Source organism: Boleophthalmus pectinirostris, unplaced genomic scaffold (genome assembly GCF_026225935.1).
Source record: "Boleophthalmus pectinirostris isolate CB_2022bp ecotype Guang Dong unplaced genomic scaffold, ASM2622593v1 HiC_scaffold_15, whole genome shotgun sequence".
Classification (NCBI taxonomy): domain Eukaryota; kingdom Metazoa; phylum Chordata; class Actinopteri; order Gobiiformes; family Gobiidae; genus Boleophthalmus; species Boleophthalmus pectinirostris.
Window position 1 is genome coordinate 9904717 of NW_026571070.1, and position 72089 is coordinate 9976805.

Consider the following 72089-nt stretch of genomic DNA (forward strand, 5'->3'; position numbering starts at 1 on the left):
ACCTGCAGGTTTTAAAAGGTGATGTAATGCACAGTATAAAGTGTATAAACCTTTAAGCGATTTACATCTTATGAAATGTGTTTTGCGTTGTATATGAATTCTTACACCTGGTCGGTTTAGAGCTTTAAATCGTGCCATGCCATTTTATGACAGTTTTTAAAAATTATTATCACCTTGATTTCATCTGCAGTAGTGTTCTATAGGGTTTAAAAATGCCTTGAAACCATAGAATAACCACAAATCACAGTAACAAATGGAAAGCATCTCTTTTATAATCCTAAATGTCCATATGGTGTGAATTTATATTGCATTTCAATAGAAAGCTGATGTGTTTAGAAGTCGATAGAAACACGCAAAGCTTCTGTCTTCTTGTTTTATGTTTTTATTCAAATCCAGCTCCACATGAAACAAAGCGCTGTCTATTCTCATGATATGGGCGTCCATAGAGTTCACTGCAAAACTTGGCTAAAATGCATTCACTCGAATTTTCTGAATACAGATGCTGAGTCTGTACATGCCAGAGTCAAATACTGAATTAGTAATAGCTGTAAGGGCCCTTTCTGATCTATGTTAAAATACCTGGAGTTGTTTCATTTACACATGTTTAACACAAAAACCTGCATATTTAGGCTGAGTTCTCTCAAACAGAAAACACCCTGTTCCACCTTGTGATGTCATTTAGTAATACAGATAGTGCTACACTGTGTTTTTTAACTCCATACACCTTCTCTAAAATCATTTCAGCTCTGGAATTGCAGACTTCTATTAGACAAAAGGTAAAATGTTGCTGTTAAAGGGGCAGTTCGAAATTTTGGACATAGGGCCTCATTTCCTAGTGAGCCAGAGTGTTGGAGACGTGTGGAGACACTTTTTAAAATATTCCATCCAGTCCTTGTATTTGCAGACGTTGCTGGTGCTAGGCTAGTGCATGTTAATGGCCATAGTTATCCTGACACTAAAAACCATCTTACCCACTCCACAAAACACCCGAAGCAAATCTATTATTACACCAGACTGTCGATGTGAATGTCTGTGTCGATAGAATAATTTTTGAAGTAAAACCAACCTTGCATTTAAAGGATTTATGTCTGAGCAGCAGCAGCGAGTTGTACTTCCTGATAGAAAGCTTGGCAGCGGCGGACTGATATATGAGAAAATAGTCCCTCAACATGCGACGATTCATGCGATGCAAGGTTAGTTTTATTTCAAACATTATTCTATCAACACAGACATTTACATCAACAGTCTGGTGTAATAATTGTTTTGCTTCGGGTGTTTTGTGGAGTGGGTAAGACTGTTTTTAGTGGCAGGATAACTATGGCCATTGACATGCACTAGTCTAGCACCAGCGACCTCTTCAAATACAAGGACTGGATGGAATATTTTAACCCTCTCAGGCTCAAATTAATTTTCAGTATCAGGAAAAATCTGATATTTGGGGAAAATTATAATATGGGGTAGTAATATACAATCCTGAATTTTTTATCCTTTGTAAACAAAAAAAGTATTTTGCACTTCTGGCAGGCTGTTGTGTGTGTAGCCATTCTTGCACAGTCTGCATCGTCCACGTTTATCAGCATGGATGGGAGAAAAGGCTCCTGAGTAAAAAAATCTCATAAAATATGGATTTAGAGTAAGTAGGTAATTGGAATTTAGCAGTTGCAAATCTGCAACACCTGCCTGGAGAGGGTTAAAGAGTGTCTCCACACGTCTCCAACACTCTAGCTAACTAGGAAATGAGGTCCTATGTCCAAAATTCTGAGCTGTCCCTTTAATTTGAAAACTACCACTTCATGACATCACAAGGTGAAACAGAACATTTTGATCTTTGGAGATGTAGACAGACCAACAAGAAAGGGTTACTCAACAAGTATGTGTGAATGAAACAAAACAACTCCAGGTGTGTTTTTCATGAGATAACAACATTCTAACATGGCAAAATGCTCACAAGAGTCAATTTTGTGTAATAAAAATAAATCCTTCTTTCACCTCAGCTCCATGAGAATTTTCAATATCAAAAATCTCTCACAAATACATCTTCAGCTCTGGCTTTCTATAGACAGCACATGGTAAAGGAATGTCCATGATCTTTGTGAACATTCACCGTCCTAAACATAAAATGTAATAATTCGCTCTAATGTGGCGTTTTGGGGTTTGTCGGCTCTGAGCGCACGAGCAGATGTTACCTGAGTGTCTCAATTGTAGCTATTACCAGCAGTTCTTAAAGCAGACCTGTTCTGAAAAATCGACATTTCAGAGCTCACCCAGAGTTGTATTTGGAGTGATTCGTGCAAGTTTGAGAAATCTTACCAATTACGCCCACTGCTCTGTACTTACTGTGTTCTCCAATTTTGTTTTCTTAATCAGTGACACATCAGTAAAAATCAGATAATTAACATAATCAGATAACTCAATAAATAAATTTGATTTTTAGTGTGTACATATTTTCTGTATTTTGAGATTGAGTGTGAGATGAGTCAGCTCTGACAGCGTGCCAAATGTTATTCAGGTCTCCCTCTTTGCAGCAAATGCAATGAATACTAAAACTCTAAAACTATATTTATTAAATGAATGTAAAGTTGAATGAAAGTAAAGTCTATAATTAAACAGAGATATAAATAACTTTAACACAGAGCAGTGTTCAAGATATACAGTTTGCTATACACAGCAAAAAGTGAAGTGTTAAAATCAACTCTCACAGAATCAATTTTAACATTTTCTCAAGGTTTATATGAGTCCAATCTGTGCTAGAGTTAATTCAACATTTTTGGAAATAACACTGGACCAAAGATCCTGTTTAACCCCGAAACCAAGAGTTATATTAATGTTTTGAGAGTGAACGGATAACACAAGGGTGTCAAACATAGGCCTGGGGGCCGAATCTGGCCTTGAGTCAAATCAGTTTTCTGATTCGGCCCCATTGGGATCTAAGTAGGTTGGATACGGCCAGCAGACCAAAATGAGTTTGATACCCCTCTGATAACACTTTGTCGGGTTATCCTGATGTAGCTAAACAACACACAGGTGTTTTATTTTTACACTTTATTTTTGTTAATTTAAGATGAAATTATGTACAAACTGGTTCAAACTGGGCTTCTCTCGCAGGAATGTGAAGTGGTGGATGCAAGGTGCCAAATTAACACTCATGGAAGTTGAATGAACACTAGGGGAAGTTTAATTAACTTCATCCATATCAACTCTGGCAAATAACCACATTTCAAAACCACCATTGAACCTTCAAAGAGTTAAAATAACACTTTCTGTGTTAAAAACTGACTCTGAAATATGTCACCCTGAAATTTTAACCCTCCAGTTATTGCTGTGTAAATTACTAATCAAATTTTCTGTAGGGCTGCATTTTGTTTATTTGCTGTGCCACTTTAAAACTTAAAAACCATGTTATCTGGGGAAAATAAAAAAATATGCAGCATCATGTATTTCCCCCAAAGCGTCGTTTTATACTGAGAGCATTGTTTTCAGCGTTATTATTTATCTGTAACTGTGAGAAGCCTTTCATTACTCAGCAGCGGCGGCTCTGGGGTGGCGCGCCTGTCGCCTGTTCCGCTGCTGTTCCAGTCATGTCCAGAGAGCTGCACTGACCCGCTCTGACCGGGGCCTGTGCGAATGGACATTTTACCGACAACCTCCAGGAATATAAGGACATATAAGGTGAAGACGGGCCTGCACATCTGGTAAGTCAAAACACGTCTATTCTTCGCTTTACACGAGGACGCAGTCGTTGTTTTCCGTGCACTGAACCAAACTGGTTAGCTTTAGCTTTCACAAGGCCGAAAACTACAGTTGCTTTTCGCTGCCCGATCCGTTCCTAAACACGTTCTGCGCATGCGTAAAGCCGCCTGCCATCTTCACTACGGCAACCCAGAAGGACAGATCACATCAGATTTTAGTTTGTCACTAATCGATCTTGTTTATATTTTACACAAGTAAATAATTTTGCTTTTAATTTGCGGTGTGTAACTGTTGGAAATACGTGACCACGCGATGCGAAAGGAAAGAACAAATGGAATAACACATCTGCGGTCAGTATTTAAGTTTTATGTTGATTTTTGGGCATAACTTTGCGAACGGTTTGTACAATAACATTATTACTCATGCTTTATTTCAGTCACTGGCTATCGCATCGAAATAAATAGGTGTTAATTTTTTATGCTGGTGAAATTATGATAATTTTTTGCGTTTTTAGCACCGCATCACGCCGGGTTTCCAAAAGGGTAGCAACGCAAATTGGGTAGTGACAGTTGTTAGCGAGCCGGCTAGCTGTCAGCATTTATGATAGCTGCTTAACTTTGTAATGTACGTGTGCTAAAAAAGCCTGGCGAGACTCACGACGAATAATAAAGTAACCTGTCTTTTAACGCAGGAACCTATCGACACAATAAGCAACGTTGCGAGGCTGTCGGAGCAGTTTGAAGCGAGCAATTAAAGCAAAAAAACAAGAAGCTTCACGGGCTAAGGGGCTAGCTCTGTGCTAAGTAGCCACAGGGCAGAGGTATAGCGTTCGTAGCAGATCAGATCAGTGCCACCGTGGGGACATGTCTTTTAATCCGGACAGCATTCTCTGACAGCTATTGTTGTCTGGTGACATTAAGGGCCAAAACAAAGCGTTCCGTACGTGCAGATTAGTGAGCAGATTTGGGGCTAAATGTTTCTATCTAACCACATTTCTATGGTGTCAACGTTAGCCTCAATCTGTACACCTCCACTTCAACTTCAATGTCTGTGTTATTTTTTTAGGATTTGTTTTTGTGCATTAAACGAAGGTAGAAAAATAGAATAGATAGACATTTGACAGGCTTAAAGGTCCTGTATTACACAAAATTGACTCTTTTTGAGCTTTAAGCCATGTTAGAATGTTGTTATCTCCTCAAAAACAAACCTGGAGTTGTGTTTTGTTTCATTCACATGTTTGGGTAATTGTGCATTATTAGTCTGTGTGTACATCTCAAAAGCTTAAAATGCTCTGTTCCAGCTTTTAGTGGTAGTTTTCAAGTTACATTTATTGGTGTCAACGTTAGCCTCAATCTGTACACCTCCACTTCAGCTTCAATGTCTGTGTTATTTTTTTAGGATTTGTTTTTGTGCATTAAACAAAGGTAGAAAAATAGAATAGATAGACATTTGACAGGCTTAAAGGTCCTGTATTACACAAAATTGACTCTTTTTGAGCTTTAAGCCGTGTTAGAATGTTGTTATCTCCTCAAAAACAAACCTGGAGTTGTGTTTTGTTTCATTCACATGTTTGGGTAATTGTGCATTATTAGTCTGTGTGTACATCTCAAAAGCTCAAAATGCTCTGTTCCAGCTTTTAGTGGTAGTTTTCAAGTTACATTTAGTTCAGTAGAGATTGGTAATTCCACAGTTAAAAACATCCAAATCATTCTATTGAGGATGTGTGTAGTTTAAAAACACAGTGGAGCACTCTTGGATTACCACATGGCATCGCAAGTTGGCGTTTTTTTCTGTTTATAAGAAGAACTCAGCCTAAATATGCAGAACTTGTTTGTGTGAATGAAACAAAACGCAATTCCAGGTATGTTTATGGTAAGTAAACACCATTATAACCTAGATAATAAAATGAGGTCATAATATAAGCCCCTTAAAATGTTTTTATTGCTGTGTGACTTTGAAAACGTGACAATTTTATTACCGGGTTGGCACAAACAAAGTTAAAGGACAAAGCCCTGAGGCAGAAATTTGGGATGCCTGGTTTTGAACAGCGCGTTGTCTTCTTCTGATAAAGGCTCTTTTATTAACACATAAAGTGGATCTTGAGACTGTGGCGCAGGGTAAAATGTAACAGACTTAAAGCTGAGCACAGTTTATCAGTTTAACTCTTAATTCTTCCATAAAAAAACATCAAGGCAAACCACAGTTAACCTAAGTTGGGTATGAATAATAACACTAGCTGCCCATGATGTATCTAACCTACCAATCTCAAACGAGCATCCCAAGAGTATTGTTTTGTTTGCATATTTATGTGCATATATCCGCACTCAGGAAATTGTGATAATAACGTGGGTATTACATGGTGGATCTAACAGATAAGCAAACAAGGACATGAAGACAATAGAGTCTGACTAATAGGGAAGAGGCAATATAACCTGAAATTGCCCCTGATTTGTGCAGCCAAGTAAAATAATATTTACATGTGTTTACATTTGACACAAAACAGATTAAATTTAGATAGACAATAATAATAATAATAATAATAATAATAATAATAATAATAATAATAATAGATTTCTGATCTATATTGTAATGTTTCCTCATCAAAACATACCTAGTTTTATTCACACATGTTTAACACACAAACCCTGCGTATTTAGTGTTATTTGATATTACAAAATGTGCACCACTGTGTTTTTAAACTTCACACACGTCACAAGATTAATTTAGATTTTTTAGTGCTGCTTTTGTGTATTGATTTTTTTATTTTTGTTCATTGATTTTATTATTATTTTATTTATTTTTCTATTAGTGTCTTTATTAAATATAATTCTGCTGATTTATTTATTTTTTTTAAAGTAAAATGTTGCATTGCTGTGTGAAGCACTTTGGAAACAGTTTTTTTTTTTGTAAAATGTGCTATACAAATAAAGTTGGATTGGATTGGATAGATAATTTCAACCCTGGAACTGCCAATCTCTACTGAACTAAAGGTAAAAAGGAGCTCTTAACTTGAAAACTATCACTATATGACATCACAAGTTGGAACAGAGCGTTTTGAGGTTTGAAAATGTAGACATCCTGATAATGCAGGATCACTCAGACATGTGTGAATGATATAAAAAACAACTCCAGGTCTGTTTTTTAGGAAGAAACAACATTATAACATGGCTTGAAGCTCACAAGAGTAAATTTTGTGTAAAGCAGAACCTTTTAAAAACTGCAGCATCTTGTCTCATCTTGTGAAAACTGTGTCACATCCCCACTAACTAAACCCAGTCTAAACCAGGACTAAACCCAGGACCAAACCCAGACCACAAATGGCAGCAGACTTTGTGAATAAAAAAAGTCAGTTGTGGGGTTGTACTTGAACTGAAAATATTTTAAACCATTGCTTTGTTGATATTGAAGCCATAAACATAATAAACATAACTTTAAAGACCTGACGGCGCCTCTGTCAATACAACTGTTTACAAAACACATGCAGCTCTTCTGGTCCATCCTTGAAATGCAATTTAAAGTGCATATGACCAGTTTTCATGTTTTTGTAATTATGACTTGGCTTGGTGGGATAGTACCTGTGGTCAGTCTTCATAATAGTTTACATCAGTTAAGTGTTAAGTGCTTGTGTGGGGGGGGAAAATTTAGAAGAAATGCACACAAATACCGGAAAAAACTGAATCCCTCTATGTCTGTCATCATCACAGAAAGTTCCATACAAAATGAGGACCAATTTAAGCTCAAGAAAGGCTTTTCTCTGACAGCTCAAACACTGATTTAACAAAATAAAGGTGTGTAAAAGTCATTTATTTTTATTTCTCAAGTCCTGAGTAATTGCTTAATTCAGGGAAATTGCTTCTGCATGTGTCTGCAACCAGGAGATAAAATGATAAACGTCATCAGAATTTTTTTAAAAGCTAGACAAAACTAGGCAAAGGTTTTTGTAAAATCTTTCATCATGTTAACTGTTTTTGTGAAATGAAAAGAAGAAGTACTCTAGCTTGTCATATGCACTTTGAAGGTCCTATATTATGCAAAACTGACCCCTGTGAGCTTTTAGTCATGTTAAAATGCTGTTGCCTCATCAAAAAACTAACCCAGAGATGTGTTTTGTTTCATTCGTGTTTGAGTAATCATTTATTATTATTCTGTCTACATCTCCAAACCTCAAAATGCTCTGTTCCACCTTGTGATGTCCTGAAGCGGTAGGTCAAGTTAACCTTTAGTTCCATAGAGGCAATTCCAGGGCTGAAATCATCCAAATGATTCCGGTGAAGGTTTATGGAGTTTACACAACACAACAGAGCAAGTTCTGTTTTGCCACATGACATCACAAGATGGAATAGAGTGTTTTCAGTTTGAGAGAAGAGCACAGCCTTAATATGCAGGATTTGTGAGTTAAATATGTGTGATTGAAACAAAACACAACTCCAGACATGCTTTTGATGATTAAACAACATTATAACAGATCTGTGAATTGCGTAATATGAGCCCTTTAAACTGACCAGACAGATCTGTGCCAAACTGTCCTTCGTTGAGTGTATTGTTCAAGGAATATTGGTACATTTTGTTTCTCTGCTGCTTATTCTCACAGTTCTTCATGTTTTGTATTGACATCTCTCGGCAAAGGACGACATATTTTTAGAGAAATCTTAGCCCTACTCCCTCTTCTAATCCATCATCTATTCACTGGTGACCAATAGTCAGATCTTCACTTATGCAGGTGCTGTGTACTGGACAAACCCTTCCAGCCATTTAACCCATCAAGGGATTTTGAATTAATAGCTGTGCAGATTTTCTAGTGCAAGGTTGCATAGAGCAATCATTCAGTTCTATGGGGCTGCAAGATTAATTGAATTTTAATCGAAATTCTCAAATCGCAACAGTGTCAAAATACGGAAATTTCAAGCTCAATTTCAATAAAATATAGAATAGAATATCTTTATTTGTCATTGTAACAGATACAAGTCCTTCATACTAAGGAATAGACTGCATACTGATTCTGATACCACAGTTATAATAAAAACCTCTATTTCGACAATAGAATGTGGTTTAAAATAAGGCTGGGTATCATTAAGAAGTTGCCGATATGATACATTGAGCTTTCGAGTCAATACAATTCGGTACGATATATTACAAATCGATTCAATAAAAATGACAAAATCATGGCTGTGATACTAAAAGTCTTTGTTAAACCACTTCTTGAGCAAAGTGAATATGAAACACAAACATTTTAATCATCAAAGCCGTGAAAATGTCAAATGTGTTGCATAAATTAGTTTTCTTCCTCTGAACAAGCAACAAAACTGTAGCCTGATTCATCGTCCGGTTTCACTTTGTGGAAACCGTTCGACCTCGCAGCACTAGAATTTGTTCGCTCGACGGTAGGAGGGTACTTTTTTATTTAACCAATCGCTGCTATTTGGTCGTGACGTATGTAATGCGCCGCTAACTGGACTATCTGGTATATTAAGCTTTTCCCAAATCCCTTAGTAAGAAGGGCAATAAATTGTTTCCACTTGATAAAATTCACCAAGATTCTCTTTGTTCCGGTGTGGTATAGTATTTTGACCCTGGGGTCATAATCCTATTATGGTATATTGACCCCCCATGAAAATGTATATTTTATTAATAAAAAACTTGAATTCTATAGAAAAACTTTTAATATTAATACTATATCTGCAAATTAAAACATATTGACATATTTAACCCCCCAATATATTTATTATAGTTATTATGATGTAAAGTAAGAAGTAATTTTAGTAAAATATTGACAATGATCTATTATATATAAAGGAGGTAAAAATCCTATGGCTATAGTAATCTGACCCCCCCAATATGTTTATTATAGTCAGATACTTTCAAGTGGCTCACCTACATGCGTTACATTTGCACAAAATACCAAGTCGTTATCCATCAAAACATTCCTTAAAATACCTTAAAAGAAAGTGAATATGTAGCAATATATAATAAAAGTAAATTACATGAGAAATAATGATCAGATAAGTAACTACTAAAGAAAAAAATAAGGGGAGTCAAAATCCTATGGGGGGGTCACTTTAGCGGTATGTTGACCCCATGGTCAATATACTATGGGGGTCAAAATACTATCTCACACTGGCTTTAAATCCTCGTCAATACAGAAAATGTGGCTCTTTGCTAATTGACTGGTGCCCGAACTCGTACTTCCAGGGTTTTTGTGAACTGTCTAGTGTATTTCGATTACTGATCTAGTCACTGGAGAGAAATGAAATTGCGCGGAGGCACTAGGTGGCACTAGCCTGGCTAACAAAACTGTAACAAAATAATTTAGTAAAATATAACAAAAAAATGGTCTTGATGATATATCGATACAGCAGCCCACGATATCGATACTGTATCATCACATTAAACAATACAACATATCAATATTTTGATATTTTTGCACACTCCTACTTCTCAACATTAAATTGTAGTACTTTCTTTTATATTAGGATGTGGTCTTATAGCTGTGTAATCCCTCTATGGTCCATGGAAGTTTAGTCTGTAACGTTAATTATTAACTATTCACTTAAAAAGGTTAATTTTTGTCTTGTGAATGTGAATTTTTTTGTATTGATACCTGTCCGAATGAGTGTCTAGTTTCGATACTAGTTTTTGTAATGATTATCTGATTTTTGATACTTTTGACATCCCCAAATCACAATGCTTACCATAATTTCATTCACAACCAACAAAATATCCAGTCTTATTCTGCATAAAGCTGTTCACCCTAACTGCTTAAAAATATCTTTACAAACATGTCCTGAAGTGTGACTCTTGTATTCGTTTATCAGCTCATACAGTGTCTCTTTGAACAGAACCTTTTTATTAAAACATAAATAACAAATCTGATATCAACACTACTGTAGATGTTTTTTCTCTGCTCTGGCGTGCAATAATAATAAAGTACAGGAGCTGGTTTGTAGATTGAGCAGTGTTAAATATTACCACACATCTGTACAGTCTAAACAGTGGAGCAGTTAAAAGTCGTAACCTCTCTTTACCTTAACCCTCCTATAGTTAATCATTACCACTCCATGGCATTTACTTTCAATGACTCCTGTACACTTTATGAGGAATGTGATCAAAACAACAGCTTAAAGTTGTACTTTGGCCACGTTTACATGATGTTTTTTAATTCCGAAGTAATTGTTCTGAATTAAATAGTTTGGAATTAAAATATTTTCCTTCGTGTTTACATGTGAAATAATAATACTGAATTGAGGTTTACATGGAAAACACATCAAATCGTCTTTATTTAATTCCGCTCAACGTCTGGGGAAGGGTTCTGATTGGACAGAGACACGAACGTATTTACGTCGACCGGAAAAAAACACACACTTCAGTTGCTACCGGCTTTTTTATCATCTCGGTTTGTCATTATGCCACGGACACAAACATGATCCAAACTTTTTTCTAAGTCGTTCTGATGATAATGACGCAGCAGCTTGAGAATTCTCTCACGCTTTATGTCTGTCAGCTGAGAAGGGAAGAGTGTTGGAGAAGGGGGGAAGAAGACAAACTGAGTCAGTGGCTGTTTTATCTCAGCCCACTCCCGCATCCTGCTCGTAAATCCAAAGAGCAGTGGATGAAAGACCGAAGTGAGGACTGGTGGAGACGGATCGTCCGGATCGCGTCAAAAGGGCAACCCAACGAGCATGTGCTGAACAACCGGAATTATTTTTAAGAACAATAAAGTTTAAATGATTGAGGAATAAATAAATTTGGCTTTAAAATTGAAATAATCCACCCACTTACTTTGGAATTAAGTCTGATTCCAAATATTGTATTTTTTGGACTATAAATCGCACTTATACGCCAGTGCAACTTATATATTAAAATTTTCACACTGACAACCACTAGAGGCTCTAGTCTTATGTGTCAGTATCTACTACTCCTATTAGTCCTGTACCACTGTCACTTCACTCTACTGCGCATGTCTCCTGCAGAAAAAGCCGTTGTCCTGCTGCAAGTAGTGAAATATTCAGCCGAAAATGATATCGAGCAGCAGAAAGAAAGTTTGGAGTGAGCGAGAAACTTGTGAGGGACTGATGAAAGGCGGGAATGGAGAACACAGCTTCACGGTAACCGGGAATGTGCTTCATGTAACTTTCCTTTGAAGTCACTGGATGGATCGACAAAGCCTGAACTTCAGTGACAACTGAAACCATTCTGTCGGGATTCAGAAAGGCCGGAATAATTCTTACTGGAACTTGTTCTGTTCTATTGTTTTTGTTATAGTTATCTGAAGAACTGTTCATATGTGACGTTAACAGTCTGTTGTTCTCTGTTCTATTGTTGTTACTATAACTTGACTTTCAAGATGAAATGTCGGTTCCTGGTCTCTGATTTATAAAATAAATTCACCCCAAAAAGTGCGACTTATTTTGTTTTTTTCTTTTTCATTATGCATTTATTGGGTGGTGCGACTTAATATGGCAATAATTTTCATTAGGAATGAGATGTTAACATGTTGTTTTTAAAGCATTACAAGCATTACATTACAATAAATCATTAAATCTCAGGTAAACGTGGCAAATGTTATTTTGACATGACAAATTACACGCAGAGCTGTTGCTGTGTTGTGGCCGTTTGTGTGATAACAATATGGAGTTGAGCCATTATTCTCACTATGAAATGTTTCCACTGATTCCTCACACGGCTGCTGCTGTTGAAGAAAGAGTGAAAAAAAGAAAAGAAATAAGTCACACACACACAGACTGTAGTTACGTTTAAAGCTGTATCTCCAAAGGTCAAGTGCACAAGGCTTAAGTCCTGATGAGAACTTTGTAGTGTTATCTGTACCGCTCCATATAAGGGCATCAACACAACCAAACAACCTCTGGAAACCCTCACATATGCATCATTTCATCATATTTTTATGGGATATATGTCAAAGGTTAGAGTTATGTAATACAGCCATGCCCTCTGAAGACAAAAAACTAAATTCATGGGTTTCAGATTCCTGGTGTACTGTATGCAACATTTAATATAATATTTTGTTTTAAATTGCTTATCACTATGGCAACGATCCTTATTTCTCATCGTTCTGAAACCCTGAAATAGTTATTTATCTTACTGGTCATTAAACTTACTAACCCTCTGAATTCTTATCGTAGTTTAGCAGCTTATCTTCATTTTTAACTATGTAACTTATTGTTTGCAACATCACCATGCCAAGTTACAAGTCAGATCTGTGGAGATGCGATTCTGCTCACAGTTACAATACATGTATCCCAAGGTATTTTTGAGCACTATTAAACACCCTTGTAATTGAATAAATACAAGAGAGACAAGTTTAATGCCATATTATGCAACATTTTAGACAGAGCAACAGTATCTCCATGGAGACAAGCAGGCGGCGTACCCTCCTCCACCAGAAAAGTGACATAGTGCAACTTTAAAATTATTACTTTATTATATTTGCTTTTAACCGGGACCGGGACCGGGACCGAGACCGGGACCGAGACCGGGACCGAGACCGGGACCGAGACCGGGACCGAGACCGGGACCGAGACCGGGACCGGACCAGGACCGAGACCGTGGACCAGACCAGGACCGAGACCGGGGACCAGACCAGGACCGAGATCGGGACCAGACCAGGACCGAGATCGGGACTAGACCAGGACTGAGTAGACCAGAACTGAACCAGGACTGATCCCAGGACTACACCAGGTCTAAACCAGGTCTAAACCAGGTCTAAACCAGGACTAAATTAGGACTAAACCAGGTCCTGATCTCAGGCCCGGTCTCAGGCCCGGTCTCAGGCCCGGTCTCAGGCCCGGTCTCAGGCCCGGTCTGGCCCCAATTTGGTCCCGGTCTCAGTCCCGGTCTCAGTCCCAGTCCCGGTCTCAGTTCCGGTCTCAGGCCCGGTCTCAGGCCCGTCTCAGGCCCGGTCTCAGGCCCGGTCTGGTCCCGGTCTCAGTCCCGGTCTGGCCCCAATTTGGTCCCAGTCTCGGTCCTGGTCTCCGTCCCGGTCTCAGTCCCGGTCTGGTCCCGGTCTCAGTCCCGGTCTGGGCCCAATATGGTCCCGGTCTCAGTCCTGTTCTGGTCCCTGTCTGGTCCTGGTCTCAGTCCTGATCATCCGACAGTCTACGTGAGCGCACCTCTGGGTATAGTCCTGGTGTAGTCCTGGTGTAGTCCTGGTGTAGTCCTGGTGTCGTCTTGGTGTAGTCCTGGTTTAGTCCTGGTGTAGTCCTGGTTTATCCCGAACGAAACCGAAATGAATCGTTATCCGTTTTTTCATTTTGGTTTTGGAGTCTTATTGTTGGTTTTATTTTGAAAAATGAACGAACGAATGATAAACGGAACATTATAACGTGCCTTAAATCTCACAAGAGCCATTTGCATTAAATATAGGATGTTTAATTTAATAATATTTCCCTGGTTTGTTGCAGAGGAGCCATGGGACGCAGAGTTGGCTGAAGCAGGAAGTCTAGCAGCAAACCAACTGTGAGTACTCCCATTATTCCCCCATTATCACATCGCGGTAACATCACAGCACACGCAGAGGCAAAACAGACCTCAGAATTAGCACCACGGCTCAGATAAAAGATCAATAAAGCTGATCTAATTTAGCTTTCGACGACTCTGGAGGTTCAAACGCGGTTCAGATTTGATTAATGGGGAAAGTCAAAGAGAAATCCTGATATTATGTTGTGCTCTCACTCCCTCTTTCAGCAGCATGTGGTTCAGATCAGACACTGTCCAGGAGGAGCTTAGAGCCAGGTGATGTACTGAGATATACAGTTGTGGCACAGTTGGCATTGTGTCGTTGGGCAAGACGTTTCACTAAGGATATGACTGTATTTAAAGCTGTTCTATACCTGGAATGTCCCACAGTGCGATATTGAACATGTTTAGTTAGCTTTTTTTTTTCCATTACAGGTGTTTTTCTTGTTTAAAAATGCCACGAGAAACAGGCATTCTTGGATACACTGCGACGCCTCTCCATAGACATGACCCATATCTAGGCCTAACTGCATTTGTGCTTGTCTTCATTAGGCCTGTAACGATAATCAGTAAATCAATTAATCGTACGATAACTTTTCAGAAGCCCGATAACTTTTCTGGCCGCGATCATTTCTGTTTGTGTGCTTGTTTGTTTTCCTCGTCCCTCTCGGTCTCTACGAAAGAAGAGAGAAAGAATGTCAAAAGGCGTCTTTTGCTCTCTAGTGACTCCTCGTTTCCTTAGTGTAATGACGCTTGAACCTTCCATTGTCATTATATTAGTTGAAGATGGTGTCAAAATGTCAATTATCGTTTATCGCAATAATTTCTTGGTTGATTAATCATCCAGCAAAATCTGTTCTCATTACATGCCTAGTCCTCATTGGGATAAATGAATTTAATGCTTCACTCTGGAACATTACAGGCAATAACATCTCAATGGAGGCAAGCAGTTAGCGAAACCTCGAAAAGTTACACAGTGCGCCTTTAAAGGGCCACTAAAAACCATAATTACTTTTTTCTGCTGATTATCTGGGTCAATGTAGCCTGATTAGCCTGATTCATCAGACGGTTTCACTTTGTGGAAACCGTCTGACCTCGCAGCATTACGATTCGTTTTTATTTAACTAATTGCTGCTATTTGGTCGTGATGTAAAATCCCGTAGGAAGAAGGCAATAACGTCTTTCCCATTGATAAAATTCACCAGACATTCTCTTTCAGCTTTAAATCCTCGATCTTGGGAATCGTTGCCAACACAGACTGTCTGTCTTCGTCTACATCCATCTCGACCACTTTGTTTACTGTTGTGTTGTACCACAAAAGGGACACAGACAGGCGCTTGAGTTTGACGTTATGGCTTCACAGCTCTTTTCTGGTTGGCTGGTGCACGGTCTACAACTTCCGGGGTTCTGGCAAACCGTCTAGTGTATTGTGCGTTTTAGTTCATATTTGTTAAAAATCTGACTTTTGGGTCAAAAGTCATGTCTTTAATGGCCTTTTTAGGATCAGCTACAGCCAGGGTATGTGAATTTTCAGGTTGGACTCGACCGCCAGTGAGTCAGATGTAGGTTATTACGTGATGAGCACAGGCACTAGCATCTACGAGTGGCATGTGAGGAGCCTCTCTCAGCCCCGACCTGGCACCGCCAGGCAAATGTCCGCTCTGTTCAATGTCCAGAGGTCACCACTCCTTTCAAGTTGTTTTAAGATTGACTGTTGTGTTTCAGGGTTTCCCCGGTGGATGTCATGGCAACTGCGTCATCGAGAGCAGAGTCCAGCCACAGCCTCAGAGGAACATCACAGCTCCATGCCACCGGTGAGGCGTTCAGGGGAATAATCAGGGAAAACTATACTAAACGAATAAGAGAACATGAAGAGAGGCGTTCAAAGAATACTGAAATACTGTGATTCAGCAAAAGTGTCATGATAATATCGTGAGTCACAATATATCAAATTATAAATCTCAGCAACAGCTAGTAAAAATGGGGAACTACAGAACATGAATCATTTCAGTGAAGAAATATTTGTTATATTTTAATACTTCGATTTATCACAGTAATGATTTGCACCAAAGTCTTGTCTTACGGTATTTTAATTCTCTACACTTCTCTAAGCCTCTCCAAAATACTCAAATACCGTTACATCCCTCTCAAAGACCAGGGGGATCATCAGGGAATAATAGGAATGTAACAATAACCCAAATATTGTGATATCGTATCGTCAAAAGTCTCACAATAATATCGTGGGCTGTCACAATATATCAAATTACAAGTTCCTTTGCTTAAATGCATGGTTTTATAATACCAACAGCTTATAAACATCAGAAACTACATTTCCCATGATTCATTCCAGTGCAGACAACATGAAGAAATATGTGTTGTACTTGAATTCTTGGGATTATGATGGAAATAATTCACACCAAATCTTGTCAAGGTATTTTAAAAGCAAATCACTCATCGCTGTATGGAAATTGAAAATTAATCATATTTAATATTGATTTAAAGATGACATTTTCCAACATTTTTTAGTATATTATATGATCGTGGAGAGAAAGTTTATGGAAGAGTGAGCGCAAATATTTATGACCAAACCCAAAACAAAAAGCCTTTCCAGTGAAAACACAGTTTTTCACAAACTTGTCTCCTCCCCAAAACGATAACAGATTATTATTTTTTAGCCTCTGCAGTCTTTAAAGTTATATATGTGTTTTATATGTGCTTTTCCAGTTTCCTGTGCCAAAATCAAGAGGAAGAAGAGTCTGTTTGGGGCGTCCGTCTACGTGGAGGTCTCGGCCGATGGAGAGTCTCGACGAACCGCCAAGTCCCACAGCTCCTCCAGCCCCAAGTGGGACGAGAGGCTCACCCTGTAAGACTCGCGGTGACTGAAGTGGACTAAAGACTCTGGACTCTTCAGAACCCCTCCTTTCCATTAGCTGGTCATCTTCCATACATTAGCACCAATGCATTTTTAAAGAGCCCATATTACGCTATTTTCTGAGCTATTTTATAATGTTGTGTCTTCATCACAAACAGACCTAGAGTTGTTTTTTTAAAATTTCATTCAGACATGTTTTAACACACAAATTCTGCATATTTAGGCTGAGTTCTTCTCTCAAACAGAAGAAGAAGACCGGAGCATTTAGAGCTTTGGGGATGTAGACAAATAATACAGGATTTCTCAGACATATGTGAATGAAACAAACACAACTCCAGGTGTGTTTTTGAGGAGGTAACTACATTATAACATGACTTAAAGCTCACAAGAGTAAATTCTGTGTATACTGTATTTTTCGGATTATAAGTCGCTTCGGAGTATAAGTCGCTCCAACCAAAAAATGCGTAATGAAGAAGAAGAAAACATATATAAGTTGCACTTTTTCAGGCAAATTTATTTTCATTTCAAATCACTAAATCCATTGACTTCTTCATTATGGGTGTCACTTCTGAGCAACTCCACGACCTCCGGAGGTAAACAGAGTGCTGCTTCCTCTTCTGCGTAGCTGTGGTGAGACTCAGCATCAGTTCCAGTTAGAATTATTCCGGTCTTTCTGAATCCCAACAGGATGGTTTTGGTGTCACTGAAGTCCAGGCTTTGTTGATCCATCCAGTGACTTCCAGGAAAGTTGCATGGTGCATCCAATCCTGGCTGTCACAAGTTTCTCAGTCACTCCAAACTTTCTTTCTGCTGCTCGATTACCGTTTTCAGCTGCATATTTCACTACTTGCAGCTTGAAATCTGCGAAATATGATTTTCATTTCGGGGGCATTTGTGTTCAGTCTTCTCAGTCGTCTTTATAAATTTGTTTACATTTTACATTTTCAGTCGCACAGAAGTAATGGTGCAGTCGACTGACATGATATAGACAGGACAGAGGCTCTTTCTGAAGGAGACATGGGCTGTAGAGTGAAGTGACAGTGGTACAGGAGGAACAGGAGCAGCAGATCCTGACACACAAGACTAGAGCCGCTCATGGTTGTCAGTGTGAAAATTTTAATATATATCGCACCAGCATATAAGTCACAGGAAACGCTCAAACCATGAAAAAAATTGCGACTTATAGTCTGAAAAATATGGTAATATAAGACCTTTAATTAACCTCCAAACGTCACAAACTACGAAAAACCAGGGTTGTTATTGACGTCTGGAAAAGATCCAACCTCACTGTTTTAATTTGATTATTAACATTAGTGACTAGCGCCGTACAACATAATAAACATTTGTTAAATCTAACGTTAAGCTGGACAAATATGCAGTTTGACAATTTAAATTTGGTTTTTATTTCATGGATAATTAAAAACTCATGAAAGTCAATTTTTACACAGTACGTTCCCTTTTGTTTTAATATTTCTCCACAAAAACGATTCTTCCCTGAATGAAAAAAATAAACTTCCTGGCTTGTGATGTGATTCAAACCAAACCACTTCTGATATCGAAAGTGAGGCTGTTTTATACGGCTATTGGCTTTTATATAATTTATCATCAGGAATCAACAACAAAAGTAATCAAAATCCTATTGAGCCCATGTGTTTCTCCAGTGTGTTTCTCCAGCGCCTCAGGAAGATCATCTGATATGTATTTATACAGTAAATATTCACTTGCACGGCTCTCCTCCTCTCCTGACGACGACCATTTTCTTGCCCACGGATCTCTGATTAGCTTAGCATAAACTCCAGACGCTGAAGCTAATTGACTAATTGCTAATTAACATGAGCGAGATGGATGGTTTTGGCGTCTCCGTGCGTCACTGGGCTGTCATTGGTCCGGTGGGAGGACATTATAATCCTCGGTATGTGGATGTTACTGGGGCGTTTTGACCTCGTAACAACAACAAGATGATTAGACTCTTTTGTTGTTGTTGTTTATTTGAACAATGCAAGAGTCGCAAACAGGTCTGAGTACTTTTTCAGGATGTGGGGCGTGTTGGTTTAAAGGTCCCGTACTACAGTGGGACTCAACCTTTTTAGCTCCACGGATGGTTTTATGTCTGACAGAATTTTGAGAACCGGGGCTGTGGCGGTGCGTCGTGGTTTAGAAATGGTTTAGTCCTGGGTTTAGTCCTGGTTTTAGTCCTGGTTTTAGTCCTGGTTTTAGTCCTGGTTTTAGTTCTGGTTTTAGTTCTGGTTTTAGACCTGGTTTAGTCCTGGTTTTAGTCCTAGTTTTAGACCTGGTTTAGTCCTGTTTAGTCCCGATTAAATCCTGTTTTAGTCCTAGTTTTAGACCTGGTTTAGTCCTGTTTTAGTCCTGGTTTTAGTCCTGGTTTTAGTCCTGGTTTTAGTCTTGGTTTAGTACTACTTTAGGCCTGGTTTTAGTCCTGGTTTAGACCTAGTTTAGTCCTGGTTTTAGTCTTGGTTTAGTACTACTTTAGACCTGGTTTTAGTCCTGGATTTAGTCCTGGTTTAGTCCTGTTTTAGAGCTGGTTTTAGTCCTGGATTTAGTGGTTTAGACCTGGTTTTGTCCTGGTTTTAGTCCTGGTTTAGTCCTGGTTTTAGCCTGGTTTAGTCCTGGTTTTAGTCCTGGTTTAGTCTGGTTTAGACCTGGTTTTATTTCTGGTTTAGTCCTGTTTAGTCCCGATTAAATCCTGTTTTAGTCCTGGTTTTAGTCCTAGTTTTAGACCTGGTTTAGTCCTGGTTTTAGTCCTAGTTTTAGACCTGGTTTAGTCCTAGTTTTAGACCTGGTTTAGTCCTGGTTTAGTCTGGTTTAGTACTACTTTTTAGGCCTGGTTTTAGTCCTGGTTTAGACCTAGTTTAGTCCTGGTTTTAGTCTTGGTTTAGTACTACTTTAGACCTGGTTTTAGACCTGGTTTTAGTCCTGGATTTAGTCCTGGTTTTGTCCTGGATTTAGTCCTGGTTTAGTCCTGGTTTTAGACCTGGTTTTATTTCTGGTTTAGTCCTGATTAAATCCTGTTTTAGACCTGGTTTTAGTCCTGGTTTTAGTCTTGGTTTAGTCCTGATTTAGTCCCTGGTTTTAGTCCTGGTTTTAGACCTGGTTTAGTCCTGGTGTAGTCCCTGGTTTTAGACTGGGTTTTAGTCCTGGTTTAGTCCTGTTTTAGTCCTGCTTTTAGTCTTGGTTTAGTACTACTTTAGACCTGGTTTAGTCCTGGTTTAGTCTTAATTTAGTCCCTGGTTTTAGCCCTGGTTTAGTCCTGGTTTTAGTTCTGGTTTGTTTCTGAGATCACAAGGTGGAATAGAGTGTTTTCTGCTTGAGAGGAGAAAAAGCTTTTTACGTTCAGCTGTATCCTGTCCATTGACCTGGTATTAAAGGTGCATTGTGTAACTTTTCTGGTGGAGGGTCTGTCAAATGCTTTTCCCTGTGGAGATGCAATTACTTTGTCTGTCGTAGGTATTTTTGAGCTATAAAATCATCTGTAATTGAATAAAGTAAGGTAAAGCTGTTTAATGTAAAACTAAAACATTCTAGGCAAAGTAATGACGTATCCATGGAAACAGACCCCGAACCGAAAAGTTACACAGTGCACCTTTTTAAATGGAAACAGTCAGAAAACCATTTTAAAATCTTGTCTCTTTGTCTTTATAGGAATGTAACCCCACACTCTCAGCTGGACTTTAAAGTCTGGAGCCACAACACTCTGAAGGCGGATGCTCTTCTGGGCCGAGCCTCCCTGGACCTGATGCACACGCTCGAGCAACACGACAGGAAATGTACGTACCTACAAGGTTTGGTAGCCTAGCAACCGCCCGCCTCTCCTACCTCCTGTTCGAGTCCGAGAGCTTGGTCTGGTGCCCTCCCCACGTCGATTCATTTTGTTTTCTGGATGACCAATCTTGGCTGTTTACACCGCAGCACATTATTCATACTTTTTGATGTTTTATCATTTTTGACACTTTTCAAAACTCACGTAAGCCTTCGTGTTTGTTTTGTTACTGGATGAGCCATGTTTCCAGCTGGTTATTCCACCTGTCATTACCCCCCATTAGAATTTAAAGGGATAGTTCAGGATTTTTGACATGAATCTGTATGGCATCCCCGTCATCAGTGTTGTGCATCCACACCGACTTACCCCCCGAAAGCGCCCGGTGAGCCGAGATCGTGACCGGTTTTGGTGCTGAGGAAAGTAGTTCGGCAAGTTGTGTGGGGACTGTATACTAAAGCGTTTTTCTTCTCAAAGCAATATGTGTTCAAAAGAGTGATACATTTGCATCACAAAACCATCGTCGCCAAAAAAGTCAGCCCTCATAATCGCTTGGCGCTATTTTCTCTCCGTACGTACCACTGCGCGCGGCCGCCAGGTGACAGCTGCGCACGGATCCATCACTTTCTTCAGTTGTTCGGCAGTGTTTACATGCGCAGACCGCGGCCACGCGAGAGAGCTAACGAGAGAGCTAGAGCCATAAGTATATGAGCCTGGTTCACTTTGTTTACTGCTCGGAATGTTAGCGACAACATGTCTGATTATGACACCGACAATAAAGACTTTGCCTTTACCACAAGCCCAAGGGGAGATCTTTGTGAACCCGAATATACTGATGCCGAATTTCACCAGATGGAGTTAAAACGGGCAGAGAGAGAGAGAAAAGACAGAGAAGTGGTACAAGTTGAAGCTGGAGCCGTGAGAGACCGAGTGAACTACAATCACCATCACGTCATTTATAAACTCGTATACAGCGAACATAGAGCCTCCACTGTGACTGAAGCATGGACGACTAATAGAAACATAGAATCATCCACACGTCCACGTAGCTGCTACCAATAGTGTACGCGACATTTACAATAGTAATAACAGTCGACTTATAAAGTTACGTTTTGTAGAAGCTTCACTGGTGATATGACACTGAGTGATTTACTGCACACAGAGTTACAGCTGATTCTTGAGTCTGTTCTCTTGTAAACGTAGCGGCACTTCTTCGTTCTTACCTGGTTTGGTTTCCACATTGAAGCCAAAGGCAAGAAGCCAAAGTTTCCTCAGCGCAAAATCTGTGACAGGAAAACAGTGAAATGTGCATGGAGATTCAGCCAGATTTTTTGTTGTTACAGCCTGGATAATCAAGAGTTCGCACCATTTTTTAGATATATTCATATGTATCTTATACAAGCTCATATACTTATGGCTCTAGCTCTCTCGTTAGCTCTCTCGCGTGGCGGCGGTCTGCGCATGTAAACACTGCCGAACAACTGAAGAAAGTGATGGATCCGTGCGCGGCTGTCACCTGGCGGCCGCGCGCAGTGGTACGTACGGAGAGAAAATAGCACCAAGCGATTATGAGATCTGACTTTTTTGGCGACGATGGTTTTGTGATGCAAATGTATCACTCTTTTGAACACATATTGCTTTGAGAAGAAAAACGCTTTAGTATACAGTCCCCACACAACTTGCCGAACTACTTTCCTCAGCACCAAAACGGGCCAGTATCTCGGCTCACCGGACGCTTTCGGGGGTAAGTCAGTGTTGATGCACAACACTGATGACGGGGATGCCATACAGATTCATGTCAAAAATCCTGAACTATCCCTTTAATGGATTGACTCTTGGCTTTGTGTAAAAAGCTGATGAATATTGGAGCTAGAACAATATTTATTTGCATTCAATATATTGCTTGTTCATCTTTTTTTGTAATAGTGGTAATGTATTTTTTTATTTTTTTTTGTAAACGATAACTTGAGCTTATGACTAAATAAATACTAACTAGATTAGATTAGTTTATTCATTTTTATGTCCCATAAAAACAAAATTGGTTCACACAGCCAACACTATTCAGGGCAACAGTAGATGTAGTAAAAGTAATATAGAGTCTAGCCAGAGTCTGTGGTTTATCAGCCTCACTGGTGTTGGCAGGAAGATGTTGAGCATTAGGAGCAGTAGTTGTTTAGAGCTTTGGCCACGGACCAGGCAAAAAGTGTTAAAAAAAAGTGTGGGGGTTGACTGGCTGCTAAACTACTGTGTTTTATTCAGTTATATGTATTATGTAGTGTTTTATCATCGTTGTCTGGGAATATTGAGCTTTAAGGACCATTTTGTTGAGTTCAAAGTGTGAATGGTCTTTGTGTTTTCCAGTGGACAATGTGAAGGAAGTGTTGAAGCTGAGCGTGGAGCAGAAAGGGGCTGTGGTTCAGACCGGAGAGCTCACCGTGATCCTGGACGGACTGGTCCTGTCTGAGCAAAACCAACTGACTCCTCTCACCAACGGCAACACGGCCAACGGCAGTGAGTCTCAAATACTATCATTATATTATAGAATGAAATACTATCATTATATTATAGAATTAAATACTATCATTATATTATAGAACTAACTCTCAGGGTTCCTCCTCAGTCAGGGGGTTTGGAGTCTACAACATAACGTAGCATGTAATACCAACGTGAGTGTTAAATTCTTTGAATTGTTAATATTTGTTGTTTATTGCTTTTGTAGAATTCCAACAAAATGGTGATGCCATTCACGAAAACGGAGAATCCTCTTCCTCAAGGGCTGTAAACAGGTACAATTTAAAAAATGAAAATTGTCGAAACATGTTTGTAGCTCTGGATTCATCCTCACCAAAACACTCATTTGTACTCGTACATCACTAGTGGAGTGTATACTGACATTGTGTCTTTGCTGAAGCGTTTTGCCCAAAGACACGATGTTAGTATACACCGACTAGAGCTGGTCAGACTTTTAGTGTGCCAGAGCCACTGTGTATTTGAAATCCATTCTTCTTCTTTTTTTTTTTTTTTACACACTCCTATCCTTTTTTGCTGCAGAGGTTTCTTCTGCTCTAACGTTTAAACCAGTGTCTGTGAAAAGACTTTCTCAGGTCTAAAGAGCACTGAGGCTGCACAGTCTCTGCACTGCAGTCTGTGAACACACTGCACCACACAGTGAAAAATAAAAACATTATATTGTTACATATTTCATTTCGTAATAACTTTATTTTTCTTATGTTCCATTCCATGGCCCATAAAGATTGTGTTTGTATTTTACAGTTGTTAATATAGAAATAAAAATGTTCATATATTTAGCTATTGTTATGACCCTCTGAGATCACTTTAGTGTACACAAACTGTTAACCTTCAGGATTAGAGAAAACATTTTTGTTAAAGATGCACTGTTATAGGCAACTTTTCTGGTGGAGAGTTTGCCACCTGCTTGTCTCCATGGAGATGGCATCACTTTCCAGTCATGGAAAATGCGGTGGAACAACCAGTAAAACACCAACGTTATAGGTTAAGTGTTTATAACATTATAGTGTCAAAATACTTTTGCATAAACACAAACAAACTTTAGTCTTAAATTTTCCATTCGGGTTAACTTTGGGCTCACTGAAAATTCCTGTTGTGTCTTCACAAATCTGAGCTCTATCTGCGTTTCATTGACGTATAGATTATGATTTTTCTACACAAACTTTATCAAAATGGCAGTGGTCTTTACTTTGTGCCGAGCCTGCACTGAAACTCTTTGACTGTGGCTCATCTTTCCTGTTTTTGCTCTTTGAGTCTCAGAGGATTCTTTGAACTGCGTCACACGTCCTCTTCGCCCTCTTCGTCACTCGTCCTCAGACAATAGTCCCAATGTCAAAAGTCTTTTATGTGACTACAGTCCAGACGGGCAAACCAGGACAGATTTACTTAGCCTTAAATTACCGGAGACATAAGTGGGCTTTGAAAATGGCATTTTACAAAAGATCACTTTCAAGAACACTACACTGCTTTTAACTTCGTAGCGAATTCACGCGGGGGTGAGAGTGACACACTGAAAAACTCTTGGCTAATGCCTCAAATCACCTCACCTGTTATATTTTCAATAAGTTAGTTCTTTATGATCTTATTGTGTTAAACATAGAAGTGCCTCCTGTTAGCATCACACCCCCAGGGAATGTTGATGACATCAGCTGCAATAATTTGTCTGTAGTGTTAACTTTATAATTTAATATTATGAGACGTAAGGTTATTATCAGTCTAAATCTGGCTTGTGATAAATAAAAACACAATATCTTCAATAATATCTTTAATGTCCAGACTGAACCAAGTCCAAGTCCGGTCAAAGCAGAAACTGGATGCGGCCCAAGACAGAACTGAACCAGGTCCAAGAATTAACAATTTAGGTTGTTACAAAACAGGTTGTATTAGGTTGCAATACATCTCCTACCGTATTGTCTTAAAAATAAGTTGTTAATGTTAATAAGAAGACAAAATTTACGTTTTTGCATTACTGAAAGGTTGGAGAATGGCTGAAGCACAATCAATCCATTACTGACATGCTCCTCTTTTTTGCGCTGAGTTATTAGTAGTATTTTAATCGAAATCAAGATTCAATCATGTCTAATCAGCAAGGATATGGTTTGGGGTTTTTAATGGAGAAGTTCACAGTCAGTCCTCTGTTGGTAAAAGCATTTGGTTTGGAGCAGAGTTCAGACTTTAATGGATGATTTTTAGCTATTTTCTGTCTTGTTTATGCTCATGAAATCAATGCTGAAAATTCAAAATCATATCAAATTGAAAATGGTATTGTACTGTCTTCTTTTCTCTGCAGTGTAATGAATGGCACAGAGTTGGGGGTCCGGTCTGGCTCTGTCTCCACCTCCAACAGTGTGGACAGCGGCGCCCCCTCCAGCTCGTGCAGTCCGGCTCTGGCGCACGCCCTGAACGGAGACTCCTCCCACAAAAGCACCCCCACACACCAGCCCTCCGACAGCGACAACGACAGCAGGACGGGTGAGTGTAAGAGGGAATTAATCGGGTAAAGAACGCAATACCTGAAGATTAAAACTGTCATGTTATTGCTGTTTAAATAAAGTGGATTTTAATGTAGATAAGAATGGTCGATTAAAAGATGAAATATGATCAAGTAAGGATGAATTCTCTGAAGTAACTGATTAAAGTATGATAGTGTATGTGTTGTATTTGGGGAAATTGCCACTCAGGTTAGAGCAAGAGTTTGTGTCTGGACTAGATAACAGAATTGGAAGGACAAACCACCGTGGTAAGCATTTCACAGCATGAAGGTTCCAGGATCAATCTCTGGGCCTGCATGTACTTTAGAAAATGGGGCGAGTGGAGTCTGTTTTTTACAAGATTATATTGTATTTGACATAAGATATTTAAACTATTTATTCTTATTGTTGTTTGCTCTGCTGATGACCCGGACCTGAGTGCAGTTTTTCATTTCTGTGTATTTTTTAAACCGTAATGACAAAAAATTTGATTCTGATTCTCCCTGTGTCGTGAGGGCACTCATGGTTCCCCCATCACTCCAAAACATGCACCGTAGGGAAAATTCACCAGCTAAAATGTACCCCTACCCTTCAGTTTTACATGTTCACATGTAGGGGTAGAGGTGTCCCAGTTATCATTCTGGCAGAGGGTTAGGGGAAAGTGGTAGGGCTGTATACCCCTCCAAACGAAGATTTTTCAGATGCACACATGAGCAGTTTCTCAGAATGCCTTACGAATCATCGGCAAGAGGCTGCTACCACGACCACAGAGGCCAAAGAAGTTCACAAATTGTAGATCACATGTTGGATTTCTGGCAAAAGCTTGGCGCAATGCTTATGTAAAAGCCTTCGGAGATTATTGATTACGTATGTCATTGTTGAAGGGGTGTCCAAATTCATAGGGGTTTACTTTCAACCCCTTCCCCTTGTGGCTCAGTTTCTAGGGGCAAGGGTTAAGGGAAGGGGTAGAAATTAGAAATGGGATTGGCCCAGAGTATACCTTGACCCTATTCTTAAAACCCATTTTAAAATTGAGAAAAACTAAATCATATCTGACTGAGTGGTGCAAGAGATGTAATTTTGTCAACATAAAGTCACCTATTGTCACCTATAGTCTTAGTCATTGCACTCTGTTATTTCATTACAATATACTGGTATATTCAAGTAGGAATACAAACATGGTGCCTCGGAACTACTTGGAGAAGTACAATCTTACTAAAGTTACTCAAGTGAATGTACTTAAGTAAACGTATCTGAGTAATATCAACCTCTGACACGATCTCAACAGTAGCAATAGGAAACCAGTGGCAATAACACACACAAATGAAACAGAAGACACACACCAAAGTTCTTGTAGAGGTGCAAATGCAAGGAACAGCAGTAAAAAAGTGACTTTTGAAAAAAACATTTTTATTAATGTTTCAGCAAAAAGCCTTTGTCAGATCATTTTTCTTGCTTTGGACCACAGTATACAGAATGGTTACCAGCCCAGGTGCTCATATCCCCACCACCAAATATGAGGTCCCAAAGTGAAGTCAGATATTTACACAAAAACATTGAACATTCTATTAAATACAAAAATAGTTTGACCATATCACAAAAATATTGTATTGTGAATGTATTTAATAGAATGTTTTTTTTATCTAATCCAATCCAACTTTATTTGTATAGCACTTTTTTACCAACACAAAGTCTCCAAAGTACTGCACAGAGTAGGCACAATATACAGTAAATTAATACATTAAATAAAATAAAGCATAAAATAAATACTCTAAAATAGCAAAATGGAAAAATAGCAAATATTTTATGTAAAAAAAATCTGACAGTTTTTTTCTTGTTGTACAGTGGGCTGATCTCACTGGGTGACCTCACTTTGAGACCTCCCATTTGTTGGAGGGGTATATGAGCACCTTGACTGGTAACCATTTTGTATACCGTGATCCAAAGCAAGAAAAATGATCTGATGAAACATTCATTAATTAAAAATAAAAAGCTTTTGTACATCGGTCATCTGAGTGTGCTATGCATGTCTTCACTTTTACTAACACACAATGTCTAAAAACAACCAATTCACCTTCTTTCCCTCGATCTTGTTTTTAGTGAATGGTGAATCCTGCGACGCTGCTCCCGGGCCGTCCTGTCCAAACACTGATGAAGCTCCTCCTGTAGGCGACTCAGAGAACTGCTCTTCAGACACTGTACCACCAGGGGGCGCCACAAACAGCACATCCTCCACCTCCTCCTCCTCCGCACAGGCTTCCTCCTCCTTCGCCACCGCCGCTGCTGCTGCCGCCTCTGCCACTTCCGCAAACCCCTCCACCTCCACAGCAGCAGGGGGCGCCACCAACACCACGTCCACTTCGTCCAGTTCGTCTCCAGCGCCGGGAGAAGCAAACGCGTCGGGGGCCGGGGCCGGAGGGGGGAACACGACCACGACTGACGCAGCTAAACCCAGACAACAAGGAGCCAATGCAGCAGGAGCAGACCCTCTACCACCAGGGTGAGCATGACTTTATGTTCTGTCTTATTTTAACTTTCAACCATATAACATTGTTCCCACATCAAAAACATACCTGGAGTTGTATTTTGCTTCATTCACACTTGCCACGAGAGCTTTAATGCCAAATAAAAATAATTTATTTATGAATAAAAATTTATTCCGCTTTAAAAAGACCATGTAAACAAATGATTATTCATAATTAAACTTAATTCCGAAGTTAGTGGGTGGATTATTCCGATTTTAAAGCCGTATTAATTTATTCCTTGATCATGTAAACATTTATTCTTCTTAAAAATAATTGCGGTCGTTCAGCGCATGCTCATTGGGTCGCCCTTCTGACATGATCCGGCTCCACCAGTCTTCACTTCGGATTTTCATCCAGGTCTCTTTGGATTTGTGAGCAGGATGTGGGAGTGGACTGAGGTAGAGCAGCCGTTGACTCAGTTTGTCTTCTTCCTCCCTTCTCCGACACTCTTCCCTTCTCCTCCTCAGCTGACAGACGTAAAGAGTGATGAGAGAATTCCTGAACTGCTGCTTAATTATCCTCGGAACAAAAGTTTTTATCATGTTTGTGTCTGTGACGTAACGACAAACCAAGCTGACAAAAAAGCCGGTAGCATCTGAAGTGTGTGTTTTCTTCCAGTTGACGTAAATACGTTCATGTCTCCGTCCAATCAGAACTCTTCCCCACCCCCAGATTTTGAGCGGAATTAAATAAAGACGATTTAACGTGTTTTCCATGTAAACCTCAATTATTATTTCCATGTAAACTCAAAGGAGAATATTTTAATTCCGAACTGTTTAATTCAGAACAATTAATTTGTAATTAAAAAACATCATGTATACGTGTCCATTGATCCTGTTTGTGAATTTTTGCTCTGAGCCTCTGAATTCACTTTGTTTGAATTCTCCCAGGATTGTTACGTCACAGGTAGTAGTCCAGAGCTCTCCTGTGCAGTTTTTAAGCTCATAAATCATTGTTAGACTTTGTTTTGAGCATTTAACTGTTCATTAATTAATTAATTAATTTATTTTTAATCATTATTATTATTATTATTTTTTTTTATTATTATTATTTTTTTAAAACTAATATCAGTATGGAGGATTGTTAAGCAGTTGGTGACACACTGCACCTTCCCCTCCTTTCTCTCCTTTCTCTTCTCGTCTTTTCCACTTCTTTCAATAATTTATCCTTCAATCGTAAAAATAGCATCGCTCCTTTACTTAATCCTGTGAATGAATGTCTCCAAGCTGCTAAAATGTTTGTGTCTCTCCTTGGCCTAAATCATCCTCGGTATTTCTAATGCAACAGGGAAACCTTATCTAAAAATAATCTGATTTGGAGTCCTGTTGCGAGTCTGTAGTGAATAACCTTCAATCATGTGTGAGTTTTTATTAAGTTTAAGCCTTTAAAAATGAAAAATGAAATAAAATATGATGCAAAAGCACCTGTCTTTATTAGGAAAGATGTGGAAATTTTGTCAAAGTCATGTTACGTTTATCCCAATTGTCAAACAGATATAATACAGACATTATTTTAAGCCTGCCGCCCTTATAAAGCTCCTGGAAAGTTTGTGAAGATCAAGGTTTGGACAATATCTCATCTGAAATATACTTTTGACCTGCAGTAATGTGATAAAGCGCTTTGAGCTCGGTTTAAATACATATGGATGGTGTTACAGGGGAGATGCTATATTTTCTTTCTAAGCCAATTGTCTAATCTGTAGAACAGCATTATCTGGTTAATTTACAACATTACCTGGTTTCTGAATAGGTCTGATGATTTCATAATTTCTGATGTAGGGCAGAGGGCCTAATATAACCAGAATGTTTCAAAGTATGGCGTTAAAGGTGCACTTAATCTGTCATATAATGTTTTCATCATGTATGGGTGTTTTTATTGATCAAAAATACCTTGAAACACATTATCTTCTTACTGTGAGTGGGGTCGTCTCTCCATATATCTGACTTGTAATGATGGCACCACTGTTTAAAGCTGTACTGTGGAACAATTCTGATAGTGTCTTTATGAAGATAAGCTTGAGAAAAGTTGGATAGTGCACCTTTAACTTCACATTTGGCACGTCACATCTAGAGACATAGGTTCACAAAAATTAGGGTTAGGTTTTTTTAGGGTACTAATACATATGGCTAATGTTTTTTATTTATTGGGCCGAACCAGGAACAGAGTAACTGGCGACTGGCGTGGGCTGTTGTCAAGCTCTGGGGTTTCAAAATGGCCTCCCATTCAAGTCAGTGGGTCAAGCTCAATGGTGTATGACTCCAGATTCGCCTTTAGCCCAGCGAGGTACTTCCGGTGGCTCTGGGCTGATTCGAGCATGCGCAGTAGTGCTCAAGTAGGGACACGTGAGTGCATGCACGAAGCTCGGTCTTGTGCATCACGTGATCGCTTTGACCAATCAGAATGAGAGGAGCTAGAGCAGAGCCGATTATAAAGCTTACCGTATTTTCCGGGCTATAGGTCGCGCTCTTAAGCCTCCAACCTCATCAAAAAAACTACTGCGCGCCCCACAATCCAGAGTGCCCTATACACGAATCCACTCAGGTGTCCCAGCACGACTTCAGTAAACTACAAAGCCAAACCACCCGCAGCGCACGCAAACACACGCGGAGCAGACAGCGACCGCACAGCGACAAACACCCGCAGCCACACTCATCACTCCACACCGACGAGGAACGGAACGGAGGAATGAACCGAAAAAGCGAGCGCAATGTGCCACTTCTAGACACAACTGAACAACTGAGTCACTGCAAACACGCCGACAATCCAGCAGTCCCAGACAGCACCCTCCCTACATGCCACAACTGAACAAAGCCCAGAGTCAGTGAACGCCACAAACAAAGTCCCACTGACCCATCCAACTGTTGTGTTTCGTTTAAAGTCCGGTGCGGTTTATTTGTGAAAAAAGTTCGAAAACAGACCATTTAATGACAGTCAATCCAGAGCGCCTAATAGCCTGGAAAATACTATATTATAAAGTTTTTTTTTAAGACAACTGAAGGATTTTGAGCTGAGAAAATGTTTATGATCTAAAAATGGGTAAAAATTGCCACAAAATCCGTCATTTTTTAAAGTTGTAGGTGTGTTGTTAGATGAACATGAGCAGTTTGTGATTACATTGCACTCTATGAAAAAAATTCTGTCCCAGCCCAGGGGATTTTTTTTCCGTGGAAGCAATATCCTATCCAGTTTACCCTATCCGTTACCTTCTTCTTTTTTTTTTTTTTTTTTTCTTGGTAGGAAATTGCATTTTATTGTCCGCTACCATACACATGAAACATCAACATTATCAGATTTGTACCAGATTGGAAATTACATTCTATGCATGACTACGAGCAAAAAAAAAATATTACGAACATGAGGCATTTTTCACGGTTGGCCAGCAGCGCCTTAAAGACTCCCCCAAAAATATTTTAAAAAATCGTACATGCACATGCTTAGTCCGATCGTGCGGATATTTGAATCACTAATGCGTGATCTCGGCCTTAATGTAACATATTATAAAATGTATGACAAGTGTACACTGTAGCGTCGCCAGCTTCTCTCAAGGGAGATATATATATATAAAGCCATACTGTGTAACCTTCTTGTCTTAGGAGACTCTTCCTCAGAAAAGTTAGACAGTGCACCTTTAAATCTGGTCATGCAGCTATAGCATATTTATGTTATAATATTTGGACAGATTCAGATGTCTTTTTTTATATTAAGAAAAAGCCCAGTAGATTCATAGCTTTGAGTCTTTTGGGATTATAATGAAATGTTTCACCATATTTAACCTGAAACACCGGCGAGTTTCCACTGCGCTCTATAAACCATCAGCAGACTTAAAACTTAAAAGACTCTTCCTCACTTTTTACAGTGAGGGACAGAATTTATAGTTGTACGCTGGCTCATGCATCATTTTCTTTGCCCAGAGAGAGAACAGAAATAGAACAGGATAATATATTTTAATAACATTGAATTTTAAGGGAAACAAGTGGCCCATAAGATGTCTCCAGCAGCTGTAAAGGTCTTTGGAATATCCTTAAATGTCAATGTGAAGAGAAATCCTTATTAAAGTAGTCTGAATTTTGGTCCCTGTGCAGCTGCTGTAGTTGTAACTTTGACATTGAAAATATGGATATAGTCTAATTTTGAGGATACTGACTGTAATTCCATGCGTTGTTTAAGCAATTAATTGTTGACTTATTGAGTAGATGTTCACATGGTCAGTGATTTAGTAGGGGTGAGACAAGATCTCTTTTTCCAAGTGTTTACTTATTTTATTGGAGTGTGAGAGTGTGAAAGAAAGAGTGTGAAACTGAGAAAAATGACTTCTGTTTCTGTTTTGTTCAGACAAAAGTATAATAGGGTTCCCAAAATTTGTCAACTAGTCACTATAATGAAGAAATATTTGTATGTGAAAAATATTGAGCTCAAAATTGACCTTTGGCCCTTATTTGTCAGTTCCTGTGCTCTGCCTTTGTATCATGAGCCAAAAATAAGGAGTCGTGCAAAGACAAAAGGCGGAAACTGACATTATCTATCTATATTTGCTTGATTTTCACCATCCTTACAACACTTACACAGTTAAACAGTTTGACAGACAAGTTACTTTGCAGTATACTATGTACACTATGAATAAATACATCAAATACTTTCACTTTAAAGATAATTTAATTATAATTGAATACAAAGGTTTATTTATTTAATGTGTTAAAACCCTGCGCAAAGACCGCAACAAACAGAACAAGGTGAGAGGCTGGATTTTAAAATAAAATATATTTATAAACTAAGTCACAAACAAAACATGAACAGTTACTGCCGTTTGTCTTTGCACGACTTCTTATTTTTGGCTCATGATACAAAGGCAGAGAGAGTACAGGAACTGAAAAATAAGCGTCAAAGGTCAGCATTTTTCACAATATTTATTCACATGATAAACGCGGTCTCAAATGCCCCCAAAATGACATTAACAAATGTTTGACCAAACTCGATGTAGGGCAGAGTACTAGAATGTAAACAAAAATATAACATCAAATAAAGTTAATACTGAACCTTGACTTAGCCCAATGATACTGCGTTTGGTGACCACAAAGAATGAGCTTTATGTGGATTAGTCGTCCTGTCTTTTAAAATGCTAATATTTCGAGATGGCTGGCCTCCTCGTTTATGTTTTTGTTTGTGTTTTTTCTCAGGTGGGAGCAGAGGAAAGACCCTCACGGCAGAACGTATTACGTCGACCACAACACCAGGACTACGACGTGGGAGCGACCCCAGCCTCTGCCTCCCGGGTCAGATTCATTTGTTTTATTTAAAGCTGCACTATGTAACTTTACTGATGAAGGATCCGCCACCCGCTTGACTCCACGGAGATGTTATTGTTTTGCCTCGAATGTTCCGACATATGGAGTAATAAACACACCTGTAACTGAGTAATTGTAAGATAGAAAATTTTAATGCCACTTTCCAGCCAAAGCAATAACAACTCCGTGGAGACCAGCAGGTGATGGACTCCCGCCAGAAAAGTTACACACTGCACCTTTAATACTATTTATTTTACAGTGATGTGTGACTTATGATGCTGCTTTACAAGATTACATCATTGATATTCAGTGATGCTATTAAGCTCCTTGTATATCTAACCTCGTCTCTCTCTTTCTCTTCTCTCTCTTCTCTTTTTCATCTCTTCTCTTTTTCTTCTCTCTCTCATCTTTCTTGTCTTTTTTTCTCTCTCTCTTCTCTCTCACTTCTCTCTCCCTCTTCTCTCTCATCTTTCTTGTTTCCCTCTTTCTTCTCCCCTCTTTTCACTCTCTTCTGTCTCTTCTCTCTCAATTCTGTGTCTCTCTTTCATTCACATTGTTGCTTTCTTGTCTCTCTTCTCTCCTCCTCTCCTCTCTCTTCTCCCTCATGTCTGTCTTCTCTCTCTCTCTCTCTACTATCTCTGTTGCTCGCTTTCTCTCTCTCTCACTCTCTTGTCTCTCTCTCTTCTCTCCTCTTCTCTCTCTCTTCTCTTTCGCTCTCCTGTTTCTCTTTGTCTCGTCTCTTGTCTGTCTCTCTTGTCTCTTATCTCTCTCTTTTCTCTCTTGTCTCTCGTCTCTTCTCTCCTCTTCTCTCTCTTGCTCTCTCATTTCTTTTGTCTGTCTCTCTTCTATTCTCTTTCTTGTCTCTTGTCTCTCTTGTCTCTCTCTTGTCTTTCTCACCTCTCTCATCTCCCTCTTCCCATCTCTTCCCTCTCTTGCTCGCACTCTCGTCACTCTGTCGCTCTCTCTCGCTCTTGCATCTCTCTTGTCTCTCTCTTCTATCTCTTCTCTCTCTCTCTCTTCCCATCTCTCTTCCCTCTCCCTCTCCCCCTGCAGGTGGGAGCGGCGCGTGGACGATCGGGGCCGGATCTACTACGTGGACCACAACACGCGCACCACAACCTGGCAGCGCCCCACCATGGAGTCTGTGCGCAACTTCGAGCAGTGGCAGAGTCAGCGCAGTCAGCTGCAGGGAGCTATGCACCAGTTCAACCAGAGATACCTCTACTCTGTAAGACCCTCACTGCGGGACTGTGGGGGAAATACACTTTAGAATAACGGATTATGGATGGATAGTTAAAGCAGACCTCTAAAATCTGCTTTTCAGAGCTCTTAACCATGTCATAGTTGTTTAATTTTCTCATTACTCATCTGAAATTGTATTTGGAGTGATTCATGCGTGTTTGTCCAATCTTTAATCATTTATTTTCAAGACACCGTTTATCCACCAGTACACCCCCACTGCTCCGTACTTACTTTGTTCCTCAATTTTATGCTCTTAATCAGTGATAACGGTTCAAACGAGTGGTCTGCTATCCATCTGAAATACCGACTCTTTGTTTTGATGATGTTTACGGCGTTTACGGCACCGCAGTTTTTTAACGCAGATGTCGGCGAACTTGTTTATTTCATTCAGTCGTTTTAGATCAATATTGTGATTTAAAATGTGCAAATTATAACATGAATCACGGGTATTTTAGAGTATAATTTTATAGTTAGTCTCTTCTCTCTGATTCCTCGTTTCTCTCTCTCTTCTTTTCCCTCTCTCTTCTCTCTCATTCCTCTCTTCTCTACCTCTCATTTCCCTCATCTTTCTTCTCTTCTCTTTTCTTTCTCTTCTTTTGCTTCTCTCTCTTCTCTGTCTTTCTTGACTCTCTCTCTCTTGAACTCATCTCTTTCGTCTCTCTCTTCTCGTCTCTCTTCTCTCCCTCTCTCTTCTTTCTCTTCTCTCTCTCATCTCTCTCTTGAACTCATCTCTCTTGTCTCTCTTGTCGTTCTCTCTTGAACTTATCTCTCTCGTCTTTCTTGTCTTTCTCTCTTCTCTCCTCTCTCTTCTCTCTCTCTCTTCTCTGTCTCTCTCTTGTCTCTCTCTCGAACTCATCTCTCTTGTCTCTCTTCTTTCTCTTCTCTCTCTCTTCTCTGTCTCTTGTTTCTCTCTCTCAAACTTATCTCTCTTTTCTTTTTCATCTCGCTCTCTTCTGTCTCTCTGATTCTTCGTTTCTCTCTTCTTTTCCCTCTCTCTACTCTCTCATTCCTCTCTTCTCTACCTCTCATCTCCCTCATCTCTTTCTTCTCTTCTCTCTTTTCTTTCTCTTCTCTGTCTCTCTTGTCTCTCTCTTGAACTCATCTCTTGTCTCTCTCTTCTCGTCTCTCTTCTCTCCCTCTCTTTTCTTTCTCTTCTCTCTCTTCTGCCTCTCTCTTATCTCTCTCTCTTGAACTCATCTCTCTTGTCTTTCTCTCTTCTCTTCTCTCTCTCTCTTCTCTGTCTCTCTCTTGTCTCTCTCTCGAACTCATCTCTCTTGTCTCTCTTCTTTCTCTTCTCTGTCTCTTGTCTCTCTCTCTCTCAAACTTATCTCTCTTGTCTTTCTCATCTCGCTCTCTTCTGTCTCTCTCTTGTCTCTCTCTCTCTCAAATTAATTTCTCTTCTTTCTCTTCTCTCTCTCTCTTCTTTGTCTTCTCTCTCTTGTACTCATCTCTCTTGTCTCTCTCAAAATAATCTCTCTTCTCTCTCCTTTCTCTTCTCTGTTTCTCTCTTGTCTCTCTCTCTCATGAACTAATCTCTCTCGTCTCTCTGTTCTTTATGTTCTTTCTCTCCTTTTTTGTCTCTCTCTCTCTCGAACTCATCTCTCTCGAATCTCTTTTCTCTGTCTCTCTCTTGTCTCTCTCTCAAAGTCATCTCTTTCGTCTCTCTTCTCCACGGGTATCTTAGGTTATAACTTTATAGCAGGCTCAAGCACAATATGTCTTCTTTAAAAGCCCTTTACCAAACCAACTCGGCACATACAACTTTCCCAGCTTGAATTAAGTTTGTGAAGTCAATGACACCGTGCATCGTAGAGTATTTAAAGACCGAACACGTCAGCAACCACCGCTCAGAGTCGCCATTACAAACGCCTAATGATGTTTCTCTGATCAAGACAACGCGCTCCCCTGACGACTGAGTTTCATTTACCATCTGTGCTTTGAATCGACACAACGAAAACAGCCACGATTAAAAGTCAAACTTTCCAATTATCCTCATCTGATCCCGGCGCGCCAAGGAACTGTGAAACCAGGAAAAAAACTTGCAAAATGTTAGCCTGCTTTCCTTGAAGTAGAATACATAAAAATAGCTATTTGCTGTTTACATTCTATTCTGAGCTGGATTCATTATGCACCGTCTCCATCTTACTATAAAGTGATTTTATTGATCGCTGCCCTGAGAGTTATGGCTCTGTGCTGTGAAAAGTGCTTGTAAACTTGCTTGCAGTGCTTTAAGAAAGTGAGGAGTAAGTTTGGACCACTGCAAACAATTTAAAATGAATTAGTTCTGTTTTTCACATTTTAAAACTGTAAAAATCTGGTATAGAGCCTTTAAGATGGACTTAATAATGCCCTAAAGAACACATGAAGACTCTTTCAATATACACTCACACTATGCATTGTTGGTACTTTTCTTTTAATAGTAGTACAACAGTCACTTAGCACTTCAATAGTCTCTGCTTCAATTCAGAACCCAAAAATGACATTATGGCCCATTACATCATTTTAACGAGTGCCCAGTGTTTTTCTTTTAAATGTTTACACCTCTCCAGATTTTCATTTGCTCAGCAGTTCAAACGGGGCACACCTCATAAAGCTCTTTACGAGATGTGGACTCACAGAAGAACCACAACTTAAAGCACAACCCAAACATGACTAAATTAAACATTTTACACAAGGAATTTACAGTTCTGCTTAAATATTATTTTCCAAAACAAGTTTTCAACGGGACTTTCAGTCACCTTTGATCTGTGGTTTGATTTACTGTGTTGTTGTGAGCAGCAAAGGAAAGTGAACTCAGACTTTACTTGAGTAACAGAGCTTCAAACAGTGGAGGAAGTTTGGATTTTAATACTAGGACCACCAATAGTCAAAGATTGACACATGAGAATTTATTCATAAAACAATTACTTTACACGTTTTCCAGGGTGTTTTTTATCAGTGAGGTGACAGTGTATATATGTTTATTTTCAGGCGTCCATGATGTCTGCAGAGAATGACCCTCTAGGCCCTCTACCTCCGGGATGGGGTGAGTCTATTTAACCTGCTTTGAAGTCATATATATTACATTTCTATTTATTTATTACACAAAAAACAGTGAATATATGGTACAGAGGAAGGATAGATGCTGCACTGTACACTTTGTTAAATATTTTGTTTTAAATTTTTTCTCAGAGAGACGTGTGGACTCCAACGACAGGGTGTATTTTGTTAACCACAACACGAAGACGACGCAGTGGGAAGATCCTCGAACCCAAGGGTGAGAGGGGGAATGGGAAATAGTACTGGAGTTTAGATGTTATTACGCTACTGTTCAAATACTACGATTGCTGAATCTTTTAATACTGCACACGGAGGAATGAAGAAGTGTGCTGGTCAACAACTGCTCGTATTACTGGATGAAAAAGGGGATTCAAGACACTCCGATATACTTTGCTATGATTTTAATTCTTGTCAAACGCAAACACATCAGGGCACGTAAAATTCACAGGTGTGAGCTGTTGGTATTTAAATGTAAAAGTCACATGACACCGTCACGTTATATAGCTGTGTAAATATAATCAATCAATCAATCAATCAAACTTTATTTCTACAGCACCTTCCAACTACCAAAGTCAACTGTGCTGTACAACATTAAAACAGGATAAAAAACAATAAACATCATACAAACAAAGCAACAAAGCACATTACACTATAAAAATAAAGAAAGTGTCGCAGGGCCACGAAGTGTTAAAAGCCATTCTAAATAAGTACGTTTTAAGTTTGGCTTTGAACAGAGGCAGGTCATGGATGGACCGTAACTCAATCGGCAAAGAGTTCCAGAGTTTTGGACCGGCCACTGCAAAAGAACGATCACCCCACTGTTTACACTGGGACCGGGGGACCTCCAGCAGATGTTGCCCAGCAGATCGTAGAGCTCTGCTGGGTTGGTGAGGGGTCAAAATCTCACACAGGTAGAAAGGTGCAAGACCACAGAGTGCATTAAAAACAAACATCAAAATTTTAAAATGAATTCTGAACTGGGCAGGGAGCCAGTGCAAAGGAGTTCAGGACAGGGGTGATGTGGTCATGCTATATGCTATATACATTTTTATACTTACATATTTTAAAAGGGACAAAATGATGCATCACAATAATATGAGTGTGCACCAGTCTGGGCACAGGTCACCCGTAATGTACCGGAGTTACGTAATCAGAGTACAAATTATGAGTAACTGTATTCAGTTACAGTTACTGTTCCAATGAGAGGTAATTAGATTAAAGTTACTTTGTTGAAATAAATGGATTACACGATGTATTTTCCTGTTTTCACATTTTGGGCTAAATCAGGACTGAAACCAGGTCTGAAACCAGGTCTAAACCAGGACTGAAACCAGGTCCAAACCAGGACTGAAACCAGGTCGAAACCAGGTCCGAAACCAGGTCCAAACCAGGTCCGAAACCAGGTCCGAAACCAGGTCCGAAACCAGGACCGAAACCAGGACTGAAACCAGGACTGAAACCAGGACTGAAACCAGGACTGAAACCAGGTCTAAACAATATGACACCTAATAGTATGTAGTTTTAAAAAGCAGGACAATATCAAGTAATCTAAAGTATTCAGATTACGTTACTCACTTTAAGTAATTTAATGGATTATATTACAAACTACATTTTGGGGTATGTAATCTGTAATCTGTAGGGGAATACATTTTAAAAGTAACCTTCCCAACACTGTACACAAGTAATATGACACAGACATTGACAGGAGCTAAGTATGAAAAACTGAAATCCGAGTGTTACAGATAAGGTGAGGTCCATTTCCTCATTTAATCCTTGGTAGGTTGTAGCTCTTAATTTGTGGATCCACTAAGACTCACGTTGTAAAAGGTGCTTTAGTCGATCTCCTCCCCTGGGGTTCTCTGGTACACGCTCAATCACCATGACCTTTAAAGAATTCGGGCTACTTGTAGTGTTTTGCCGTAGGATAATCAGTATTTTGAGTACGAAAGACATATTTTTGCTCTGCCAGGCGTTTTTTAAATTTGCGTTTAGTCCTGCTAACGTAAAAACAACCGCATTCACACTCCAACTCCGTACAGCAAAAGTGGTAAAAAACTGCTCATGTTAATTTTTACAAATCAGTAAATTAAAGTAATTAAGGAGTATGTAAAAATTTGAGAATATATGCAATAATAATAATACCTAAGTCTTACATAGAGCTTTTCTCAGATGCTTAAACTTGCGTTACATTGTCGTGCATTATTTATACACTCCACACTCTGCGCCATTCTGTCTACCACCAGCACCCACTCACACACCGCATTAATACTCGGAGAGATGAGTGAAGTGTCTTGCCTAAGGACATAAGAGCACCTGCTGTCTCATTGTGGCATCTAGTATTCCCAGTGGTCAGACAAGGCATTAAGGAAATCCTTTTATAATAAGTGTAATGTATAAGTATAATAAGTATATGTAGTTCAGATCATTCGTACAACTTTTCCCTATTATTCACAATTATCACTAGTAATTTGCCACTCTCAAAAAATAGGTGTTTAATTTTGAGTTGCAGCTTTAGTCCTGGTTCTGTTTTACTCTTGAAATGTAGACAGATAAACTTTAATAACTGGTTGTAACAAAATACTTGAGAAAAAACAGTATACAGTAGACTAAATGAAATACTCCTCTCTGACTCATAAAAACATGTATTGCTTTTATGAAGTCGTAAATGAAACTTTTAACGGTTTAGAATCGGATATAAATCAAAATACTGGCAAACACATGAGTAATCCACCGAGCAGTAATGCAAGAGTTTATTCTGGGCGTGTTCATTAAAATCACAATGGAACCAGCAGCTGAATTTCACCAAATCCCCTTTGAGAACTGCGCTATTTAATTAAACTGTAACTTGATATAAAGCGCGGAGAGTGCCAGCGTTAAATTAAAAGTCAATAACAGACGGGTATGTTCCGATGCAGATTATTTTTCAGCCAGTTACAGACAACCTTGACTTATCTTACAGTATTTACAGTATAATTCGTTCATTAATTTTTCAATATAAAACCAAAAATAAGAAAACGAAAAAAATCAACAACTATATTCTTCATTATTTGTCTCCAAAACCTAAATGAAAAAACAGATAACGATTATTTTTTTCAGTTTTCGATTTTGTGTTTAAATGAATAATGGAAAAAACGGATAACGGCCGTTTCCTGTTTCTGTGACTTAAACTGTAATGCCGGACTAAACCAGCTCTAAACCAGCTCTAAACCAGCTCTAAACCAGCTCTAAACTGATCTCAGTCCTAGTGTCAGTCCTGGTCTCAGTCCTAAAACAGAACTGAACCAGGACTAAATCAGAACTGAATGAGGAGTGTCAGGACTGGCCCGGACGTGCGCCCATGTAGACTGTCGGATGATCAGGAAACCGGGACCAAACTGGGACCTGACCGGGACTGAGACCAAGACTGAGACCTTGTTTAGTCCTGGTTCAGTTCTGGTTTAGAGCTAGTTTAGACCTGTTCGGTCCTGTTTTAGTCCTGTTTTAGTCCTGGTTCAGTCCGTATGCGGCTCAAAAGTCCGGCATCGCAGTTTAAGTCATGAAAACCGGAAACGGCCATTATCCGATTTTTCCATTATTCATCTAAACACAAAATCGAAAAATGAAAAAAAGAATTGTTGAAGTCTAAATACAAACTGACAAAAAAGGCAAAACAAATGACGCACCGATCCAGCTTTTTCCAGTTCCGATACTTTGGCTTTAAGTATCTGTCAATCCCTGATATCAACAGAGACTTTTAAACACAAACAGCATAAGAGAAAAAATATAAATGTGTTTCTAACTGTTTCTTATCATTTAAAGTAACTACAGAACAGCGTTGAAAATATTATTAGGTGTTTTGGGCTGACATTGTCCAGTAAATCATCTTATTTCACCAGTTTATAAGCCAAAATGGGAGATCGACTGAAACGATATCTTGGAAACAATGGTCAGTCCATCTAAATTTTCAATATCTGAGCCAAAATCCAATAAAAACAAAAGTTAAAGGGCCCATATTACCCTAGTTTCTGATCTATGTTGTAATGTCTCCTCATCACAAACATAAGTGGAGTTGTGTTTTCTTTTCATTCACACATGATTAACACACAAACCCTGCATATTTAGGCGGAGTTCTTCTCTCAGACCTTCTCTCAAAAGGCAATAAATGACATATATTAAATAAAATGGTTAAAAATATGAATCGCTTTTGTCTCCATAATCTCAGTATATAAACCTATGCAAAACACTTGACACCAGTATATTCTCCATCGTTTATAACATAACATTAATTGTACATGTTCTTGTTGTTTTCAGGCTACAGAACGAGGACCCGCTCCCTGAGGGCTGGGAGATCCGCTACACGAGGGAGGGGGTCCGATACTTCGTGGATCACAACACAAGAACCACCACCTTCAACGACCCCCGCACCGGGAAGTCCTCCGTGTAAGACCAGTTTACTCTGGGTTTGTCACGAATACAAGACTGAGACTGGATGTATTATGACTATATTTATTCATTTTTTCATATTAAAATAAGATGGAACAAAACAAAAATGACAAAAGCAGTGAGGCATAACATTAACAGAATAAACACACAAACACATATACACTTTTACACAACAGGTATTAAAACAAAGAACATAAAGTCAAGACATTTTCTGGGTATTTAAAGGAACAGTATGTAACTTTCTGGACTATTCCAAGGAAATGGAAAGTTAAAACCATACTTCAAAACATTCTCCATGGAGATAAGTAGGTTTTATGCCATACTGTGGAACATTATAGCCAAAGGAAATTTTAATTTCCATGCAGATAAGTAGGAAGAGGCCAAGTAAGAGTCAGGTTTGTGGAGATGCGAGACTGCTCAGAGTGTTCAGTATAAGCACAACCAGATCGACAAAACAAAACATACTTTTATTTTAGTCTTGGCTAAAAAGTTACGTACTGTTGCTGTAAAATTTGAATTCCAAAATTTCAAAATAGCTTTTTAATTAATCCAAAATACAACAAACATAAGTATAGGCCTAAAACACTTTCACAAAAAATGCACACACGCATTTAGCTCAATAATTCTGTAGTTCATTAACAAGATGATAGTCCTGCAAAGTATGGATTTTTACAGGTTTGCACAGTAAAATTCATTGTGGGAGATTATTTTCAAATTGGATTTGTGTCCAGATTAATTTGATTTCACTTACTTTGTTTTGGTAGCAGACTCCTCCATTCTTTGATGAATTTCCCAAGTGTGACCTGTTCTCGGGATACGTTTGTTTTTGTAGCTGTTTCATTTTTGCTCAAATATTATTTTTACACTTCGTGTTTTTGTTTCAGCACCAAAGGGCCTCAGATTGCCTACGAGCGCAGCTTCAGGTGGAAACTCGCTCACTTCAGATATTTGTGCCAGGTGAGTCATTCAAGATCACTTTCACTCCTGTGAAACTGGCTCCTTTTTTTAAGAGGTTTATGAGGGAAAAACATATTTATAATTATAATGAATATTCTTACCAAGAATTACTTTACACAGATGGTTGTTAAAAGCCATTTGTAAGTTTATTTACAGATTTTCAGGCTCACCGGCTACACTCTGGTCTTTTCTGTCAGGTCAAATCTCACACTCCAACAGACAGAAATAATGTAGACGCCATCTAGTGGTGAAGTGTGAGAATACAACAGAGCCGAGTTGGCCAGTCTAATTACAAATTGTGAAATACATAATAGTATATTTTAAAGCTTTAATCGCAGTAACATTAAACTCAAATGTAATGGGTTTAATAAAACACAGAAATTCCCAAAATGAGGTTCAAATATGAGCCCCAGCGCATCGGCCCACAAAGACAAACATGAGTGGATGAGCACAGTTGTAAAGTTTTTAACATGTTGTCAGTGAAATTTATCCACAACTCCCTGTCTGCTGATCTTGAAATATTTATTCAATTTATGCATTTTAGCACAACTCGGCCAAAACCCAATAGCGATAAAATTAGAGAGGAAACACAAGCCAATTTAGCATAACATTTTATTACACCATTTCTCTTGGATTATTTGTACCACTTATGTAATTTTTAATGCCTCTTAAATTCCAGATCTGTTCTCACACTCACACAGGTCCCATAAAATATAACGCTTTAACTGATTTAATGTTTTTCTCTTGTCATTTTCCAGTCCAATGCTCTCCCCAGCCACGTCAAGATCACTGTCTCCAGGCAGACGCTCTTCGAGGACTCGTTCCAACAAGTGCGTTTCATCACATTAATTTACTGTTTTCATTATATTTAACCGCTGCTATTGACTGCCAGGAAATCCGGTGTTTGTTTTCTCAAATTTCATGTCATTTCTACAGCATCAGGTTATTGATACGGCTTTATGTGCATGTTTTAATGCACAGGTGTCAAACATAAGGCCCGGGGGCCAGATCCGGCCCTCCAAGACCTTTAATGTGGCTCTTGGGTGATTTTCTACTAAAATATTTTAATTATATTTTCTATTAAAATACTGGTAATTTTCTGCGGTGCTTAGCATAGCAGCATCTCCAGCGCCTCTGTACGTGGCCCCTCCCACCAGAGCAGCACAAATGAAGACTTGTCTCTTTCCAAACGCTCTTAAAGGACGATCGTTTTCACTGTTGACCGTGACACCCTCATCAGAAAAATGTCTAACATGAGAAAAGTGGACACAGAGTGCAGGATTTTCCAAGAAAAATTTACTTATTCCTGTTTGCATACAAGTTAATGTTAAAATATTGTGTTGAAATTTAATTTTTCTTAAAGTTTCAGGTTGTTCATAATATTATAATATTATAATAAGAAAGAGTTCATCAATTAAAAAAGATTTCTGTAATAGATTTGCGTTTCTCTGCACAAATGTTTGAACTTATTGTTATTTTTGGGGTTTATATGACATGAGTTTTCTGATCCGGCCTCTTTGGGATCAAAGTAGGTTGGATACGGCCCCCGGAACAAAATGAGTTTGACACCCCTGGTTTAATGTATTTGCTTGTTGTATTTTATTATTTAGTTAGTAGATAGTCATCACAGTTCATATCAAATGTCCTATGTTTCGGTAAATCATAAAACATCTCTCTCACAAGTTAGCTGGTGTGATTCTAGCTCTTACAAATAAATACTGTTGTTGTGTCCTTGGGCAAGAAACTTAACACACCTCACCCCCAGTGTTTGCGTACACTGGTGTATGAATGTGGGAATGGTTCCTTGTTAAGTGCTTTGAGGGCCTTGAGGGTGGAACAGCGCTGTATAAAAATGTGACCTTTAAGTTCTAAGGCGCGTATAATGTTGTACAAAGCTGCTCATTGTTGAAGCACTAAACGGTCGTGTGGTGTTCAGATCATGGCCCTGAAGCCGTATGACCTGAGGAGGAGGCTGTACGTCATCTTCAGAGGAGAGGAGGGGCTGGACTACGGAGGCCTTGCACGGTGAGAAAACCTTTATTATGCTTAATGATAATAATTCAATCCAATCCACTTTATTTCTATAGCACATTTCACAAACAAACAGTTTCCAAAGTGCTGCACAAATACATAATAACAACAATAATAAGATGATAAAATAAACTACTAAAATAATACTAGTCTTAAAATAATAAAACCAGTAAAATAAAATAAAAACAAAATCATAGAATAGAAATAAATAAACCAATAAATAAATTAAATCAATAAAACCAATAAAAACACATAAAAATAAAGAAATAAATAATGAAGACTGCATAAATATCTGGCATAAATGGGTGGCACAGGACCTTTTTGTGTAGAGTTTGCATGTTCTCCTTGTGCATGCTCCTCTTTCCCCTCCCGTAAAACATGTGCAGTGAGCTCCTCTGCAGCCTGGACTCCCCTGAAAAAGAGAGTTTTAATCTCAGCAGGGGCTATCCTGGTTAAACAGGTCAATAAAAAGGTAAGGTAATAGAACACCCATTTAATCCTCTTCGTTTCTTCGTCTTGAGGCATAAGGCGAGAATAGAACGCCCTCAACAAATTTTTAACCCTGTAGTTTAGACTGGAGCTGCTCGATTATGAAAAAAAATCATTACCACGGTTATTTTGGTCAATATTAAAATCATTATTATTCAAACGATTATGTTTTAGTTGCACGATGCATTTATTCAGCATTTCTCTCTCAAAAAAACAGTTTGTTATTGATAATTTGCATAAAGCTTTCAAGTTGAAAATCAATATAGGCTACAAATATGAACCTTAGAGCAGTTTTGCGATCTATAAAACATAAAATGAATAAAATATAGTTTGAACATGAAATAAGGCATAGAAAAACATAAATGTATCCAAAATAAACTATATATCCAGCTGTTCTACAATCTCCTATATTTAAAAAAAATATTAAAATAAAAAATATCACAAAATAAACTAAGCTTTAAATCGTTTCAACTTGATTTTATGGGTTTGGAGATCATCATGACACACAAATCGAAATCACGATCAAAATTCAGTTAATTGCACAGACTTAGTTTAGACCTCTATGAAACATGTTCTGAAATGCATTTAATTCTTGTATTTTAGTTCTATATTTAGTTCTGTGTAGTTTATATTTCTGTCTCCTCTCAAATGTTAATGCTTATTCCTTAATTCCGTTTTCCCGTGTTTACCAGAGAGTGGTTCTTCCTGTTGTCTCACGAGGTGCTGAATCCGATGTACTGTCTGTTCGAATACGCCGGGAAGAGTAACTACTGTCTTCAGATAAACCCCGCCTCCGCCATCAACCCCGACCACCTCTCCTACTTCTGCTTCATAGGACGCTTCATCGCCATGGTGAGGGGGCGAAACACGGGTTTAATAAAACTCGGGGCGTCAAGATTATTCAGTCAGTCGGCAAAGCAAAAAATGGTTAAAAGTATTGCTGCGTTTCAGTCGACAATACAACATTCTGTCTACGCTACTTTGGTGGGATGTCAATGCTTCGGGTTTTCTACATGCAGTTCTATAGTGGAATGTTCAGCAGTAACAATACACACATTAGCAAACGCTGTCAAAAAGTTTTAAGATGACTGAAAACTCAAGAAATAACACAAAATGGATTTAAACCGCACATTTTCAAGAGCCTGGGGTCAATCAGATCGGTCATGGTCCTGTTTAGATGTTTGATTTTCAACAAAAAAGTTGAGCGTAACTAAGTGAAGAACTGTTCTGACTATAATTTTATGTGTGAGAGAGACTTGTTTAACAGCACAAACCTCACCTGTTGTAGCTCTTGGTGGGATATGTCTGCTGACCAGAGACGATAAAACTGTGAGGGCGGTCGTGTCAGCTGTTTCCTGTTTAGAGTAAAACCACTCACTCTGAGACTCTTAAGTGTTCAAAAGATCAGAGCTCTGCACTTCTAGTTTAGATACAAGACAAACTGTGTTATTATTATTAGTGAAAAGTGGTGCAGTACTACAGATAAATTATTTTTAAAGCATAAAAGATTAGCGATAAAGCTCAAAGGAAGTAGAGTCTCGATCGGTAATCTGCAGCTTCATGCGCTGTGTGGATGTAAACAGACACACGTATGGAACTACTCCGGCCTTTTTACTTTTAAAGAACGACTCAAACTGGATTAAGAGTGCGTTTTTGTGGACTGGGTGTCATTATTTGCAGAGGACAAAGTTTAGGGATAATGTGGATGAAATGCTGCGGTTTAAATTTACAACTTTATGAGAGGTGAGGATAAAGTCTCCTCATCATTTTCGCGAGTTTGTATCTTGCGTCTCGGTGTCCATCACTCCTCTGCCCCTGATGCTCTGTTTTATTGGCTGTTACCGTAGCGTTTCTGATGTTTGGAGGTTATGATCTGACACTGACACCACACACACAAGGAGCAGCGGCTTCAAAATCGCACACAAAGAAACAAAGTCGCCTCACCGAACTTGAAGAGAAGAAATCGCAGCCAAAATCGGGCAAAGTCTCCTGTAGTGTGTGGTAGCCTTAACTTGAGTAACAGAGCTTCAGACAGAGCAGAGAATCAGTCTATCATTCGTTCTTTCGTTTTTCAATATAAAACCAAAAATAAGAGAATGAAAAAATAACTGTTTTCTTCAGTATTTGTCTGCAAAACCAAAATGAAAAAATAGATAATGATTAATTTTTTCAGTTTTAGATTTTGTGTTTAAATGAATAATGGAAGAAATGGATAACGGCCATTTCCCGTTTCTCTGACTTAAACTGCGATGCTGGACTGAACCAGGACTGAAACAGGACTAAACCAGGTCTAAACCAGGTCTAAACTAGTCTCAGTTCTAGTCTCAGTCCCGGTCCAAGTCCCGGTCCAAGTTCTGGTCCTGGTTTCTGTGACTTATGCCGGACTTTTGTGCCACATATGGACTGAACCAGGACTAAACGAGGTCCGGGACCACACTAGGACCAGACCGTGATTGAGACCGGGACTGACACCGGGACTGAGACTGGGACCAGACCAAGACTGAAAATGGTTTAGTCCTGGTTTAGTCCTGGTTTAGTCCTGGTTTAGTCCTGGTTTAGTCCGTATGCGGCACAAAAGTCCGGCATCGCATGGCAATTTTGAAAAACGAATGAACGAATGATACAGGGATTGCAGAGCCTTTCGTTGGCGTCACGAACCCAGGGAACATTGACCTGCAAAGTCTCAATACTGTAAACAATCTTGTAAACCCACGCATTTTGCTTCTGACTCTTTTTGCTTCTAAAATCCTCTGTTTCCTGTGTGTCTCATCTCCAGGCTCTTTTCCACGGGAAGTTCATTGACACTGGGTTCTCGTTGCCTTTTTACAAACGAATGCTCAACAAAAAACTCATCCTCAAAGACCTGGAGTCCATTGACCCGGAATTCTACAACTCCCTCATCTGGATCAGGTAACGGCCCATTATAAAACAGGAGAGGAAATTATATAAACATCTGCCAAAGAGACCAAGACGAGTCAAGTCAGTGAACGCCAAAAATCACAGATAAGAGCAAATAATACAATTAGTTGAGCTCATCTAACCATAAAATCTAATTACTTAATTTTTGGCCAGAGAAAACGAACAATGTGATTAAAAATAAGTGTTGTCTGTTATTTTGAGGTCAGTAAAAGAGGTGAAAAATAACATAAAAAACAGAACTGGTTTATTTTAAAGTGTTTGCAGAGGTCCAGAGCGGAGTTTAATCCCACGGTAACGCTGTCAACAACTTCTGATTCGAAAGCATAATCCAGTAATGAGATGCAGTGAATTTATCTGGCATTTATTCAATTACACGTGCTATTATTGCTACTTAGATAAATGTGCATTCATACTATGGACAGGCTCTCCTCTCCACAGATCTTAACGTAACATTCCCAGCTCGTCACCATAGAGATAGACGAGCATAAAGCCATATTTTTTAACAACTTTAAACTCATGAAATGAACGTTTTCACCACAAAAATTATAAAAGCATCTCTTAGACTCAAACTAAATGAACTTTATTGATCCAAAAGGGAAATTAACATCACAATATAATATAAAAACAAAGAGAAAAAAATATATATAAATGAGCAAATAATACGATTAGTTGAGCTCATCCAACCATAAAATGTAATTATTTAATTTGTGGCCACAGGAAAGGAGCATTGTGATTAAAAATAAGTGTTGTTTGTGATTTTGAGGTCAGTAAAAGATGTGAAATAGAACTAAAAAAAAACAGAACTGGTTTATTTTAAAGTGTTTGCTGTTAATGCAGACAACAACTAGCATGCTAAGCACCACTTCTGACTCAAAAGCATTTTATTTTTCAATAATTAGATGAAGTGAATCTTGCATTTATTCAAATGTGCATTCTTACTATGGACAGGCTCTCCTCTCCACAGATCTTAACGTAACCTTCCCTGCTCATCACCATAGAGATAGACAAGCTTAAAGCCATACTCTGGAACATCTTTAAGATCATGGAATGTTATTATTAATTATTATTATATTATATATCTTTTTTCTTTTAATATATGGTTACATTTGTTTGTTTTTTTCCCCTTGTTTTATTATATATATATTTATTTATATTATATTTTGTTTTCTGGAAATTATGAAAATAAATGGCTTAAAATAATAAGAAAAAAATAAGGCATAATTATATAAATGTATTCTGAATTAAAGTGTTTGGGAGGTTTAAAAAAAAAAAAAAAGATCATGAAATGTACATTATTCCCACAAAAATTTTAAAAGCATCTCTTAGACTAAACAAAATTTATTTAGAAATTATTTGGACACAGTAGCTCAAACATCACAATATAATATAATAACAAAGAGAAAAAAATACATATAAATGATAATATTAAAGGTGTATTGTGTAACTTTTCTAGTGGAGGGTGCGTGGAGAGGCGACCCTGCTTACAGTTAGAACGTCTGTTTTTCTAGGTGTTTTAGAGAAATAAAGCCACCTGTAATTGAATAAGTTAGAGCTGTTTAATGTCATACTGTGGATCATTTGAAGCAGAGCAATGACATTACCATAGAAACAAGAAGGTGACGGACCCCAACCGGAAAGTTACACAGTGCACATCCTAAATTAAATCCTAAATACGTAGCAAAAATAGCACAAGATTAGTGTCAAATAAGGCATAATTGTATAACGTTGTGGGTTTTTTAATGCTTCCTCAGGGACAACAACATCGAGGAATGTGGCCTGGAGATGTACTTTTCCGTCGACATGGAGATTTTGGGGAAGATCACGTCTCACGACCTCAAACCGGACGGAGCCAACATCATGGTCACGGAGGAGAACAAGGAGGAGTATATCAGGTACCACAGCCCCAGTACAAGCAAAAAAAATTACCACAAAAAGGGTCAAATGATGCAGTTTTACACCTAATTATCCAACGAAAACAGGTTAAGATCACAAAATGTTTTTAATTCATGCCAAAAGTAACAGTGCAATGATATAAAGCAAACTACACAGATCAATTCATGTTGTTGTTTGAAAAATATTTCACATTTTTCTTGGTGTAAAAAGATACAGTATGAGTCAAATGCTCAGGAAATGTTTTTACAAGTTACGCAACCTCAATCTGAATTTTAAAAACTGACATAAAGATGTATCTTCAGTGGACATCTCAGGACTGTATGTTCTTGTGGCTTAGACAAAAATGAATAAGTAAATTCATGTGGAAATTAAATTAAAGGGCTTATACCTGATTTTTTTCCCCATGTATTTGAACAAAAATCTGTCTTGCTCCAGTACAGATATATTGTAAAAGCAGCTGTTGAGGTCAAATCCGTGTATCATTCATTCATTCGTTTTTCAATATAAAACCAAAAATAAGAAAATGAAAAAACAACTGTTTTCTTCATTATTTGTCTCTAAAACCAAAATGAAAAAACGGATAACGAGTCATTTTTTTCAGTTTTCAATTTTGTGTTGTAAACGGCTGTTTCCCGTTTACGTGACTTCCGTGACTGCGATGTCAGACTTTTGCGCTGCATACGGACTGAACCAGGACTGATCCAAGTCCGGGACCAGAGCGGGACCAGAGCTGACTCCGAGCTTTGACTCTGTGCCTCCGCTGGGGTCCGAGCCTCAGCTTCGAGCTCCGGCCCTGCTGTGGGCTCTGAGCCTCCCGGTCTGGTCCTGGCCTGGTCTCGGTCTCAGTCCCACTCTGGTCCCGGTCTGGTCCCGGTCTGGTCCCGGTCTCAGTCCCGCTCTGGTTCCGGTCTGATCCCAGACCTGGTTCAGTCCTGGTTCAGTCCGGCATCACAGTTTAAGTCACGTACACGGGAAACAGTCATTATCTGTTTTTTCCATTTTTCATTTAAACACAAAATCGAAAACTGAAAAAACTAATCATGATCTGTTTTTTCATTTTGGTTTTGGAGACAAATAAGGAAGAAAACAGTTGTTTTTTTGTTTTCTTATTTTTAGTTTTATATTGAAAAATGAATGAACGAATGATACACGGATTAGGTTAAAATAAGTCTGCTGTGTAATGTCTGCATGTTATTGTTAAAAAATATAATGTCCATTTGCATGTTAGTTGTTGTTAGTTACAGGTACAGCACTGTTGAGACTTTCACATAGCCCTTACTTCAGGATCATTCCACGCCAAATCTTCGAATGCCCCCACTCGACCATATCAGATTTGACTGAAAGAATTCTAGGAGGTTCACACACTTTCCAACAGGAAAAGTCCCAAATTTTAGCTCCCAACTCCTTATAGTTTTGTCATTAAAAAATATTTCATCAACTCTGCCCTGACCTGTTTTGAGCAGTTTTTTCCAAGGAGCCACTTTCAGATTGCTGTATCTTAAAAACTATTTAAGGTTGGTCTTTCAAAGTTTCAAGGGTTAAAATTTGGCAAATATACTTGTAGAATCTGGACTTTTACACATGTGCTTTTGGTTTATCACACGTATAGTTTATTAGGAATGAAATGAACACTTTGTTGAGTTAAGCTGTGTGTCAAATATTCAGTGTTTTCTTAGCTTCTGAAAGTGCTGTCATTTTTTTGGTATAACATGGTAAAGATGGAACCAAATTTATTTTTTCAATTTTTAACACTTAATATTTTCTAGAGCGTTCATCACAGAGGCTCAGTTTTAAAATACAAAGTACGCAGCCTGTGTGGGAAGGTGTGTGTTCAATATCAAACCTCTGTCTTTGAAACTGCACTTTCCACAGTCCTTCAAAGATGCCCTCAGATTTGAAGAGTCGAATTTTCTAGCAAATTCAAGCCCCGAGAAATCTGTGATAAACCAAAAGCACATGTGTACAAGTCCATATTCTACAAGTGCATCTGACAAATTTTAACTCTTGAAAATTTGAAGGACCGACCTTAGTTTTTTAGACACAGGAATCTGAAAGTGGCTCCTTGGAAAACTCTGCTCAAAACAGGTCAGAGGGGAGTTGACAAAATAGTTTTTAATGACAAAAATATAAGGAGTTGGGAGCTAAAAATTTGGGACTTTTCCTATCGGAAAGTGTGTGAACCTCCTAGAATTTTTTCAGTCAAATCTGAGACGGTCGAGTGGGGGCATTCGGAGATGTGGCGTGAAATGACCCTTCTAGGTTTGTAACTGATAAAAACCAACTATTTGATGCGAAAAATGTTGGGATGTAAACCTTTTTTAAGAATGAATTACAACTTTTATTTTGTTTCTTGTAGCCTGATGGCAGAGTGGAGGTTTTCTCGCGGTGTGGAGGGTCAGACTAAAGCCTTTTTAGACGGGTTCAATGAAGTGGTTCCTCTGCAGTGGCTCCAGTACTTCGACGAGAAAGAGTTGGAGGTGAGTCTTTAAAGTTCTATAAATCAGAGGTGTCGAAACTATGGCCCAAATGATCATAGACATTGAAGTTTGTAGAGAGGATGTTCCGAGGAAAGAGAAATACAGCGACTGTTTGTTCTTTGTTTTTTGCATGCTCCTCTTCCATAGCTCTTCAAGTAGAAACGCCTCCTCCTTACTCTAGAAATCATGCTTGTTTACAGTCGGTGCATGTTCAGTTCAAGTTCCCTGTCCTGAACTAATTTAAAGACCAGTGCGTCAGTCTTTAGACCCTTTGTCTGCGTCGGTGCGTGCCATTGCTGGAAGGAATCTCCAAGAATCTCCTTAGTTTGCCTTCGCTCCTTTTCCCGCGAACTGGTCGTGGATTCTCATCTGCCACCGCAACAAATGTGTGCTGACTGCGAGGAAGCTACTGTTAAAAAAAAATAAAATGCTAAGAACCGCTGCGTTGGTCGAGTAAACGGCGTCTTGCTTATGCGGAATGCGTGAGAGACGAACGTAAATCACGTAATCCCAGTGCGCCGCTCAGTTATGCTAAAAACGTAAAGAGTTTGATTGACAACCTGACAAGTTTTGCTGGCCCCACCACGTCGACAGCTGATGGATTTTCTTTTTTTAATTACAAGGCTGCTGCAACTCTACAATGTCTAATGTCCGAACTACCCATAAAAGTTTCTGTGTGTCTATATATGATGTACAACTCTGGGACAGTCTGGATGCCAAAATATCCATAAATTCAAGTTATTATATAAACATATGGTCTAATCACAGGATATAAAGAGAAGATCTTAATATCAGAACAATATTTCCTTCTGTAGCGCTGGTTTATGCTTGTCGTTTCCTGTTTCTTGTGTCTGTTGTTTATTATTGTTGTTATCCTTAACCGTTGTAGTTCATTTAGTTTAATGTATAATGTCTGAAAAATACAAGAGAAAGCTCATGTTAAATTAGAAGAGGGGGTGAGATTAAATAAGTTTTCTTCGTCCCGCTCCTTTTAAAAAAAAAAAATTATTATGATTTCACTAATGTTACCGTATTTTCCGCACTATTGGGCGCGCTCTTAAGCCTCCAACCCCATCAAAAAACGGCCGCGCACCCACAATCCAGAGCGCCCTGTACACGAATCCACTCGGGTGTCTCAGCACGACTTCAGTAAACTGCAAAGCTGCACCACCCGCAGCGCACGCAAACACACACAGAGCAGAAAGCGACCACGTGGCGAAAAACACTCACAGCCACACTCATCACTCCACTCCGACGAGGAACGGAACGAAGGAAGCGAGTGCAACGTGCCACTTCTAGACACGACTGAACAACTGAGTCACTGCGAACACGCCGACAATCCAGCGGTCCCAGACAGCACCCTCCCTACACGCCACAACTGAACAAAGCCCAGAATCACCGTGAACGCGCCAAACAAAGTCCCACTGACCCATCCAACTGTTGTGTTTCGTTTAAAGTCTGGTGCGGTTTATTTGTGAAAAAAGTTAGAAAATAGACCATTCAATGACAGCGCGCCTTATTATCCAGAGCTCCTAATAGTGCGGAAAATACGGCACATGTTCTGTTGTTTAAGATTGTAAATCTCTTACTTGCCCAATAATGCTAGTTTGAACTTTCACTGACAATTTGAAACAAAAAAGATCCTCTATACAACCTTTAAGTGATGAATAACTACCATCTGAATAAGTCTGAGAACCAATCTGTGACCCTCTGCTTCAGATAACACCCCTGTCCTGGATTATATGCTTTAATCATGCTCCCAAATCCAAACTAATGCTACTCTGAAAGATTACATTTGTCTCAAAGGAGTAGCTGCTTGCGTTAAAGTGCAAAAACTAAAAAGTGGTCATTCAAAGCAGAGTTGTAAAAGCTCTTCAGTCCTGTTCGTGTTATTGAAGTTGATTGTGTTGTAGGTGATGCTGTGTGGGATGCAGGAGGTGGATCTTCAGGACTGGCAGAGAAACACTGTGTACCGACATTACACCAGGAACAGCAAACAGATCATATGGTTCTGGCAGGTACGCACCATCCCTGCATTTGAATTTTATGTTTTTGACCAGTGTTTCCCCAAAGACTGGGTTGTGACCCTCAGGTGGGTTGCAAGAGATTTTTTTGGGTCGCCTTGTCACGATCTGCATGTAGGTCTGCAGTATACAGTTTTGACAGTATTTCTATGCTTATTACTTTCACTACAACATATATGTGTGAATTGAGATTTTATATGCTTACAAAAAAAACACAGAAACACGCTCTCCTCCTGCACCTGGACGGGAACGTGCTACAAAAACACAGACAGGCCCACCTATCTCATTACAAATGTTGAAATGTTAAGACATGTTTTGTAGAATTTCTAATCTTTCTGTAATTATTTTATTGACTATTTTTGTTCCAGTATTGCTGGTTCAGTTGAATGTTGAAAAGAAAAAGAAATGGACTACCTTTAATGTCCAAATAGGCGACTTATGGATCCTTTTGTCGCTGCTTCTTTTTTCATTATTTAAAACTTGAGTAATACTAAATGTTCAGAGAGACATGATCACTCAGTCAACAATAAAATATCCTCATTAATGTTCAATAATGGTCAAATCCACCTTTATTTTGTGATTTATGAATAATGTCTATTGACTTGGTTCGTGAAGGTTTGTGACTTTTAAAACATGGGTCCCCAGAAAAAAAGTTTGGGAAACACTGTTTTAGACACTTACAGGATTATGAGAAGGAACAACATCCATATTAGTGTATTGTAATTTACTTAATAATTATTTGAAACTGTATCGTACGTGACATAAATATAAATCTACACCTTTTGTCCTTGTGTTTGTGGTGCAGTTGGTGAAAGAGGTGGACAATGAGGTGCGTCTGCGTCTGATGCAGTTTGTCACAGGGACCTGCAGGCTCCCACTCGGGGGCTTCGCGGAGCTCATGGGTGAGACCAGAGAGGAAACAGAAGATCGAATGTATTATATAATCTAGATTTTAGTTATTTACCTTTATTTTTCTGTGTGTTTTTTTTTCTTTGCAGGAAGTAACGGGCCTCAGAAGTTCTGCATCGAGAAAGTGGGCAAAGACACATGGCTGCCCAGGAGCCACACCTGGTGAGAATTCCTGTTTAAATATTTGATTTTATAAACTTTTTTCTTAGTTTGGAAGACTTAGGTCTACGCATAAAGCAAATAGTGTTGAATTATAAACGTGTAAACTTTGGTGACTGAGCCTTATCAGTTCGTGATGAACCGTTTCAGGGTGTGGCTGTACACAAGTGAATTTGCACAATTTGTCTGTGTTTACATTCTGCCACTACATGTGCAGCTACATGAAACGCTTGGCTCTTTAATATAATACGTGATTGAGGTGACAGTGTTGCTGCCTTGACTAAGTTTTTCCGAACCGCATAAATCCTCGCAAAACTACGGTCCTCGCTTTCGCTTTTCACCGGCACGGGATCTCCTGAATCTCCGCTCCAAATCTGGCATTTACAGTATTTTATTTTCACATTTGTATAATGTTAAAACAAATTGTTGATTTAATAAACACACAAATGGTTTTACATTTTGTTCCAATACTGTACCAAAAATTAACTGACCTTGACCTCAAAACCGAAGTACATACCAAACCTTGTTTTTTGTGTACCATTACACCTCTATTATTTAATCATGCAAAAACAAATTTAAAATACTTGTACTATGCCTGTTGTTACTAATATGTAAAGGTGCACTCTGCCGCTTTTCTTGTCTCTATGGAGATGTTATTGCTTTGCTAGAATGATCCAATCATGGTAAAAATGTTTTGTTTTTGCAATAAAATGCATGAGTAAGTGCAACACTGACTGCAGTTACATGCACACTAAAATCTTTATTATTATTATTTATTTTAACATTATTAAAATTACTTGTAAACAGTAAAATCATCTAATTTCTTTCTAATCTAATCTAACCCCCTCTGATCGCTCACATCAATCTCTGTGGTTTGCAGCTCAATTAAATAATCCAGTCTTATTTAAGGTCCAGACATCAAACATTCAGATTTTGGTGTGTATGTATCCGTAGCCACTCATAATTGTAATACAACCTCCACTAGAAAAGTTACGAAGTGCACCTTTAATTTAGCACCTTCAGTTATTAAAGGGCCAGTATTAAGGTATTTTCAGCTCTGTGTTATAATGTTGTTTTCTCATCATAACAGACCTGGAGTTGTGTTTTTTTTCATTAACACATGTTTAACTCACAAATCCTGCATATTTAGGCTGTGTTCTTCTCTCAACCTGAACACACTCTGGTCCACCTTGTGATGTCATATGGTAATACAGGAAGTGCTCCACTGTTTTTTAAACTCCCACACACCTTCACTAGAATCATTTGGTTGATTTTAGCCCTGGAATTGTAAATCTCTACCGAACAAAAGGTTAAAAAGGAGCTGTTAAATTGAAAACTACCACTACATGACATCACGAAGTGGAACAGAGCATTTTGAGATTTGGAGATGTAGAGCGGAAGCGGACGGGTGGGATGATAAACTGCAGTCCCGCAAACTAAATATGAGAGTAAAGTAAAATATACAAATGATGTTTGCCTATCATACATCATTCGTGCTGGATGTTTTATTTGGCATTAATAAAAACATTTTAAGAAGCATAAACTTGCGGACGTGGTCTAATCTCGTGACGTTTTAGACAATTCCTTTCCGCTTAAGAAAGAGTTTAGAGAGTTTAAGAGAGTTTAAGAAAGCGAACGTCACCATTTTGTGGGATTTGCAGGCTTTATTTTTAACTAATAAATAAAAAAGGATTACTTTAAAGGTGTGAATGAAACAAAACACAACTCCAGGTCTGTTTTTGAGGCAGTAATAACATTAACAACATGTCTAAGAACTCATGACAGTCAGTTTTGTGTAATATTAGGAGCTTTAATAACAGTTTTAATGTTCTTAAACGCATTTATACCGCAAAGTTAACTCTTTTAATTCATTATTTCTTGTATTTTATCTCCTCTCTCTCCAGTTTCAATCGCCTGGACTTGCCTCCTTACAAAAGCTACGAGCAGTTAAAGGAGAAGCTTCTTTTCGCCATCGAAGAGACCGAGGGATTTGGCCAAGAGTAGCCCCGCCCCCCTTCTCCTCCACTTTGCCCCGCCCCCTCCTTCCCCTTCCCCCTAGCCCCGCCCCCCTCCCCAGCCCCCACCTCCGCCTCGACTCAAAAACTAAACAAAAAATTGCACAAGATTAATCACCAATGTATATAAGCTATTTTTCTCATTTTTAAACCAAAATCTTAATTTGCAGCATTGATTTTTGCCGCAACCCATTTTAACAAAAACTGAAAAAAAAAAATCTCTTCCTTCTCCTCTTTTTCTCCTCTTCATGAAATATGCAAGCATCAACATTATAGATTTTTAAGATGCCCCCTACTGGCTGGCTTTTTAATAGACTGATAATGGGGAGATTTTATACAGAGATCCTCTTTTACGGCTCTAGTTCTATAGGGCTATTAAAAGGTGAGTGGACGTGCCTAAAATATTTTCGTTTTATTCGTTCTCATCTGTGCTTGCATGGCTGCCTACACAAGAGACTGTTTCGAGTGCATTTCTCACACAACTCCACTTTAAAGCTTTTAATTTGAAAATCTACAGTGTTTTTTTTTTTTTTTTTTCTTCACGGACTTGGAACTACGCAAGACCCCTTTATGAAGCGACCGGAGCGATAGAAGTTTGTTTTTTTTGTTTTGTTTTAAACCTTAACAAATAACGGAAAACTTAACATAATTTCGCCAACAACGTGCTGAGAAAAAAGCTCGGTTTAGTAACTTAAAATGATCCACGGAAAAGTGTAGTGTTTTTATTTAGATATTAATTAAAAAATAATGAACTTTGCAGATAGTAGATGGCTAGATTCAAATTGTATCTGTCAGTGCAGTTACATGCAAGCAGGAACTTTAACTTGTATATTTACATAAAGTTTGGACATTGCCTGAAATGTCCCACAGTGTGACTTTAAACGTGTCTATTTGTTCAAGTAACAAGCGTTTTTATTACTTAAGAAAAACCTTAAAAACTTCCTTGCTCGTGCTTCATGGAGACGGATATATTTAATGCCATACAGTGGAATATTCTAACATTTCAAGCTCATCAATAGCATCTCCATGGAAACGAGCTGCTGGCAGAACCTCTATCCAGAAAAAAAGTGAACCTAAATTTACCAACGATGGTTCAATCAAATGAATTACTTGACCTTTTTAAAGATCTAAAGTTGGATTATGTAACTTTTCAGAGGGAGGGTCTGGCACGTGTTTGTCTCCATGGAGATGTTATTGCGTTGCCTAGAATGTTCCACAGTATGGCATTTATCTAGCTTGCATGTGTTCAATTACAAGTATTATTATTGTAGTAAAAATACCTTAAAACTCTCCATAGATCTGACCTGTAACTTCACCTGTGACGTCGCCTGCTTGTCTCCATGGAGATAGACAGATACTGTGGAACATTTCAAGCAAAATAATAGTGTCTCCCTGGAAACAAGCAGGTGGCAGAACCTTTATCAAAAAAAAAAAAAAGTGAACCTAAATTGACCAACTTTGGTTCAGTCGAATTATTCACTTGACAGTTTTAAAGACATTTTAAAGGTGGACTGTGTAACTTTTCCGAGGCACATGTTTGTTTCCAAGGAGATGTTATTGCGTTGCCTAGAATGTTCCACAGTAGCTTGCATGTTTTCAATTACATGTAGTATTATTGTAGTTAATAAAATACCTTAAAACTCTCCTTAGATCTGACCTGTAACTTCACCCGTGACGTCGCCTGCTTGTCTCCACGGCGATAGACAAGTTTAATGCCATACTGTGGGACATTTCAAGCTCAGCAATAGCATCTCCAAGCAGCCGGCAAACCCCTCGCTAGAAAAGTTACAGAGTGAATCTTTAACGAAGCCTGACCGTCTCGTACATGTAACTGCACTGACGAAGCTTTTAGTACAGTAACATGCAAACATTACCATCGTACCCGTATTATATCAACTCACGTTAAATAAAAATGTTAAGAAGCGTTGTCAAACTTGAATAAATGAATAAAATAAAAAACAGCCAGCTTTGCACAACCATCATCTACCATGTTTCTATCTTAATAAATAACTGCATGTATCTATAAGTGGCACAGAGCAGAGACCTTCTAGCCAAAATATCATAAAAATAAGAAATAAAGACGTATTTTTTGGGTCGGATAAAAGAGTTACGACGACGAAAAGCTGAAGCCACTTTTCTTTGTAGGATCATGTGTAGGAAATCAAATGTTGTTCTTAAAGGGCCCATATTACACAACTTTCTGATCTGTTATAATCTTGTTTAATCGTCAAAAAACAAACAAACCTGGAGTTGTGTTTTGTTTCATTCACACGTTTAACTCACAAATCGTGCGTTTTTAGGCAGAGTTCTTCTCTTCTCTCAAACAAAAAAAGAGCTCCACTGGGTTTTTAAACTTCAGACACCTTCACTAGAATAATTTTGGATAATTTTAGCCCTGGAATTGCCAATGTTTACTGAACTAAACTTAAAAACGTAGCTGTTAACTTGAAAAATAACGAGGTGGAACAGAGCGTTTTGAGATTTGGAGACGTTAAACAAACGTGTGAATGAAATAAAACGCAACTTTGACGAGGTAACAACATTATAACATGATTTAAAACTCACGAGAGTCATTTTTGTTGTAATATAGGACCTTTAAATGATTTGAATTGAATCTATGCAGCTGACACTGTGACTGCAGCTGAGCAGAAAAGCCATTGACGTTGGCCTGTATGTTTCTATAGTGATAAAAAATAATAGTAATGTAATAATAACATTATTCAACTCAACTCAACATTAGTTTTTATCAAGTTTTGGATCGTTTGAACAGACGCAACTGAAAATAAGCCGTTAAAAGTAGTCAGATATAATACAAGATTGTCACTAGCCTCTTTTAAACACACTTTATTTTGTTAAGTATTGGCTTTTTTCATTGTTTTGTTTTTAAAATATAACTTTATTTACAAAAGGATTAACCAGATTTTCAAATTTAGTTTCATTATTTTAACATTTTAAGACAATTTAAGACAGTTTGAAAAGTGGGAGAGCCATTCATTATCAATCCGTGTATCATTCGTTCAAAAAAAGGAAATGAAAAAGCAACAATTTTTTTCATTATTTGTCTCCAAAATCCAAAATGAAAAAACAGATAACGATTTGTTTTTTCAGTTTTGGATTTTGTGTTTAAATGAATAATGGAAAAAACAAATAAGAGCCGATTCTCGTTTCTGTGAATTAAACTGCAATGCCGGACTGAACTGAGGACTGAACTGAGGACTGAACCAGGTCTGAACCCAGGTCTGAACCCAGGTCTGAACCCAGGACTGAACCCAGGACTGAACCCAGGACTGAACCCAGGACTGAACCAGGACTGAACCAGGACTGAACCAGGACTGCGTGTCAGGACGGGCCCGGAGGTGCGCTCACGTAAACTGTTGTGTGATCGGGACCGAGACCATTACTGAGATTTGGTTTAGTGCTGGTTAAATTTTGATTTAGAGCTGGTTTAGACCTGTTCAGTCCTGGTTCAGTCCTGGTTCAGTCCTGGTTCAGTCCTGGTTCAGTCCGGCTTCTCACTTTATATCACATAAACGGGAAACGGCTGTTATCCATTTTTTTCCATTTTTCATTTAAACACAAAATATGAAACTGAAAATGAATCATTATTTGTTTTTTCATTTTGGTTTTGGAGACAAATAATAAAGAAAATAGTTTTTTGTTTTGTTTTCTTATTTTTGGTTTTATTTTGAAAAACGATTCATCGTACAATACACGAATTATTACCACACAGTTTAATTCTCAACACGACGTCATTAAAGTTTTCGTGCATAAGGGCTACAGCTTCACCTCAGAATCAGATTACACTAGTTTTGTGAAAATATAAAGGATTAAATCTTATATTAAAATTATAAACACACTTTAGTATCACAAAGGTAAAAAAAATTATAGACACTGACCAATATTCCAGAACATACGTACTGACATTTTTTACATAACATCAGATTTGCAGTTACATAATTCATCTTTTCCTTTCTTATATGAAGTGTTGAACTAAAACAAGAATCCCATGTGTTTTTTTTTATATTTGTAGACGTCTAAACTACAGGGTAAGCAGGTTTTCTACACAAAAACACTGGGATATTTTAGTTGTAACTCGATTCAATTGCGATTAGCCGGGTTGTTGTCTTAACGTTTTTCTTCAAGGGTTAATTTGTGGACTATTTTTGCATCTGATGCATCCCTCTCGCAAAAAAAAACACACAACAGCGTCTGAATTTGCCGATAAAATGTCTAAAAGAGGCTACTGACTCCAGGCGAACCAAACTACGAAGCCATACAAAACTCAAGCCCATGGGTAGTTTTTCGATCAGTTGCTACGGTGACCATTTTGCACCGCCATCACGCGTCCGAGGTTTTAAAACGTTATCAGAAAAACAACAACTTTGGTGCTTATTTTCATTTAAAGGTGCACTGTGTGACCTTTCAGCGCTCGTTTCCGTGGAGGCGTGGTTGCTTTGCCTGGAATGTTCCGCAATTTGGCATTAAACTTATCAACATATATATAAAAACTATAATTAAAGGTGTTTTATTTGACTGAAAATGCTTTAAAAATCGGAATTTATGCGAGTGGTGATCGCCTTTTCTTAGACGAGACGCGTGACTCGGCTTGGTAGCGTCGTTAGATACGTTTAATGCCGTACTGCGGAACATTCCAGGGCAAAGCAAAACTACGAATCTCCACCGGGACGGAGCAGAAATGTCACGCAGTGCAGCTTTAACGACAACAACGACAGCAGTGTTTTTTCATATTTTCAGACCACTTCAGAGTAGAAATTGCAGCGATTTATCTTCGTGTAAATATATATAATATCTATGACGTTAAATTGAACGGAGAGCACTGTAGCAAAACGGGAGGCCACTTCTGATGAACTGACTGTGCTTCCTCTCTGGGTCAAATCAACTGTGTGTGAATATTCAATGTGTAAAAAGAAAATCGAAAAAGTACTTAATATTATAATATGACCGAAAACGCCGCTCCATTGATGGAAATCTGTGATGCCTTTGTTTCTATCGAATTACTGCGAGTGTTTCAGGCTGCGGTGGTCCTGGTCAGCCACTAGAGGGAGCTAAGAAATCCTTTTGTTTCACTCAAGGGTCATTTTGAGCAGAGGTCAGTAGTACTCAGTTACATTTACATCTTACATTTACTGACTTTAGAACGAAATTGTGCTTCTGTTATCGTAATTTTACTCCTACCTGAGTAATATTTGTTTTGAAGTAACAAGTGACAAAAACTTTACGTTACAGTATGAAATGATTTGTGTTTCTTGCACCGTTCCTTCAGATATGATTTAACTTTTCTCATTTTTTTGGTCTATACTTTGAAGGACAAAATATTAGATAATTAACTTAATAATAATAATAATGATAATGCTTCAGTTTTATACGGCGCTTTTCTGACGCTTTACAGAGCATTTTTCATTCACTCCACACTCTGCGGTGGTAACTTAATGTTTTTTTTTTTAGAAATTATAAATCAGATGTTATGTCCGGACATTTACTCTTTAAGTTACTCTTACTTAAGTTAAAGTTTTGGTTATTTTTCCCGCTGTGAGTAAATCTGCAAGGGACAAAAGCTTCATGTTGACAATATGAAATGATTTGAACTTTTGTGTTTCTTGCAACGTTCCTTCAGTTTTGATTTTGTTTTTGTTTTGCTTTTTTGTGTCTGTCCTTAGAAAATATCAGATTACAGTTCATTATCTAATATTTTATCCTTCAAATTATAATTCAGATGTTACAGCTTCTCTTACTCGAGTAGAAGTTGCCTCAGATACTTTTTTAATCAAGTATTTCTCAAACCTCTACTTCAGTAATATTATTTTGAAGTAACGTTGCTCTTATTTTAGTACAACTTATAGCTACTACCCACTTCTGCTTTTGAGACTATTCTAATAAATGCACAAGAATGGATAAACGTCACTACTTTAATCTAAACTCAACATTGACCACATACTGTCTGTAGTTTTACGGTCTGTGGTCGCACTCGCCCTGGGGCAGACTGACTGACAGAAACAATAGTGGCTGTTTTTATGCACCTTTTAGCACACCGCTCCATTCGTACAGTGACAATTATCGAAAATATGACTTCAAGATGAAATACAAGTGTAAGGATGCAAGTGAAAATTGTAACTTCTTCATAACTAAACCTTAATTATTCTAAAGAATGAACCAAGACTTAAAACACATTATGAATTAAAGGGCTCATATTATGCCATTTTCAGAGCTGTGTTATAATGTTGTTTATTTCAAATGAAAACAGAAAACGCACACCAAAGTTCTTGTAGAGGAGCAAATGCAAGAAACTGTAAAATTAAAGTGAAAATACATAGCACACTCAGATGGTCGGTGTCCAAAAGCTTTTTATTTTTATTTTTAAGTAACGTTTCGGCAAAAAAGCCTAGTTTTCTTATCACAAACAGACCTGCATAGTTGTGTTTTGTTTCTTTCACACATGTTTAACACACAAATCCTGTCAATTTAGGCCGAGTTCTTTTCTGTTCCACCTCGTGATGTCATGTGGTGATACAGAACATGCTTCACTGTGTTTCTAAACTCCATACGGCTTCACTAGAATCATTTGGACGATTTCAGACCTGGAATTGTCACTCTCTGCTGAACAAAAGGGTAAAAGGAGCTGTTAAACTACCACTACGTGACATCACAAGGTGGAACAGAGCATTTTGAGCTCAAAGAGTTACTCAAACATGTGTGTCCAGGTCTGTTTTTGAGGAGGTCACAACATTATAACATGTTTTTTAAGATTTTAGGGTATTAATTAAGTAGTAACTAAGCCTGAATCATTCTTAAAAAATATTTGTTCATTATGATTTAAGTCTTTGTTCATGCTTTATTAAGACTAATTAAAGTATAGTTATTATAAAGTGTTACCTTATACCTCTACGTATTAAATAGTTCACAGTAATAAACAACTATATCAGTGTTGACCAGAACTACGGCAGGTCTGAAACGCTTCAGTCTGTAACATATCGCTGTAGATACACACTGTACAGAGCGCCCCCTACTGCTGACGATGTGTATAGAAGATTCATTTTTAATCTGCTTTTGCCCATTTCAAATAAAGAGAGATGGATTTATGAAATACGAATAAAAAACATGGATAAACCCTTGTTGTAATCATGAATTCTATGAAATTTTTTATATTTGGTAAATGAAACATATATAAAGTAAAGAATAAAACTGTAAAAAAAAAAACCAGCAACTGTAGTACAAGCCAGCTTGCAGATTTCAGCATTAAAAACGAGACAATCTAACATTTCATCCAGTTTAATTTATTTAACAGTTATTGTAAAACAAAAATGATGAATAACCAGCACATGGATAAAACTACACATTTAAAGTTAAAATCAAGTAAGTTTAATGTGAAAAATGTTTGTGCAAATCCGTCTGTGACATTATCAACAACTGAAAATAATTACATGTTATTATTATCATTTTGCATTTCAGTTTAAAATCATCGTATTGTGTAACTTTTTTGGGTCTAGGGTCCGCCACTTGCTTGTCTCCATGGTGATACTACGGTTTTGCCTTGATAGTAAACTTTGTAATCACCATAGAGACAGGTTAAAGGTCAGATCTATGGAAAAGCAAGCCTTCACATGGTAAGAATTTGCATTTTTTAAGCTTTTTTTGAGCTATAAAACACTTGTAATTGAACAAAAGCAAGGAAAATATGTGTAATGCCCTACTGAGGAACATTCCAGGCCAAAACATGACATATCCATGACGACAAGAACGTAGCAGACCCTCCACTGTAGAAGTTACACAGTGCACCTTTAAATTAATCTGAACTGTTTTCTACACCAGATGTTTTTAATACCTTGAAAAACATCCATTCTTAAAGCGATAGAAGTCGCCTCTCCACAGATCTGACCTGTAACTCGATCTGGTTGAGTTATCTGCTTGTTTCCACGGACGTAGATCAATTTAATACCATACTGTGGGATATTCCGGGCAAAGAGCAATGAAATCTCCATGGAAAAAAGCAAACGGCAATGACCTATCACCCAGAAAAGTTACACAATGCACCTTTAAATTATCCTGAGATCAGTAAGAAATTCTACGTAACGAGTTAAAATACGACACTATACCCTCTATTAATCAGATCTTAAATGGGAAATATAAGTTAATGAGCAACCCTCTACAATCTGAAAATATCCGTGAGCAGTTTAGGTTCACGAAGGCACCGCCGTGTTGCGTTTAAGGTCGTCTTTAACCGAGGCCGTTAAGCATTTCCGCGGCCTGTTTGTGAACCTGCAAAGAAAACAACACTGGTGAGTAAATATTTAATCTTTTAAGTTACTAAAATGCAAAAAATAAAAGTGTGTCCTGTGTGTAAAATTGTTAGTTTAAATTGACACTTTGCAGGGACATCGCTCTGGGGGTGTTCTACATGGATCTTACCATAGAGTTACCATGGTGACACAATGTACACCAAGGACCTCCAACATTTTTCCATCAGTGAGCTACCTACAAAATGAGCTACTCATTTTAAGAATTGCAAAGAAATTAGAGTCATGGCGAGGCTTAGACAAGGAACACTAAGATGGATATAAAACAAAAAAACATTATTATTTATTAGTGCACAGTTGGGCATCAAAATTCTACATTTATAGTGGTAATTGATCAGATTTTACTTATTTAGTACAATATATAGAATTCAGAAATCCCTTGGCGAGCTACTTTGAATGGAGTGGAGAGATACTGGCAGAGGGTCAATCCTGTGTTTGCTTATTTCTAAGATTTTTCTCAAAATTAAACTCTAAGTCAAGTCATTTTTATGTGTATACTGCATTTAAAGGGATGATCCAGAGTCATTTCAACCTAGGATTCTTTACACCATGACCTCTACATTACATCTGTACTCAAGTGTTGCAGAAGAATACTGTAGGTTGGGTGTAATTGAGAGAAATGTGGATAAAATCTGATGCAAATTGATGATAAAGAAAATGTGGGAACATAGGGCCTAATTTTTGTTAAAAAACAACAACAACAAAAACAAAACTGGTAACACTTTATAATAACTACACCTTGTTTATGCTTTATTAAGGCTAAATAAAGACTTAATTAATAATGATTCACGCTTAGTAACTAATTACTACCTGAATTAGCACTTAACTTGCACTTAATTCGCCTGTGCTGTAAATAGTTACTCAATATTTCTTAATTACTCATGAACTAATCATTTGTGTGTGCATTTGAAAATGTATATTTAAGTACAAATTTGAGCATTTATTAATGATTAGTAAGCCATGAGAGAATGATTTACTAGTAATGCATTATTGTTTCTCTGGAATTTGACCAACCTTAACAAATGCTTAATAAAGAATAATTCGTCTTCACTTTAGAAAAGCTCTCAGAAAGACTTAACTAACAGATAACAGCTGCCTGAATGATCATTGCATTGCATTATTAGTAAATCATTCTCTCATAACTTACTAATCATTAATAAATGCTCAAATGTGAACTTAAATATGCATTTGTAAACATGCAAATGGTTAGTTCATGAGTAATTACGAAGTATTGAGTAACTATTTACTGCACAGGCAAATTAACTGCAAGTTAAGTGCTAATTCAGGTAGTAATTAAGTAGTTACTAAGCATGAATCATTATTAATTAAGTCTTTGTTCATGCTTTATTAAGGCTAAATAAGGTGTAGTTATTATAAAGTGTTACCAAAAAACTTAGAAATGAGGAAACCGGCATGCTCCCCTGATGTACACATTAGCAAAAACTGCCAAAAATGTTTTAAGATCGTCTGAAAACTCTGATCAATGCGAGCGTTCACGGTCCCATTTAGGAGTTTGATTTTCAACAAAAAGGTGAGAGTGACTAACTGAAAAACTATTGATTAATGCTAGCTAGTTTGTGACTGTAATTTTATGTGTGACTTGTTAAAGCGCACAAATCAGCTGACCTGGTGTAGTTCCTCCTAAGTCAGGTTTTTCTGGTCAAATTGTGTTGAAACAAAACTCGAATTACAGGCTAATTTGAGTAACACTGCTTCATTACGACATGCCTCTATTTAGACGTGCTGGTTTTCTGACACTTTTTAGTATCATGAACCCCCCATATGCTGCGTAGACCGTGCCTCCTCCAGTGTTTCCGGCACCACTAAACCAGGACTAAACCAGGACTAAAATCAGGTCTAAACCAGGTCTAAACCATGCCTGCTCCGAATATTGTCCCGAAAAGGGTGCCCCCCTGGTCTGCGAAATATTATCGGACATAAAACTGGTCCATGGTGCAAAAAAAGTAGACATTTTCCCGAAGGCTGGCCTATGCTCTTTTTTTTAAAACGCATGACTGTTTCCCCCAGCGACATTTTCCCACTGTCTGATATTCTTTGTGGCTGAAGTATGCACTGGTCAGGTGCTTTGCCCAAGCATTTTATGATATCTTTGAAAAATAGTAAAGTGCTGCTACTCTGACAATGAAAAAAAAAAAAGTTGAAGTAGTGGGACGCTTGAAAACTAATGTTTATACCGCTACTCTAGAGACTTGTTTAGCAGCACAAATCAGCTCCACTTTTGTAGTTCCTGCTAAATCAGTTCTTTCTGGTCAGATTGTGTTAAAAATAAAGCTCAGATTAAAGTCTAACTTGAGTAACAGAGCTTCAAACGGTGTAGTGCTTTCGGTTAGCATCACAAAACTGTTACCTCTTTGTCCTCGTGAGTGAGAGGGTGGTACTCTTTTGCTTTGGTCAGCCACAGTTTGGCGTTCTCTTTGTCATTTATCTTCAGATACGTCTTTCCGAGCATCAGTAAGTTCATACTGTAGAAGTTTGGATCCTCTGCAAGAAAAAAGAAAACAATATGATTATTATTTAACCAGTACAGTTTCACTTAGACTGTGGGATTTTGAGGTCATTTGTAGTTGAGGGCGGCTTGCAGCCGAGCGTGAAGCGGCTGGAATGAGGATCAGCTCCTCCATATCCGAGGCCATGGTTCTCGACCGGAGAAAGGTGTCTTGCCCTCTCCAGGTGGGTGGAGAGTCACTGCCTCAAGTGGAGGAGTTCATATATCTCAGGGTCTTGTTCACAAGTGAAGCTCGGAGGACGGAACGTGAGATTGACAGGTGGATCAGTGCAGCGTCTGCAGTGATGCAGTCGCTGTATTGGATCGTTGTGGTGAAGAGGGAGCTGAGCTGAAAGGCAAAGCTCTCAATTTCCCGTCAATCTACCCTCACCTATGGTCATGAGCTCTGGGTAATGCCCGAAAGGACAAGAACGCGGATACAAGCGGCTGAAATGAGTTTCCTCTGCAGGGTGGCTGGGCCCTTAGAGATAGGGTGAGGAGCTCAGTCACACGGGAGGAGCTCGGACTAGAGCCACTGCTCCTCAAAGTCGAGAGGAGCAGTTGAGGTGGCTCGGGCATCTGTTCCAGATGCCTCCTGGGCGCCTCCCTCGGGAGGTGTTCTGGCCCCGAGGAAGGTCCAGGACACGCTGGAGGGACTATGTCTCTGGGCTGGCCTGGGAACGCCTTGGAGTCCCCCTGGAGGAGCTGGAGAAAGTGTCCGGGGTGAAGGAAGTCTGGGAGTCCCTGCTTAGACTGCTGCCCCCAGATAAGTGGAAGAAAATGGATGGATTTGTAGTTTGTATTTTTGTAATAATCTAATAGTTACAGTACAGTAATTATTTTGGGATTAGGCAATTCATTTTTGTTTAAATAATTGTGTTCTGATACTGTACCTGCTTCTGCTTTCAAGAAGTAATCCAAAGCCTGAAAAACACAAATACAGAATATTAAAACATGCAAACAACCAGCAGACAGATTTGACTTATTTCTTGTCGCAGCGATGTTTCTGTCAATCTGCTCCAGTTGCTTACAGAAGTAGCTCACCAATACCGACAGTGACTTAAAATTTAACAACATTGTAATCAAATAAACTGTAACTATTATAGAGAAATTATTAAAGAAAGCAAAACCGAACCCACTGACCTCTTGATACGTCGACATTGGGGGAGTGGCAAAAATAACTGCTGCCATTTTACGCTGGTACCAGGGCAAATCGGCAAACGCAAAACACCTGAAAATATATTTAAATAAAACAAAAATGAAAAGAAAAACATTTAAAGAGAATTTCAGTTTAAATGTACACTCTGTAACTTTTCTGGTGGAGTGTCAATTCACTGGTTTGTCAAGCTTAATGCCATATTGTGGAACATTCTAGGCAAAGCAGGTAGCAGACCCAAATTATTCTGCCCTGTAAGATATTGCTGATTTTTATATTTTTATTACATCAGTTTAACGGTCTCACCAATATCCGAGGATGTGCAGTGAAGTGGCGTCTTTTGGATTCAAGTCAATAGCTCTCTGAAAAAAAGAAGCACAAATTATATCTAAAAAACTGTATTTAAGACAATGTTGAAAAGCTCATGGACCATTCTCTTGTTTTGGCTCGTTCTCATTTGATTAACAAGGACTCATTATATTACCTACATTAGATTTGATCATTATTTTCAAGCAGTTAATCTTACATGTTCTCTATTTCTTGCAGTTTTATCTTGTCCAAAAGTCTCATAAATAACAGACCTGCAGATGTTCCCTGATGATGTAGGAGTTTCCCAACTTCACTTTGATTCCTTCATAATCCCCAATGTCACTCAGACAGATGGCGTACCACTGCAACAAAACACAAAACACAAAACACGATTATTTTTAGTAACACGACAAGGATGGCCAAGGGTTAAAGGTACACTAAGTAACAATGTGGCATTAAACTTAACACCACAGGTCAGATCTATGGAGAGGTGAAGAATTGTTTTTTTTACATTTTTTTTTATTTTGTAGACATACGAAATCAGAAGTGAATGCTAGTGTTTCAATGAGAATAGCGAGGCCAGGTGGTGACCTTTTTCAGCCTGTTTCATCAGCAGGTTTCACTTCTTGGAAACCGTCTGACCTCACAGCATTAGGAGTCGTTTGCTCAACGTTAGGCAGGTACATTTTTAATTTAACCAATCGCTGCTATTTGGTCATGATGTATGTAATGCGCCACTAACAGAGTTAACTGGTATATTAAGCTTTTCCCAAATCCCGTAGGAAGAAGGACAATAATGTCTTTCCCCTTGATAAAATTCACCAAACATTCTCTTTGTTCCGGCTTTAAATCCTCGAGCTTGGGAATTGTTGACAACACAGAATGTCTGTCTCTTCACTGATTGGCTGGTGCCCGGATTTGCACTTCCGAGGTTCTTGCAAACCGTCTAGTGTATTCTGATTCCTGATCTAGTCACTGGAGAGAAATGAAATTGAGCAGAGGCACTAGGTGGCGCCAGCCTGGCTACCCACCATGAGTAAATTTAGTAGTTTAAGTCGCAATTAGGGTTGGCAAAAGTATTGAAAATCACACACTAAACAATACAAGAACTAGTATTGAAACACATTTCACTGTTCAGTTTCTGATTTTGGTCTCACAAATTTGTATTTATTTGATTTAATATTTTTGTTTCCATCTAGTTCTGCTTTTTGGAGCTGTAAGAGATGTAACTCACCAAGACCGAACTGACTCAATGTAAATAGACGACAAAAGCTTTCAGAGGCGATGAAAGCAGACGGCCTGAACTTGAAAACGTTCTTGAAGACGTGCACACCTGCGGATTATATTCAGGTGCGACCTATATATGTACAGTTTTAAAATTTGGTTAAAATTTAGTTGATGCGGCTTATATTCAGGTGCGTTCAATAGTCAGTAATAGAAAATACGGTAATTATTTTTTGTCCAATCCAAATGTAAACAACACAGGGGAAAAAATCTGACGAGATTATTTTTCTCACACCAGGTGGTGAACTTTTTACCCACCGTGAGTAAATTTGGAAATATTAAATTATGTAGCCATGAAAAAATTTATATTCAAATCATCACAGTATTGACAA

At 38.5% G+C, this 72089-nt stretch overlaps 2 protein-coding genes across 6 annotated transcripts in view; one reads left to right on the forward strand and one right to left on the reverse strand.

Moving 5' to 3' along the window:
* The first annotated feature begins 3537 nt into the window (after positions 1–3537).
* On the forward strand, positions 3538–58700 carry LOC110158668 (NEDD4-like E3 ubiquitin-protein ligase WWP1). 2 transcript variants are annotated; one of them, XM_055150769.1, is made up of 25 exons: positions 3538–3692; positions 14106–14160; positions 15886–15974; positions 16885–17023; positions 20693–20817; positions 23169–23318; positions 23527–23593; positions 25627–25808; positions 27908–28307; positions 33507–33602; positions 34668–34842; positions 37827–37881; positions 38028–38112; positions 42186–42314; positions 43202–43274; positions 44033–44104; positions 45211–45299; positions 46487–46646; positions 48571–48704; positions 50465–50605; positions 52963–53083; positions 54997–55101; positions 55913–56009; positions 56106–56178; positions 58080–58700. In XM_055150769.1, the coding sequence occupies exons 3-25, from the start codon at positions 15905–15907 to the stop codon at positions 58177–58179; spliced, it is 2838 nt and encodes a 945-aa protein (XP_055006744.1). In that variant the 5' UTR covers positions 3538–3692; positions 14106–14160; positions 15886–15904; the 3' UTR covers positions 58180–58700. The 2 variants fall into 2 exon arrangements, with proteins under 2 accessions (XP_055006744.1, XP_055006745.1); XM_055150770.1 differs by lacking the exon at positions 3538–3692 and adding an exon at positions 3858–4040.
* Positions 58701–65466: 6766 nt separating this feature from the next.
* The window catches only part of rmdn1 (regulator of microtubule dynamics 1), a 14406-nt gene continuing 7783 nt past the window's right edge, over positions 65467–72089 (reverse strand). For 2 of the 4 annotated variants that reach the window (XM_020923183.2, XM_055151048.1), the window contains 6 exons: positions 70746–70835; positions 70471–70526; positions 70152–70239; positions 69902–69932; positions 68871–69004; positions 65467–66464 (listed from right to left, as the gene is read on the reverse strand). In XM_020923183.2, the coding sequence (XP_020778842.1) occupies positions 66423–66464; positions 68871–69004; positions 69902–69932; positions 70152–70239; positions 70471–70526; positions 70746–70835 (441 nt within the window). In that variant the 3' untranslated portion in view covers positions 65467–66422. The other 2 variants (XM_055151047.1, XM_055151046.1) reach the window with 2 other exon arrangements.

Excerpts from the sequence above, each read along its gene's own strand:
- LOC110158668 (XM_055150769.1), top strand. The coding sequence starts at position 15,905 with ATGGCAACTGCGTCATCGAGAGCAGAGTCCAGCCACAGCCTCAGAGGA. Across the intron at positions 37,882-38,027 it reads CCCTCTACCTCCGGGATGGG|AGAGACGTGTGGACTCCAAC; the intron begins GTGAGTCTATTT and ends ATTTTTTCTCAG. Across the intron at positions 50,606-52,962 it reads AACAAGGAGGAGTATATCAG|CCTGATGGCAGAGTGGAGGT; the intron begins GTACCACAGCCC and ends TGTTTCTTGTAG.